Source organism: Chionomys nivalis, chromosome 7 (assembly GCF_950005125.1).
Source record: "Chionomys nivalis chromosome 7, mChiNiv1.1, whole genome shotgun sequence".
Taxonomy (NCBI): domain Eukaryota; kingdom Metazoa; phylum Chordata; class Mammalia; order Rodentia; family Cricetidae; genus Chionomys; species Chionomys nivalis.
In genome coordinates, this window is record NC_080092.1 from 39,225,883 (window position 1) to 39,297,971 (window position 72,089).

A 72,089-nucleotide genomic window follows, 5' to 3' on the forward strand; every position below is an offset into this window, starting at 1 on the left:
CAAATCATTACCCCTCTCTAAGCCTGTCTTCCTTCCTTCACAGGATTAGATGACCATACCTAGACATCCTAAAAGTATGGCTTATTTAGCTGGTTAAAGGTTGGTTGGTTGTGTTTTGTTGAGATGGCATCAATCACTTTGATAAAACACACACACACACACACACAGCATTCAGTTTTAAACATATGGCAGGACCTACCTGAAGTTTCCTATTGTACTATGGACCCATGGACCCAGGTAAGAAGCTGTAGTCTAAAGCTCTCTTTTAACTGCCTACCTCTATGAGCCACAGGACTCTGTGTCCTGTCTAGTAGGATTAACCCAGTGAGTATCCAAAGACTCACCATGGTACCAAACTCTGGCCTATCCTTCTGAGAACTGCGCCTCCTCTGGCAGCAAAGCTTTACCTCTTTGTGCCCTTGCTTCTGGTTATTGAAAGGACTAAAGGAGATTGTGGATGAAAAGGACAGAGAATACCACATATAGTAAATCCCCAGCTCATAGTAGTATTACTACTTAAAGTTTTCAGAGAGATACGATGCAATTTCCTCATGTAATAGACGCTAAATCTGAGGTACAAAGAAATATTCATTAAAGTGCAGGCACTAGGACCTGTGTTCAACCCTCACAACGATTAAAACAACAAACAATAATGATAGGTATGGTGGAGTGAGCTTGTGACCCCAGTTATAGAGAAACTATGCTAGATGGATCCCTAGGACTTGCTGGCTATTTGATGGGCTACAAACCAATGAGAGATCCTGTTCCATAAAAACAATGTAGACAGCACCTGGGGAACAACACCCAAGGTTGTCCACCAGCCTTAGCACATGCACGCACACACGTGTGCACTCACACATTGATAAATAAAAATTAGAAATAAGCTATATAAAGGATTCATTCATACATGTTAAATTTTAAAGAGAAAGAGACAGTAAGAGAGACAGCTGACACAGCAGCAAGCTGTAGAGTGAAGGGCTAGCAGACTGCATTTCTTGTCACTGCTAACCACATTGCTCAGAGATCAGAGGAAGATCACTCTGGAACAGCCATGCCTGTGAGCATAGGTATGCTGAGCAGTGTTGTCTATGGGACTAGGCTGGCTGCCTGGCTTCACTAACAGATATCTCCCTAACTAGTGTCCTCTCCTGTCATCCCACTTTAACTCTTTGTTCAAAAACAACTGCATTTTCCATACTAAAGTGCAGCAGATTACAGAGCTCTGAATGCTGTTACAATGTTTCTATTGTATATTAATTGTAAGGGGGCTGGAGAGATGGTTCAGTGGTTAAGACCACAGACTGCTGTCCCAAAACACCCATGTTCAATTCCCATCACCCACATAGAAGCTCATGTACTAATTATTCGTAGTGATAGGTATAATGATAACATTATGGCATTTCTGTATACGTATATAATATATTTTGATCATCGTTACCCACCACATCTCTTGTTCCCCCTTCATGCCTGCTTTCCTGTCCCTCTTCCCAATTAGTCTCCTTTCCAATTTCATGTCTTTTTTTTAACCTAGTGAGTTTGAAGTTCCCTCAGTAACAGGCAAGAATGAGCAGACACTGAGTGTCTTTAAGCCCTAAAAGATAGGACCTGCCGCAGCTCAGATCCACTGTTGTTGCATTTCACCCTAAGGACCTGTTATGGTCCACGGGCTAGGTAATTTGGTAAATGGAGTTCAAGCAGGGACCTCCAGTCTCAGCCTGAGGAGTTGGAAATGGCAACTTAAGAGAAAGTTGGAGAAGACTGAAGAGAAATAAAACTGCCCAGCTCTCTCAAGAAAAGTAGCTCAGAGTTCATATTCCCCTAAGCTGTATGAAGGGCCTTGATAAACACTGCAGACTTTTTTTTAGATTTTTACTTTTAATTATATATGTGTGTGCATGCATGCAATGTACTCAGTGCCCAAAACAGTGAACAGAAAAGGGCACCAATCCCCTGGAACTGAAGTTACAGGCAATTGTGAGCAATCCAGCATGGGAGCTAGGAACCAAACAAGTCTTCTGGAAGGGTAACAAAGAGCTCTTAACTGTTGCACTAACTCTCCAGCCCCACATCCTAGAAGTTTGAATGGAACACCCTAGGAGAGCTATATCTTAGAAGAAAAGGCCACCCATCAGACCTAGATGGTACCACGCTACTGCAGAATGCATCACATTGTTGGGTTATGGCACACAGATAAATTACATTGGATCTAAGATGAAAGCCTCCACCCTGCTGGATAGTGTTCATAATGACAGACAGAAGGGGCAATGCAGGCTGCTGGGGGAAAAGGGTATCAACAGTCTTTCTCAGCTGGGTGTTCTGACCTCCAGGCAAGACCTTCTCATGGGTGCAATGAGAAAAATATACTTACTACTGTAAACCTAGGCCAAAAAAACCAAAAAAACAAAAACAAAAACAAAAAAACAACAACAACAAAAAAAAACCTATGATTGAAGATATCACAGGCTCCCAGGGAGAATTAATCCTGATGGTAAGCTAAGTGGAGAGATAGCCAAACTGCTTATAAATGTATTTATGCTCTTAAACTAGATTAACTATTCGTCTTTGCCAGAGAAGTTTCTTTTTAAGATTTAGGGTTTTTTAATCACAGTATGCATATATGTGGCCTTGTGTCCAAAGAGCCCAGAAAAGGGGGTCAGATGTCCTGGAACTGGACTTACAGGCAGTTGTGAACCATTCCATATGGGTGCTGGGAACTGAACTTACATCCTCTGCAAGAGTAGTATGTGCTCTTAACTACTGAGCCATCTCTCTATAGTTAATATAGAAGCTCATAGTTTGTCAAAATACAAAGAATAAATGATTATTAAGTGTTCATCCCTAAACATGATATATCACCCACTCCACACCCCAGGGAACACCACGAAGCGGGGATGGAAAGATTGTAAGAGGTGGCAAAGGGGAAGGAGTCCTACGACACACTGTCTTCCTGATATGGTGAGACTGATGTAATCACAAGTACATGGCAGCTACAGCTACCTCCACACAACCTGTACAAAAATAAGATGTGGCAGTATGAAGGGACTCTTTGGGAAGAATGATGGGGTATGAAAGAGGCGGTGGGCGAAGAGAGTAACAAAGTGAATATGTTTGCAATATATTATGAACATGTAGGAAATAGTCAAAAAATAAGTTAAAATGAAGAAAAGACTACATCCTAAAGCAAAGATGGCTTCCATAAGTTTAAAAACTAATCTAATATAGAATCATCCCCTCCTAGTGAAGCCTTGAAAATGTCAGAGTGCTCCCAATAACTCAACTCTCTGTATATAACAGAGCAAACATCTTCAGAGGAAAATAACATAACCTTTAAGTCTAACTCACAGGAAGCTGAGGCAGGAGGACCATGAGTTACAGGATAACTTAACTACACAGTGAGATCATGTCTCAAAAGTAGATGGAAGATTCCCTGATGAATGTAAGCTCAGAGAAACCATAGCCAACACTTGAGCTTTCCTTCACATTGCAGGTAAATGACGATGGATAACAGAATTTACCTGAAAGAACCGGCAAATCATGGATCTTGCAAATAAGCATTTTGACATCATTTTGGGGAATTTGTTGTGTTTTTATGCTTGATTTTGGATTTTAGAGCAGAGTCTCACACCATTTTCCACACTGATCTTGAACCCATGATGCCCCAGCCTCAACCTGACAAGTGCTGGAATTATAAACACGTACCACAATACTTGGCTTAAAAGATTATTTTTAATTTCTTTTTTTAAACGTTTTAAAAGTTTTTCACTATTTGAATCAGAAATAATAATACAGTGTGATTTTATAATGCACATGACTAAAATATATGGTAAAATGCATAAATAATAAAAACATATAACGCAAAAGGATAAGTGGGATGATACACACCTGTCACTCAACCTTGAGAGGTAAAAAAAAAAAGCATTTAGAATTTAAGAAAAGTCTAGCCTATATATAAGACTCTGTCTCAAAATGCCTTTAGAAAAAAGATGGATATGACTAAAAATGGATGTGTATTCTTGGGAAGTTCCTATAGAGAAGCTGAAGCTATTTAATTCCAATTTAAATTACACAGCAGTGAGCTTTTTATTATAATTCTTTTAGTGAGCACTAAAAATACAACATGATGAAATACTCAACATGGAGAGGAATGGGAAAACAGAAACAGTGGACATAGAAGGGAAAAGAAGAAAAATACTAACCTGGTCAATGAAAATCTGCCCACATCACTAAATGCTCCAAATGAAACCGGGTGAAGCACTCCAATCAAATGGCAGAAACTGTCATACTTGATGAAGCAGGAGTCATGTTTAAACATAAGACACAGGAAGGGTGGAAATAGGAAGGGAGAATGTATTAAAGATTTGTGTAAGAAAGTCGGTCAGGGTTATGTTAAACAGATCCCATGGCATGAATTAACAGAGATTAGTAGGTACTGTTCAGAAAGATCAAAGGACCAATTTACCAAGATGCTTTAAATTGTGGGTGTGCATTAACCTAATATCATACATTCAATATCTGGGAAACCAAAAGTGAAAGCAAGAAAAGGATTGGACAACTTCACAATCATAGTGGAAGACACTAATTCCCACACTTAATAACTGATGTCACAAGTAGACCAGAACACCAGCACAGACAGTATGTGTGAGGAACACAGCCAACCATTTTAAACTAATTCTATTTAAAGCATCATAGCCAAGAACTGTGGAACACACAGACGGGAGTGCATACAAATCATTTGTCAGAATAGAACACGTTCCACGCCATGCAGCAGAGATGATGTCATAGGCACCACATTCTGAATGCAACAAAATTAATTCAAAAATCATCAACTGTGTGATACTTGGACAATTCCTAGTTATTTAGAAATTAAAGCACCATGAGTCAAGAGGGGAGCAGAAATTATTTCAGAATATTCTGAAAGAAGAACATACTGAAGTTGCTGGGATATATTTAACAGTAAATTTTGTGGGCTTTGAGGGTTATGCTGGAGAAAAAGAAATGTCTAAAACAGTAGACAAAGAGCCCATTGTACTGAGCTGCAGAGAGAGCTGGCTCTCTTGAGAAGCCACACCCATGAGTGTGTCTTACTTTTTCTCAGAAAGCTATCTTTAATTTAACCCTTGTACTTAAAATCTTGGAGATGGGGAAATGCTTTTTAATAAATCCAAATCTTAAAAAAAAAGTACAAAGGAAAAAATAGAAAAATGACTCCTTAGAAAGTCTGGATAACAGTTCAGGAGACAAAGTGATGTTAGTTTAATCCCTAGAACCTAGTATCAGGAAGCAGGGTATTGTGTGACAGGCCTGATCATTCTATTCATAGTAGAACATGAATTTTGGAACTTTGGATTAGGAAAGCAATTGAATGTTCTATGTGAGGTTGGGGCAAATGGGTCATACTAGGAGACACATGAAAGACAGTGGTACTGAGTGCAATATAGATTATGACAGCCTGACTTAAAAGTTTTCAGAGGAGAAAAATATTAGTAAATGTCCTAGAGACTGTTTTGTGATGTTTTGGTGAAGGACCTGGCTGCTTTCTGCCTTTATCAAAAAAAAAAAAATCTGCCTGAGGCTAAATTGAAGAGTTCTGGATTAATGAATGGCCTTGGCAGAGTAGATTTCAAGGCAGCCTAGTATTGACGCATTGGCTGTATGATGTGGTTATTAGTGGTCATTCTTAGCAGATCTATTAATAGGTCACTCTTAGACAGATCTATAATGAAAAGGAACAAGCTCAGCAAGAAAAAGTACAAAATGTAGTTTGAAAAGAAAATAAGCACCAGGAAATGTAATGTTGGAGTCTAGGGCAGGGTACAAGGAGCTATAAAGCTTCAAGAAGATCCTGACGCTAAATGGAATAAAGGGAGAAGTGACGTCAGGGTTAGACCCCACCCAATTATGCTTCCAACTTGTGAAAAGAAATTAAAGAAAAGCTTGATCAGTGAAGGAAAACATGAACAATAGAAAGCTAGTGCAAATGCAATGAGTATTTATTGATCAAGTTCTAACACCATCAATCAGCAGAACTTGACAGCTTCAACCATGTGATTATGGCTTTAGAGTCAAGGATACAAAAAAGGGGTTATGGACTCTCCCTCTGCAGCTAAGGAAAGCTGTTGAGGCCAGACATGTGTCAGAGGTGTCCTGGCATGGAGACCCAGAAATGCCATTGAGTGAAGCTGCGAATGTGAAGCCTGCATTGTGTTGGAGAGCCCAGGATGTTGGAGATGCCAGCATGATGGGATACCTGCCAAAGAAAGCTGCTAACAGGGAGTGGAACCAACCCAAGAGAGAGAAGTGTGTAGCAGTCAACAAAGTCGAAAATAGTTGGATCTCTGAAGAGCACTTTGACACCAGACATGGAGATGCAGAATTTGGAATGTTGGTTTTTGTTCTCACTTTGGTCCAGTATTTCTTCACTGTGCTTCTTCTCCTCCTTTTGGAATAATAATGTATATCCTGTGCCATTATATTTTGGAAGTATGTTATCTGATTTTTTTAATTTATTTTGATTTTACAGGGATTTATAGTTGAGAGATTTCTATGAGTCTTAGGAGAGACTGTGAAAGACTATGGGAACTTTGGGAGTTGCACTGAATACATTTTTGCCTTATTATCTGACTACAAGCCAGGAAGTATAATATGGTGGTTTGAATAAGAATGAACCCCATAGACTTAAATATTTGAATTAATTCTTAGTCCTCAGATATTGGCACTACTTGAAAAGGATTAGAAAATGTGACCTTGTTGGAAGAAGTGTGTCACTGGTGTTGAACTTTGAAGTTTAAAAACCCCATGCCAGGTCTAGTGTCTCTCTCCTCTCTCCCTGCCTATGGGTGAGGATGTAAAACCCTCAGCTACTTCTCCAGCATCATATCTGCCTGGGGGCCACCATACTGGTCAGATGGATGGGCTCTGGCCAGGTCCATACTCAGATTCCCCACAAATGGCCCTGAGTCACATTTTGCAGGGGCTTAAGAAGATCAAACCTACAATTCACATTTCTAATCATTTCCAATCAGGTCCAATCAGGGACAAGCATACATCCTAACATATACCCTGCCTAAGTACCTCCTGCCTACAACCATTCAGGGGCAAGCACACATCCTGGCAAATTTCCAGCCCATGAACCTCCCGCCCATTTGCTATCAATCGCATCTAGTGCAGTTGGGTCAACCATACTTGTTTAGGGGAGCGAAAACATGTGTCTTGTTATTTCCCATTAACAGTAGCCTCCAGCATTTCAGGAACTATCTGCCCTTGGGCAAGGGGCTTGAAGATCAGAGGCATCTTTGTTTTGTGGATCTCTTAGGCACAGTAATTAAAACTTAAAATGTACCTTGGGCTCTCACACTTGATGTCCAAACCTGATAATGTTGTTACGAGAGAAACCTACAGATAATAGCCCTCATGAATACAGGTACCAAATCCTCAACCAAGTTTTAACAAATTGAATCCAGTAAAGCATACTCATGTAAATAGCCAAAACAAAAGAGAGCATACAACACATTATGTGTGTGTGTTTGTGTGTGTGTGTGTGTGTGTTAATAATGACCAAGCCAGATCCTGGGAATTCAAAATTTATTCGGCAATCAAAATTACTGTAACTTTCCATGTTAAAAATAGAAATATCATTTATGATATCCATACATGAAAAGGGGCATTTGACAAAAATTTAAGACTCATTAAGAATAAAGACTCTCTACAATCCAGAAACAGAAGAATGTCTCCTCAGTCTGGTTAAGGAAGTCTAAAGAACCTTACTTAATATCATGGTTAAACACAGAAACACCCATCTCCCTGGGGCTCCTCAGCACCACTCAACAGCCCTTTGCTGGGGAGAGTCTGCAGTCTGTGTCTGTGGCTTCTCCATCCTTTGATTCAACCAAGAATGAACTGCGTATTTTCAGAAAAAGTACTGTCAGTAGTAAATGCATACAGTTTTTCTTGTTGTTATTGCCTATATGATTGGCACAATTATACACACAAAATTTATATTCTATCTGGTAGTATAAGCAATCCAGAGATGGTTTTAACTGTACAAGACAATGGACATAGGTAACATACAAATAGTGTATCATTTAACATACAGGACCTGATAATCCACAGACATGGGTATTTGTAACTTGGGGAGATGATTTCCTATAACCAATCCCACACAAACACTCAAAAATGGCCATGCCTCTTGATCCTAAGATTAAAGGAAAAAACAGAAGGCTAGAGAGATAGCTTAAAGGTTAGGATTGTGTACTGCTCTTATAGAGAACCCAAATTAATTTCCAATAGTACAAATAGTAATTAATTTGATAGGGAGAATGAATAACTTTATAACTAAAGCTATGAAACATGATTGAAATAAGGAAGACTGTGTTAACATCATGTACGTAGGATGGAAGGCAATGCTGACAAAAGGGCCATTTCCCCACATTTACCTGAATGAAGCAAGAAATGTCAATCAAACTCCCAAAGGCTCCCTTTTTAAAAAGTGGAGGCAGGAAAGATGACCCAGTGGTGGAGAGTGCTTGCGGCTCTCTAGGAGAAGCCAGTTTCAGTCCCCGGCACCCACATCAGATAGCTCACAACTGCCTGTAGCTCCAGCTCCCGGGGATCTAATGCCCCTTCCTAACCTCTACAGGTACCTGCACATACGCATAAAGAAATGATGATCTAAATTCATCAACATTAAAGATGTCTCAAAAGACACCATTAAGAAACTAAAACTTCAGTATCAGAACAAGAAGATTCACTTTCAGAGAGACTAGCACCAAATACATAGATGGAAATTTTATACATCAATAATATAAAGAAAAATTACCCTCAAATGTGGCAACAAAATTTAATTACTTCATTAAAATGGATTCAAAAAAAGGAACATAGCCAGTAAGAAAATTAAAACATAAGAAGGAAGGAAGGAAGGAAGGAAGGAAGGAAGGAAGGAAGGAAGGAAGGAAGGAAGAAGAAAGAAAAGAAAATTTAAAATTGCTTGGCAATATCTGCTGTCAGAAAAATGTAAATTGTAAATTATATCCACATTGAGACACACTGCACACTCAATAGCTAAAACAATAAGAAATGTCTGGAAATACAAAATGTTAAGAGAATGGAGAACCTGAATCCCCTGTTGTGGCTGATGGAAACATCAAAGGCTGTGGATACTCTAGAAAGCAGTTTAGCAATTTTGTTCGTAGCAACTTTCTATGCACCTACTCTTTGACCCATAAATTCAATTCTGCAGTGGATAGACTTTAGTGTGACCCCAGACTATTCCTATTTCCTGCTATTGTGGCTTTCTATGATCCCCTCCCACTGAGTAACTTCCTTTTCACAACGAAATTCTGAGACACTGGGTGGGTGTGGCATCTATGGTTAGATTACAAAGGATTGCCACTTACATCTTGCTAACCTACTGTCCCGATTTCCTTCTCAGAGTGCAAGGTTTAATAAATCAGGCTGACATCTTGGAGACGCAGACACAGCAAGGCATCCAGCCAACAGCCAGGAGCTGAGACATTTAGCTCAACAGCTCACAAGAACTGAATCTGCCCAGTAATTGAATTTAGAAGCATCCCTTCCCTGCAAGGGACCTTCAGATGATGTCAGGGTCCTATGCAACACTCTGAAGCATTCTAAGACTCAGAAGAAAAAGACCCAAGCAGAACTGTGACATCGTGACTATGGGTTGTTTTAGCCACTGGCCCAGAACTCATCCAATAGTCTAGACTCATTGACCAACAAACTTCAGGGATGCACCTGTCTCTAGCTGATCTCAGGTCCTAATTCCTACAAGTTATGTAACAACTTAATTATCTCCCCAACCCCCAATCCCTCTTTACATTAAAGGATTCCTGCAGCCACCAGACAGGCGCCCTTCCCTAATGGGACAAGTGACTAAGGATGTATGCAGCCTCTATATGTCCTCGCCAAGCCCCGGCTCACTGTCTTTTTTGCAGGACTCCAGCAGGAAGGTACCAAGCCTCACTGCATCCCCAAGCCTCTTGCAGAAGAGAATAGAAGTAGATTCAGAAGGGAAAATGTCTTAAAGCTGCCTTAACAACACATCCTGTCCAAGGAAGAACCATAGATGGAAAACACAGACAAAACAAGAAAATCTTCAAAGCCAAATCCTGCCCCAGATTTACGGGCCTTGCATTAAAGGCTTGGCACTGCTGTGCAGTTTCCCATAATTGCCCAAGGAATCCCACAGCTAGGGTTTCTGCTCAGCCCAAGGGCGTGGGAATGGCCTGTAATCCTTAAGGAGAGCTTTCCTATCACTCCCTGGGGTAGCTTGGATGTTTGCTGCCATACAGAGCCATTTACCACCCTGGTTTGTTCTCTCCACTTTCCTCAGGAGAAAAGATGCAACCAGAAAATATTCCTGTCTGGGGTCCTTCTCAGGTTCCTGTATTTGAACGTTTGGTCCTTAGTTGATGGAGCTGTTTAGGGAAAGTTATAGGACCTTTAAGAATTGAAGCCTTGTTAGAGGGACTATGTCACTGGGGGTGGGGTTGAGGATTTATAGTGTCCCCTGATTCCTGCTTTCCCTTGATGTTTCCTATATGTGAATAAAATGTGACCAGCCAGCTTCTGACTCTTGCTGTCATGCATTCCACAGTTGTTGCTGTTTCTTGTTCCCTTGACAGATTTTATGCCCTCTGGAACTATAAGTCAAAATACACACTTTCTCCCATAAGTTGGTTTTAGTCCGGACACTTAACCACAGCAACAGAATAGGAACTGATCCACTGTTTCCCAAACATCTGAATCCTCCAGCTAAGATCCTCTAAAGACATCTTAGTAAGTCCTTCCCTCACTACCCTCCTTCTGAATCCCACTGCAGTAGTCAAGAACGTTCATCATTGTGTACCTGAGTTGTCAAAATTTTCATTGACCACCCCTTGTTGACTGAGGTTTTCTGTCCTGTCCAGTTCCTGCAGCCATTTATTCCCAAAGAAAATCACACAGAGTCTGCATTAGTTATAAACTGATTGGCCCATTAGCTCAGGCTTCTTATTAACTCTTATAACTTATATTAGCCCATTATTCTAGTATATGTTAGCCACATGGCTTGGTACCTTTTTTAGCGGGGCAAGTCACATCTTCCTTCCTCCATGTCTGGGCAGGACTGGGGAGGAATGGACTTCCTCCTTCCCAGAATTCTCCTCTTCTCATTGCCCCACGTCTTACTTCCTGTCTGGTTGTCCCGCCTATACTTCCTACCTGGCTACTGGCCAATCAGCGTTTATTAAAAACATAATTGACAGAATACAGAATTGTCTTACACCACCCCCCACACCCCATCCCAACCTTCACCCCCACCCCCAACCACACCATGCCTAGCTCCAGTCACAAATAGTTCACAGTTTACACAACAGCACATCATGCCATGCTCTGCAAAGGACGCCCCTGTTGGCAGCTACCGCTGCTCTGTGAGTGGCACCTAACAGCTCTCAGGCCTAGCAAATAGCTTCACTGCCTTTGGAAAGCACCTACGCCAATCAAAAGCAATACACAGTGCACTTTCCTTACCTGTCAGTGCAAACACAAAGTCACTGCCACAGCTCACTCCTGTGTGCCTTCTCACATGAGAGAGGGGAAATGGGTAGATTTTTAACAAAGAGAGAACTTCATCTGACTCACGGGTTCCTCGGGCTTTCTGTGCTTTGTGGGTTACTGAACTGTATAGTCACAGCAGAAATGTTCAGAGGGGTGATTTTACAGAGGCAGCAGAGTCACAATTTTTACTTTCATTGAAGCTCATAGTTGAAGAGATGTGTGTGTGTGTATGTGTTTGCCTCATCTTGTAGTAAGGAAGCTTTTCCCAATTAAGTACTAAGTTCAGGATACTGCTATGGTTTAGATATGAAGTATTGTTCAGAGGCTTGTGTGTTTGTACACTAGTGGTCCTGTTCTCAGAGGTTGTAAAATCTTCCAGAAAGACTGCCTTAGTTATTCTGCTATTGTTGCATAAGATGCCATGACCAAGGCAACTTGTAGAAGAAAGAGTTCACTTGAGGCTTACAGTTTCAGTAGGTTAAAAGTTCATGTCCATCATGACAAGGAGTGAAGCAGCAGGTAGGCAGATATGGTGTTGGAGAAATAGCTGAAAACTTACATCTGCAAGCATAAGGCAGAATGGTATGGGCTTTTGAAACCTCACAGGTCACTCTTAGTGACACACCTTCTCCAAGGCCACACCTTCTAATCCTCCTCAAACAGTTCCACTAACTGGGGAGCAGGTATTCAAATATATAAGCCTATAGGAGCCATTCTCATTCAAACCACAACAGAGGTGTATGGCCACATTAGCCAAAATGGGTGGTTCAGTTTAGGCCTCAATATCATATCTGTTTCTGGCTGAAACCTGAGCTTTCTACTTCCTGCTCCATGGCTGCATAGGAAGTCTCAGCCACATGCTTCTGCTGCCACAGGGGCAAAACCTTTCCCTGTATTAACAGCTTGAAATCCCCTAAAACTGAGCCTAAAAGAATCCTTTCTGCCTTTAACAGTTTCTGGTGGGTATTCTATCAAACAGTGGGAAGTAAGTAACACAGATGGGGGAATAGGCATGTGGGGGTGAACCAACTCAGATACAAGTTCCTTTGCCAAAGACCAGCTCACTGGACAATCAGAAAGCCATGTCTCCACTGCAAGTTGCCAGCGGTGAAGGAATCCCTCTGTGGCACAGAACATGAGGCCAGCAGCCTCCAGGATTTCATGCAGGTGCTCACAGGGAAGAACTGATGTGTGGGCAGCTGTGTGAAGGAGGTCCAGCACAGGTCAGTGAGGAAGTCAGGGAAAGTCCCACAAGGAATCCATCTGATATGTGTGTGGTGCATCTGGTTTAAATGAGAGAACAGGGAGGGGGCTTAAACTCTCCCTTCATTGCACATGGAATATAATGTTCTTGAGACATTTAAGTTGAAGATGTAGCTCAGTGGTAGAGCATTGGAAAAAAAAGAAAGCAGCTTCCGTGGAGGCCAGCAGTTCCCATTCTTCCATGGGCCCCAAGAGGAGTTTGGGATGAGCAAGATCTAAACTTTGAGCTGCTTCCCAGAGATCGCACTTTGGCAGGTCTCAAAGACCAAGAATCTTCAGCTCCCCATACCTGGTGAGCACAACAGATGTACAGATGGCCCCAGACCATCTCAGAGTTACTGCAAAGGCATTGTGGGTGGTGGTTGACAGCCCCAGATAATCAGTAGGCTGAGATAGTAAGATTGTTTGATACATGACTTCAAGACCAGCAGGGACAATGTACCTATGAAACAGAAAAAAAAAAAAAAAAAGAAACCTAATTAGTTAGAGTAAAAAGGGTTTCCATGGTGAATTGACCATGGCAATGCTGTCCTGTGGTTAAGTATCTATTGAAATTTTCTAACCTACCCTAAAGTGTATCCTGGGTTGGACTGTCTCCTACAGTGTGTAGAAAGTACACCATGAATCTGACTGCTGCACTGGGCATTAGCATGGGGCTGGGGTACCACTCTGCATAGAGAGCTCCAGAACGCTGAGCATCGCAACCCATACAAGCTTCAGCCTGCCGCTGCGGTGTGGGCATGGCTCCCCGTCTACTGCAGACACAGCAGCAACTCTGCCAGTCATGGAGGAAAGAGACAGACTCTCCTGCTGAGAAGGCTGAGGGCAGTTTAACAACAACAACACTCTGAGGGCCAGAGGAGAATGCCCAGTTGATTTCCCTGAAGACGGAAACCAGGCACAGAGAAAGCATCACGTCTTCCAGAAGGAGCAATTTCGATTAAACATACCATACCAAGCATGTCCCTGACTTGAAGGCTAACTGGGCTGGAATGGGATCTAGAGGCAGCTCCATTTCTGGACAGTCAGAAACATCTGAGAAGATGGGCAAGGGAGACTGGAAACAAAGACATTCTGAGGCAAGGGAGCTGGAAGATGGGTCCTAGCTAGAGGCAGCAGACAAGGTACTTTCTAGTTTTAGTGAGCCAGCAAATTCCCCTTTGGAAAGAAAGCATAATTTTGCTGCTGAAATGTCAGGAAAGGGCATCCAAAAAATCCACAGCTCCACCAGCCAAAGCTACAGTCAGAATATGGCTTCATGATATCTGCTCTAGGGCCGTGTGAATGTGTGTCAGTGTGCATGGTCCATGATATCTGCTCAAGGGCCATGTGCATGTTCCTCAGTGTGCATGTTCCCCAGGCCCACTCCACAGCAAGAATTGGTTCTGTCAAATCTGCAGTCTTACTGGCAGGTGCACAGGTCTCAGGGTGTCAGAGCCAACCTGGAAGTTTCATCTGTGATCTCTGGCTCGGGAACAGGTTTTTCAGTGGGAACCCCAGTGGTGCTAGAACCCAGCCCTGAGGCAAAGCCCTGAGATGACTTTCTTGCTTTGCCACCCAAGATTGATGGTAAGGGGAGGCGATGAAGACAATCTACCTGCCATAGTACAGCTAGGGAGGTTCAGCGCTCAGGCATTAGCCCGGCAGTGGGGATCATAAAGCTTTGTTCAAACTGGGTTTAACATGATGCTGGAATGAGTAACTGGGTTTCAAGTTTAAAGCCTGGACTGAATTTACTTTCCAAGGAGGAGGCACCTGGTTGCATGCTGGGCTTCTGTGAAGTGGAGGTCAGGTGATAGGAAGGGCCTCATTGCATCTTTTTTTTTTTTTAGTTACATTGAAGATGGGCACTGTGGTCTTTTATGATGATTTCTAGAATGGCTTCCTTAGCTCTATGCCAGCAGTTCAACTTAGTGTTTCTGTGGGGAGAATTGTCCAGAGTATATTGGCCACCAACTCGTTCTATATCCTCGTAAGTGCTTCTGTGGTCCAGGACATTTGTTTTGCTTTTGAGACAGGGTTTTACTATATAACCTAGGGTAGTCTCAAGCTGGCAATTATAAATGGAGACTGTTCATTCATTTCCCAACCACCCAGATACAAATAATCACACAGAAATTATATTAATTACAACACTGTTTGACCAATGACTCAGGCCTATTCCTAGCTAGCTCTTACATCTTAAATTAATTGATTTCTATTAATTTGTGTATTATCATGAGATGGTGGCCTAATGGTAAAGTACTGTGCCTTTCTCATTTGGTGACTACATGGCGTCTCCTTGACTCAGCCTACTCTCTCTTTCTCTGTTCTGATTTCCTTCTGTATATATGTTGCTTTTATTGGTTGATAAATAAAGCTGTTTCAGCCAATGGCTTAGCAGAGCAAAGCCAGGAAGGAAATCAGAATAGAGAGAGTAGGTGCTGCAGCTGGAGAGGGGTTGGGTCCGGTCCCGCACCTGCTGCAGGTGATGAGGACTGAAGAGAGACATCTTTCCTTCACCACATGGCAGGTGTGACCTGCTCTCCCCTTTTCCCACCCTCTGGGTCAGCTCACCTTTGCTCTTGTGAACAAGGTCAGATCCCTTGTGCTACCCAGGTGAGGTGCTGGTCTCTCTCCTGAGTGCTTCAGTCATTGAGGGGAAGGACCAGTTCTCCCTAGAGCTATAGCCCGTGAGGGGTTAGGGCCAATTTTGCACAGCCCTTCTTTCCCAGCCTTGGGTGGTATCAGGAGCCCTGACATCAAAACAGACCACAGTTGCAGCAGGACCATCAACCCAGACATGAGCTCCAGTGGCAGCCCAGACATCACCATGACCCTGGGTGGCATGCGTCAGTCCACTCCTCACTGCTTTCATGTCCTCAGATCTGCCTCTGTCCACAGGACATGAACCATTCTGGCTCTCTTGCGCGCTTTCCCATACATTTGCTCACTATAATAATGCCTATCTGCCTGGCACCACATGTGGGCCTCGTCTGCCCCGTCCATCCTGGCACTGGGCAGGACACCGCTTCCAAGAATCATAATGGCGCCCTACTGCCCAGCACCTCAGGCTCATGGATGAACGTCTTCCTGCCCCAAGTCTGGTCCTCATTTTCCCTTTAAGCTTTGTGACTTCTTGTACAACTTCAGGTGTCACAGTGACTCCCAGGAACATGTGTCACAGGACACACGCTCTCTAAAACAACCTTGATTTATTCTTGGAGTCCAGACTAATCCAAGACTTTCTCAGAGACCCTGGTGGAAGAACAAAGGGAATATCAGTCCTATGCCCTCATCCAGGAGCATACTTGACAAGGTCCAGTCTGGGGCTAGAGCCATGGCCTTGAAGGAATCAAGGTTGCCGTTTCTGGGGCTCCAGCTTTTCCCCAATCCTAATGCACCTGTGCCTGAGGTGTCCTGTGTGCTCTTCGACAACATTGTCTGATTTAGCTCGCTGGTGACCTTAGCCATTCTCCCCCTGCAGATGGTACGTAGCATGCTGTGCTTCTTCATAAGCTTGCTCACTGTTCGTCATCAGCTTGTGCAAGGCCTCCAGGTCCCAGCTATTGCTTTCATCCCCCTTATTCCTCCATCTCCAGTCTTCCCACTCGGTGCCTCCCCATTTAGGACCCTACCTCCTGTGGGTTCAGATCAATTTGTGGCTGCACCTTCCTTTCTCCGCAGATAGCGTCAGGGCATACAGTTGCCTAGCAGACTTGGGTTTGATCCACAGCTCTGCAAAACTCTTCCATGTCAGCTCAGAAAATTCTCCAAGCATGCTCTACCAGTGAGTTAGAAACCCAGGAGTCACTCTTGTGTGCCGTGATGAGCGGTGGAGCAACTGTTGTCTGTATGCTAGCTCTGTGACCGACAGGTGCTATCATTCCCCTTGATTTGTCATGAAATGGACAAGCACATCACAATTCCACTTGCATTGTTCATGCCTCCACCCTCCACTCTGGCAGGCCTCATCAGCAGCTGCAGAGACTATGGCAAACTCACAACAGACACCAAATGCTCTCTGCTTTAGCATTATGTTGGGGGCTGGAAAGGTGGCTCAGAGGTTAAGAGCATGAGGTTTTTTTCAGGGCGACTCCTAACCAAGTATAACTTCAGGTTCAGGAGATCTGGGAATGCCTTCTCATGACATCCAAGAGGACCAAACGTGCACATGATACAATACATACATGCAGGCAAAATACACACATAAAATAAAATTTTAAATGTCTCCATTTTGTTCCTTCCTCTTTGTGGAATGAGCTTGCTGAGTGTGCATGTGTGTTTATGTGTATGTTATATTTATGTACACTCGTGTGTGAGAGCCTGCCTGAGTGTGACCATGTTCTCAGAGGTGTCTTCCTCGGCCACTCTCTTTATTCCCTTGCTTCAGAGTCTCTCGCTGAACCAGAATCTCCTCACTGCAGCTAACGCGGCTGGCCAGCAAGCTCCTGCCTGCAGGTGTGGGGTTACAGACACGCATTTGCTGTAATGCCCAGCTTTTATGTGCACGCTGGAGATGTGGCACCAGGTCCTCTTGCTTGCATGGCAAGCACTCTTACCCACTGAGCCATCTCCTCTACCTGCTTATGCAGAACCAGCTCCTGCTGAGTCCTGAAGAAGCAGCTCACAGAGACGCCTTTCTGGACTGTTCTGGGCCTTCCTGAGGCATTGCCGGCAGATTTTATCATCACAGAAAGTTTTCCCTTCGAGGTTTTTGAGATATTCCATGTGCTTGTCCAGATCTTATCCACATGGCTAATTCTGTCATTAGCGCTGTGGGCCATGCAAGCAGCGCTCCTGAGTCCTTTACTTCCAGCCAGTGCTGGGATTTGGACTGAACCCTGCACCAGCCATAGGCACTCCTTCATCTTGGTCTCACAATATCACCGTCACCTCATGATCACCATTCTCTTGCACTCTTTTATTGGTATAATGCAGTTTAATACAGTTCTATGTAAAAAATTTAAAAAAAGTTATTTGTGAGTCAGGTGGTGGTAGCTACACTACACAGTAAAACCCTGTCTCTCAAAAAAAAAGTTATTGTGTTTTATTTTGATTTTGAGCATCATAAAGAGTCCCATGCTGTATAAATAAGCTTTGCCCCCTGTTTGAGAGTGGGAATACTTCCCATTTTCAACTTCTTCACTTTAAAATATTCACATGGATGTCACTGGTCAAGCATCTCTAATCTGGAAATCCAATGTGTGAGATGCTCTGACATCTGAGCCTCTGAGCAAAAAAGTCCATGCCAGGTGTGACGATGCGCACCTTTAATCACAATATTTGAGAGGCAGCAGTGAGCAAATCCCTACGAACTCAAGGTCAGCCAGGTCTACATGGGTAATTCCAGGCCAGCTAGGGCTCTACAGTGAAACCCTGTCTTGAAATAAAAATAAATTAATGAAATTAAATTTAAAAGTTTAGGATCTGGAACATTTTAGATTTTGGATTTCTGAAGTAGGGTCACTTAGCCTGTAGTTAGAGGATTTACACTTTGTGTTGTATCTTGAGTTTTTCCACTGTTTATATTCCTTACCTATGTGAATATGATGCTCATGTGTGTGTGTGTGTATGTGTATGTATGTGTGTGTGCGCCTCTGTGTTTGTATGTGTGTGCCTCTCTGTGTGTATGTGTTGTGCCTCTGTGTGTGTGCGCCTCTATGTGTGTATCTCTGTGTGTGTATGTGTGTGTGCCTCTGTGTGTGTGTGCCTCTCTGTGTGTGTATGTGTGTATGCCTCTGTGTGTATGCATGCGCACATGTCATCTGAGGGAGCAGGCAGGTACCAGCATGAGCCTATGCCACAGTACACATGTGAAGGATACATCAGAGGACAACATCAGCTTCCAGTCCTCACCTTCACCTTGTCTAAGACAGGGTCTCATGTTCACTACTGTGTGCCAGGAAGGCTGGCCCTTGAACTTCCAGGGATTTAGTGTTGGAGTTACAGACTTGTGTTGTGGGAACTTCTTCAGCCAATGGCCTTTAAGATAGTGGCCACTTTAAGAATGGTCTCATGTATAAGTGCAGATGAAAAGTTATTCGTGGCCCTTTTTACTGCTGGATTTGCATGCAATTCCCAGTGCACACAGAGGATTGTAGATTGCTACCCTTACTGTAAGTTTATCCCCAAATCAATAAACCTTTGTTATACTCCATTCTGGGCTATTGTGGAACTTTTTGATACAATTACAGACATAAGCTACAGCATCCAGCTTTACATGGGTTCTAGCGGTTCAGGCTCAGGTCCTCACAGTTTCAAGATAAGTGTTTCACCATTGAGCCATCTCTCAGATGTGTTAATATCACTTCACTCCATTTAGTTCATTTGTGGCTTAATATAGGAATTTCTCTAGAGAAAAACCATGTGTTGATAAAAGCATGCTCATTCCATGACTGCAGGATGGAATGTCTTATGTATGTTGAGCACATTTGACTCATGGTATGGTTGGCTAGGTTTGTTTGTTTGTTTGCTATTTCTCTGTTGATGAAAGAGGGTGTTGAAGTCCCTGACTGTTTCTGTTTGGGGACCAGTACCTCTCTTCAGGTTTAATAGTGTGGGTTTATAAAATGAGGTGTCAAGAAATTAGCTGTGAGCAGCCAGGCAGACCTGTCATCCTATTGACTGGGTACTCTGAACACCACAGTGACATCATCTCATCTTGCTACTCTATCTCCATGTTTATCTTGTCAACTATAGCTGCACTCACTCCTACTCTGGGTTCTCAAAATAAAAGTCCCCTTCCCACATAATAATCAAAACACTAAACATACAGAATAAAGAAAGAATATTAAGAGCTGCAAAATAAAAAGGCCAAGTGAAATATAAAGGCAGAACTATCAGAATTATGCCTGATGTTTCAATGGAAACGATGAACACCAGAAGGTCTTGGTCAAGCATTATGCAGACATTAAGAGACAATGGATGGCAGCCCAGAGTACTGTACCCAGCAAAACTTTCATCGGCCAAACAGTGTTGTAATTAATATAGTTTTGTGTGATTATTCAGGTCTGGGCTACCAGAAAATGAGATTCAGTCTCTGCCTACAATTATGTCTCTATATTCTCTTGGATCTCATTGAACTTCATGCCATCACTGTTTTAAATTCTTTATCTGACGCAATGTGGTAAGGAAATCCTGGGGAGGGGCTGTGCTATAACAAAATATTACAGACTGGGCAATTAATAAACAACAGAAATTAATTTCCCATGGTTGTGGAGGCTGGAAAGCTTGGCATATAACACGTGCCTGTAATTCCATCTATTCAGTAGGCTGAGGCAGGAGGTTTACCACCCGAGTAAGAAATCAAGCAGCTGTCACAACTTCATTTTAGTTAAATGAAAGTAAACATGTGATAAAAGAATATGTATGTGTGTGGTATGTGTCTGTGTTTTAATATATAAAAAAGGACTGGCAAAATAGCTCAGTAAGTAAAGATGCATGCTGCTAAGCCTAACAACCTGAGTTCAATCCCCAGAATCCATTGTTAGAAAGAGAGAACCAATTCACACAAGTTGTCCTCTGATCCCTATACTTGTACTATGACTTGTGCATGAGCATACATATGTGCATACACACACACATACACACACACACACACTAAAACACACGAATTAATGTAAGACACTCAACTATATAACAACAATGTCTCAAAAAAACGAGAAAAGTAAACTGAATTAACCAGCTACATGATCTTTGACTCCCTCTGGAAGAGATAAAAGTTCTGTTTTGAAGAGTCTAATAAATCCAGGTATTAATGTAATTTCTAAGGAAGCTACTAAAGGAATAATAATGTGGTGTCTAATTAAAGACTGACATGAGAGAGAAATATAGTAATAAAAATCATTGATTTATCAAAGAATAAACAAACAAAGAAAAGAGTAAATCAAATAGAAAACAAATAGCAAGATGATATCATTAAATCCCACTATCTCAGTAATTAAATGTAAATTGTCCAAATACTCCAATTATAAGACATTGATTAGAAGCTAAAATCTAATTATATCCTGTTTGCGGGACTCACTCTTTGTGTATAAGAACAAAAAAAAAAAGTGCATTGTAAAGGGAAGGCTAAATACATCCTCAGAAGAGAGAATGTGAGAAGCTATAAAAGTGGGACAACAGTCTGCATCACGGTGAGAGTTTCCACTGACTTCTGCTAAGACCTGAGGACTTGGGGAAGAAAGGAAAATAATCAACAAAAGTCAGCAAGGTGCTGAGAAGATGGCTTAGTAGGTGTGCCTGTCACCTGACTATGGATTCCTAGAGCCCATGGAAAGCCTGGTGTGGCAGTGTGCATCTGTTATCCACAAGGCAATGGGAGATGGAGACAGGAGGATCCCTGGATACTCGTGAATCGCTTAGCCTGGCGTGTGCAGGAGGGAACAAAACCCAGGCTTCAAATAAGGTGGAAGGTGAGGACCAACAGCTAAAGTTGTCCTCTGACCTCCACATGTGTGCTGTGGCGAGCACATGCCTGTGCTCACACACATGAGCATGTACTCACATGCACACACACACACACACACCATTTTAAGTGGTAAATATATAGAGGCAAGCCATCCCACTGCTCTAACTAATACAGAACACTCTTTGCACCAGTCCAAGAACTATGACTACATTTTATTTTCACTGTGGAAATGGCTAATGTGAGTGTCAGATTTTTCTGGGTGACCATACCCATGCATAGGGTTCCTTGGATGTTCCCAGATGTTCTCTCTCCTCCTCTCTCTCTTTCTCTCTCTCTCCTTTACTCCCTCACCCCCTTCTTTATTTCCCATGTAGTTTGCAGTAACAGATTTGACAGGTCTCTAGCTGGCATCTCTAGATCTTTGTCCTTCTCTTCAGGCTACTCTCCACGTACAGAATCACAGCACATCCATACTTGAAGAAGATGAACAAAGCATTCACTTGATCTTAAAGCTTTCCTCCCACAGAGTGTGTGTTAGCTTCAAAGAAAACATACCATATGTACAATGGCAAACCCAGGCAACAGTTTGACCAAGTGATCAAAATTAAAATTGCCAAAGGCAGGCTGGGGAAGATGACTCAGTCACTGAAGTGATTAAAGGAACTGACTGCCTTGCAAGGACCAGGACCTGAATCCAAACCCAGAATCCACATAAATAAACCCAGTGTGTTGAGGCATGATTGTAACCCAAACACTGGAGAGGAAGAAACAGAAGGATCCTCAGAGCTAGCTGGCCACCTGGGCTAGTGAAATCAGAGAGCTCTAGGTGCCAGAAAAAGAACATATCTCAAAAACAAGGTAGACAGTGACTGGGGAAAAACAGCTAAGGCTGTCCTATGACCTCCACATGCACACACACATACACACACGTGAAAAAAAATTCTCCAGAATATGACAAATGAATAAGGCAGTATCTCTCATGTGGTACCTGGAGTGGCACATGGATGCCGTGTGTCTCTGGGTGTGATACTTGTGTTATAGACTATTCCAGCCAGGAATGACATACAACCAACCATGATGAACATGTGATTACAGGGGATCAACAAAACTGCTCTCCAATACCAAAGCTGAGGAACTATTCCATGTTAAAGACCAAGGGGGTAGCACAATGGACTGAATACATGACTAACAGCCAGAACCTATCCTAGAGGGCGTGAGTGATATGTGGGACATTGTTATTATTTTTGGGGTTTTTTTAAGATTTATTTATTTATTATGTACACAGTGTTCAGCCTCCATGTATGCCAGAAGAGGGCACCAGATCTCATTACAGATGTTTGTGAGCTACCATGTGGTTGCTGGGAATTGAACTCAGGACCTCTGGAAGAGCAGTCAGTGCTCTTAACCTCTAAGCCATCTCTGCAGCCCCCGACATCGTTATTATCTTGATTTACAGTCCCTTATCAGTTAACAAAATTAGAATATGAACTAGGTAGATAGAGAGTCCATCAATGGAAATTTTTCTAAAGTTAACAACTACACTTCAATTATGTAAGAGAATATTCATATTCTTGGAAAATATACAATGAGCTATAGAAATAAGGGTATATATTGTCTCTAACAGTCTCAAAGAGCTCGGGAGTATGGATATGTGTATGTAGATACACAGACACAAACACACAGGCACAAAGATACACACACATGGAGTAGAGAGAAAAAAGCAGAGCAAATAAAAAACCATAATAATAATCCCAGCAGAGCAGAACATCTTTGTGCTACGTTCCTATCTTTTCTACGACCTTAAAATTATTCTCACAAATGAAATACTTTACAAAAACGAGAGGAGAAAAGAACCTTGGTTGTACTACACAATAAGTTCAGTTTTTCCTTCAAACAATGGTTTTCTTTTAAGCCAGAGAGACAGCTAAAGACAAAACCATGGTAAAGAAGATCCTTGGACCAGCCTCCCATCCCAGCCTGGGGGTCTGATTCCATGAGTCCATCTGTTTAACCAATTGTCTATACTCTCAGGAGAGGGCACCAGTCAATGCAGACACACACAATTGATCAAAGTTTTAAGAGCAAGAGACTGCATGTTCGGCTCTAGACGGGACATGTTTATCAACCCACCCAACCCCTGTCAAGGTTCAAGGAACATCACAGCAGAGGGGGCAGAAAGGACCTAAGAGCTGAGGATAGAGAGGAGTGCTAGGAAACGCTATCTTCTGCATGTGGTGTGACAGTCGTCGTGGTCACAACCTCACAACAGCTCTGGTTACCTGCACAAGATCAAGTCAGTCGACATTCCATCATAGTCAGGGTTAGGTGTTCTCCAAACCCCACCCCTTATGAAGGCTCCCTTGGCTGTTGACAGCTCCTAGGGGAGGGAGACTCATTCTTCCTTGAGGGTCTCTGGCACTTCCTTGAGGGATTGGCCACTGGCAGGCCTCCCACATTCCAGTGGACGGCCCCCACCCCAACCCTGTACATATGAGCTGCACTAATCACTCACAATGTCCAGTTACCCTCCTCCATCTCCCCCTATATCTTCCCTAGCACAAACCTCTCTCCCAACTTCATGGGATATGGGGGTTGACTATGACCACACTTCATTGTATACATATACGACATTCTCAAAGAATTAAAGCAAAGTTCTCTAGGCCAACCCAAGGCTTCAGCAGCCTAGCCACAGCCTGAGGTACTGGAGACTTAAGGTAAAAGACATTCCCAAATAGCAGGAGAATATGATTTCTTTACAATCCCTCTTTTAACCTCGCTGCAGATATCTGGCATCGGGATGCTTCTATATGACCTTGGTCTGTCTTCACACAAACCATCTCTTCACACATGTTCATTCATCTACCCTATAACTGACACTGCAGGCTCCATGGGCAAAGACAATGGCTAGTAATAAGAACTTAATAGAGTTGTTACTATTAATACAGTTCTTTTCCATTTACAGTCAGTGACTAAGGGTGTTTTCAATTAACCCTACTGATAAAAAAAAATTTTTTTCTTGGAAAGTGAATTAACTGATTTAATGGAATTGACTAACATGATTATATATTAATGGGAGTGGAATGCAAATTTGACAAAAATTATAATGTTACAAGTGACTGGAGTTTAGAAAACATGACCGAAAGGGGACCTTCAGACTCGAGTCGTTCCTCACTCCCACCATTACACCTGATCCCAGATCCCCAGGCACACCCTGGCCTACCACGTGTGCCATGCAGCCCACTGCTCTGTCTGCTGCTTGAGTCCTCTTGTTCTCCTCCCCACCCAACCCTGACCCTACTGTCACCACTGTGAAACCTACATCAGTGGAGACAGGATTAAAGGGTCTGGACATTTAAGAAAAGTGGAAGGGGGAACAGAAGGTTTATTCCCTCAGACAAACAGATTCATTAGACAGAGAGATTGGGATAGTAGGAATCCGCCTCTCCAAGTGTGTTCTTGGGTGACCAGGGAAGCGCAAACACAGTGTGCATTGGTGTTCTTTGCTGTGTACATTCGTAAGAACAAAGTACTGAAACCATCAGTGCCCTATAGCGTGGAATAGGTTAAACAGTCGCCCCTCATTCAAAGTATCAAGGCTTCTTTGACCAATAAAAGCCATACTTTTGAACAACCTTTTGGGTGTGGAGATAGGCTCAGTGGATAAAGTGTCTATTGCACAAACATAAGGAACCGAGTTCAGATTTTCTATATTCATGTACAAAGCCAGACATGGCTGAGCAGATCTGTAATCCTAGCAGAGGAAGGGTGGGGCTGAGACAAGAGGACACCTTGGACTTACTGACCACTCCATCCTTCTGAACCACCAAGTTCCAGGCTCACAAAGAAAATGTGTCTCACAAACTAAGGCAAAAGCCAGGTGTAGTGGTAGACACCTTTGATCTCAGCGCTCAGGAGGTAGAGCCAGGTGGATCTCTGTAAGAGATCTGACCTATGTAGTGAGACAGCCAAAGCTATATAGGGAGACCCTGTCTCTAAAAAACAAAACAACAACAACAACAAAATCTAAGGTAGAGAGAGAACAATATCTATACATACATTCGTGTGTGTAACAATTAAGAAACAAGGCTATGAATTTGAAAGAGAACAAGCGGGTACATGGAGACATTTGGAGGAAGCAAAGGGGAAAAGGAAATAAAACAATTATATTATAATTTTAAAAAATAAAAAATTAATTTAAAAATACCCAGAGTTTTCTCCCCTACCCCCCTCACACACACACACACACACACACAAACAGAGAGAGAGAGAGAGAGAGAGAGAGAGAGAGAGAGAGAGAGAGAGAGAGAGAGAGAGAGAACTTCTGTGGGGGAAATATTAAAAGTGCTCATTAGGCTTTTTCGTCAGTTGACACAAGCTCAGGTCATCTTCGAAGAGGGAGCCTCAGCTGAGGAATTGCCTACATCAAGCTGGCCTGTGGCCAAGCCTATGGGGCACTTCCTTGACAAATGATTAATATGGGAAGTCCCAGACCACACCAGGTGGGACCACCCCCAAGTAGGTGGTCCTGGGTGTATAATAAAGCAGGGTGAGAAAGCCGTGGGGAGCAAGCAAATGAGCAATATTTCTCTGTGGTCTCTGCTTCAGGTGCTGTGTCTACTTCCCTTCATCATAGACCATAAGATGAAATGAACATTTCCCCCCAAATGCTTTTGGTTGTGGTGTTGATCACAGCAATAGGAAGTAATCCAGAGAGTAGATACGTTGGTTTTTCTCGCCAGCACACGACTCAGCTTCTTGTTCTCTGTGGTGGTGTGATGTGTGCCCTTAATGTCTACCAGAAAGCTGAGCGCTCAAGACTTGGTCCCCAGCTCACGTACTATCAGGGGTGGTGGGAACTTTCAGAGATGGGGCCTCATTAGAGGACCTCAGGTCACAGGAGGCACACCCTTGAAGGGCTACTGGGGCCCTGCCTCTACCCTTCTCTCATCACCCAGCTGCCATGTTGCAAACAGCTCTGTTTCACCTGTCCTGAGTTCACCCTCACTAGAAACAGTGATGGGACCAAGCGGCCATGTGGTAACACCTCTGAAAATAGACAAATCTCTGCTCAGCAAGTTCTTACCTCAGTCAGATCTGATGGGAAACTGACTTCGGGGACCTTGAATTCATCTCTACAGAAGGCTATGTATGCGTAGTAAACTTCTGGATATCAGAATGGGCTCTGGACCATCAACGTGAGCACCACCTGGAAGATTGTAAACACCATGTCCTGGGCACCTTCTCAATCTCCTGAACCAAAACTGCTGAAGACAGAGCCTGGAGATCTGTGGCTTAACAAGCCCTCGGGGGATTAAGAACCACTGTAGGTATTAAATATTTAATATGTGCAATCTGTCAAGAACTGTTTGCACTTGTTGGGAACAAGATGAAGCCCCTGACCTCAGACCCAAGCATAGATGTCTCAAGTGTCTTCTGAGACCCTTCCCGGGGAAAGGCTGGACCCCTGCCTCATGATTAAGAGCTGCAAGATGCTAAGAGTAATGTTTTCTGAAGAAAAAAAATGTACCTTTGAGAATAGCCAGATGGTGAACTAATCCCAACAGAAATTAGTTACTATTTCTTGTCCTATGGTATAAAAAGGCCTGCGGTGGTAGTGAGAAGGTGAAAGTTCACCCATGAAGAGAACACTCCGTCTGGAAATTCGTCGTCAGGAACTCCAGCATGGCAGCTGCAGCAGGGTTTCCCCTGTCGTTTCTCCCACATGTTGTGAGCACCTGGCTTATGCCATTTATTATCTATCTGCTGCTTTTATCTACCTTCTCCTTAGTGTTTATTCTTTTACTTTTTCTTGTTATATATCCAACAAAATCCTCCGTCCTAAGCCAAAGCACAGTTATCGTGGTTCATTTCCCATACAGAACATACTGGAAAATCAGCCATGACAGAAAAAAAAAACAATTTCCAGAAGATGGAGAGATGGCTCGATGGTTAAAAGCACTGGCTGCTTTTACAAAGGACCTTGGTTCAGTTCCCAGCACCCACGTGGTCGCTCATATCTGTATCTCTAGTTCCATGAGATCTGATGCCCTCTTCTAGCTTTTATGAGGACTGCATGCATGTGATTCTTATACAGGCAAACACTCACATGTACGAACCAAAATAATAAAAGTTTTTTTTAAAAAAAAGTTTCCATATGTAGCCTCAGTTTTTTCTCCTGTATCTGTGTTAACATACCCTGACAAAAGGCACTTGAAGGGAAAGGGGTCTGTGTTGGTTCATAACTGCAGATTATACTGCATCATGGTAGGGAAGCCCCCATGACAGCTGCTCGAGGCAACTGGTCACATTACATCCGTATCAGAAACAAAGGGCAATGAATGTATGTAGACTAGCGTTTGGCTCGGTTTTTGTTTTTGTTTTTGTTTTCACTTACACAGTGCAGGATGCCCTGTCCAGGGAATGGCCCCACCCACAGCAAAGATGGATCTTCCCACATGAATCAATGTAATCAAGGTAATCCTCCAGACGTGCATGCTGGCTGTTGTCCAGATAATTCTAGATGCTGTCAAGTTAGAACTAACGCTGACCGCCATCCTGATCACAGAATGAATATTACTTGGTGGATGCCAATGAGGTGTAAAGCAAAGCTGAAGTCTACTAGCAAAGGTATTCCATGGTTCACAGTTTATGTGGGAAGAGGTACTCCATCTGTGTAGTGTGTGAGTGTGTATGTGCACTTGTGAATGTGTGCACATGTGTGCATGTGTGTACGTGCACATGTGTGTGCACATGTGTGTGTTGGTGTATGCATGCACATGTGTGTGCTTGTGTCTACATGTGTGTACATGTGTGAGTGTGCATGTGTGTGCATGTGTGTGCATGTGAATATAGCACCTGCTGTCCCTTGAGTCACGTTTCCTTATTAATTGAACTAGAAGATGATAGAGTCAAGAGACAAAACATGGACAGAGGTGACCCTAAAATTCTGTATTTGGTGATATGTTTAATCTATCTCTTCATTTTATCTCTGAGCTTGAGCTGGTTACTTTATTACTTACTGCTAACTCTCTATTCCAATACAATATGATCCTGAGTACAAGAGACAAATTTAGCTCAGAGAAAAATACTGGAAGAAAATATATTTAACAAGCAAAGACTTGTTTCATTTTGATGGAAGGCTTATAGAGGTTCATTTCCCCAGAAGTTTTCCAAATTGTTATAACACAACCTTTGTAATCAGAAATATATATTTAAAAATAATAGAGAGAGTTATTTTTAATATCTCATTTTTAAAAAGAATGGAGAACCAGTAGACCCACAGATAATAGCACAGTGGTATGGGACCCTGGACAGATGGTAAACCAAGGAAGCAGGAACACAGAGTGCTCAGAATCAGTAGCAATGAGGTGTTAAGCAGACAATTAACACTTACATTCTAAATAGCAGCCGAATATAAATGAGAGCAGATGGGGCTCAATAGCTATGAAAAGACCTAGGGCAGGACAGCCATGAGAGAAAGATAAACAAGCAAACATTTAGAGAACTGAGACTTGCCCTTGGGAGCACTGGCTCAGTTTACAGCTTCTATTCCGTGTGACCCTTGTCCCAACTCATTTATTCCAGGGCTCAAAGGTGTTCCATCCATTCCCTGAGTGTGACACCCCGTTAATACCCTCCGCATACTACATGCTCCGGGTGCATCAAGCACTGAATAGCTATTTACACATATGACTAGTTTAAAATTTATTTCATTTTCAATTTATGTGTATTTACAGGTGTGCCCATGTGTGCAGTGCCCACAGGGGGCAGAAGAGGGTGGTAGGCAGCCTGACATGAACTCAGGTCCTCCGAAAGAGCAGAAAACTCTCTTATCCACTGAGCCATCTCTCCAGCTCCTGAATATATTTTTAATACGTATATGTATGTTTATGTTGATGTGTGTACAGGTGCACACATGCAGTGCAAATGTATGTGCATCTGTGTGTGTATGCATGTGGAGATCAGCTCACTCAATCTTGAGGTCGTTCTTCATGAATCATGCACATTTTGCAGGGGTTGCTTGCTTGCCTATTGGTTTTTGTCTCTCACTGGAACCTGAGACTTACCCTTTAGTCTAGGCTCGCTGCCCAGCAAGCCCCATGTCTCCATCTCTGAGCTCTGGGAATATCGCCGGGTTATAAGCATGCACCATCTCCTTAGTTTTTTCTTTTTTCTTTTTCTTTTTCTCTTTTCTTTTTTCAATGCCTGAGTTCTGGGGATTGAACTCGGGCCTTCATTTTGGCAAGGCAGACATTTCAGCAACTGAGCTACCTCCCTAGCCCCTCAAATGCGGAAGTGGTGCTGCTTCCATTATTAGCCTGATCACTCGGACTAGATGGCAAGAATTTAAAACTTATACCTGACTCCAACTTATGTAAGCAGGAGCTGGTGGAGCTGGAAGTTGAATGCTTCTCACCGCAGAACCTGCCAACCTTCCTCTAGACACCCCAGCAGCGGACAGTGTTTGTAGAATTTATAAAATGTCATCTTGCACACTGCCCAAGTTTCTGTGTTGCTGTCAAAATAAAGACTTCAGAGCCTTCCCATTCTTTGTTGTCCATGAAGTCTGAGCACTCTCGATCAGAGATAAATGCAATTATTGAACGAGTCTCCCTGACAGAAGGCGATTCAGAGCCTCTCAGAAGAAGAAGGAGAATAAGAAATCCTGGGACTCAAAGCTCTGGGTGGATAATCAGTTTGATAAATATGTTCCCAGGGCTCAGAGTCAGTGAGCACTAAGAGGGACTGCCCATCACTTAGTGAGCATGATGAAAATTGGCCAGACAGGATCTGAAGACATCCAGCCTACACCTCCAGTCCTAATTACCGATGGTAATGACTTAAGGACAAAATTGTACAATACCAAACAGTGCTGGGGAAAACCAGCTTTGGCTGACCAGGAGAGCAGAGTCACAAGAAATAGAAAGGATCGGTAAGACAGACACATATCACAGACTTATTCTTCTTCAAGTTGGGCATAGTGGGGTACTCCTGGGATCTGGCACTCAAAAGGCTGAGGCAGGAGGATCACTACATGGCAAGACCCTGCTAAAAATTAAATTAAATTAAATTAAATTAAAGAATGTATCCTCTCATTTGCTCCCACCCAATGTCCTTTCCCAAGGGGAGAAAATTTAACTGTTAGGAAGAGGCACAAACCATCTAGAGAGAGCCACAGTGGAGCATCATTGTGACCACCTATGCTAACTAGTTTTATGTGAACTTAACACAGCTAGAGTCATTTTGAAAGAGGGAATTTCAGTTGGGGAAAAAAATGTATCCACAAGATTGGCCCATGATAAATTTTCTTGGTTGATGATTGACGTGGGAGGGCCCAACTCACTGTGGGTGATGTTACTTGTGAGCTGGTGGTCCTGGGTTCTATAAGAAAGCGGGCTAAATATGTTTGTGGGAAGAGAGTCAGTGAGCAGCACTCATCTGTGGCCTCTGCATCAATCAGCTCCTGCCTCCAGGTTCCTGCCTCAACTTCCTGTCCTGACTTCCCTGGGAGATTGACTTACAAGCTGTATCCTGAAACACTTCCCTCCCCAAATTGCTTGTGGTAGTGGTGTTCTAGCACAGCGAGAGAAACCCTCACTAAGACATCACCCCAAGCTAGGAAGGAACCCATGCATCCTCCACCATTTGCTTCTAATGAGATGGGGCTGCTCCTTTCAAACAGATGCCAACCTGGGAAACAGTACCAGGACAGCAAGACTGGCCAAAGAAATCCTCAGACACAATCACGAGGCCCACCACTACAGGTCCCTGCTCCAGACAGGCGGGTATTTGAAACCACATCTGCTGTCATTGCCACTGAAAACTTCTTACAGACAGAGCCTGCTGTCGGCTGAGCTTTGCAGATCAGGAGCTGTGTGGAGAGGAGCTGCACTGGGAAATGGAGAAGAGGATAAGGAGTGGGAGCCAGCTGGCTTTTACACAATTGAGCTCACTCGGGTAAACACCGTTCTAACTTAGTGTCCCTCCTGCCGGCATAGTCCTAGCTGGGGCTCTGACTTTCCATTTGCACTGTATCTGGCTTTTAGAAGCCTTAACATCTGGTGATATTTTGCACCATGTCGGAGGTCTGATAACCAAGAAATCTCTAGAGGAGCTAGGTAAGGTGACTCAATGGGTAAAGTATCTGATTTGTAAGCACAAGGGCCTGAGTTCAAGCCCTAGGACCTCTGAAAGAATCCAGGAGGGTGGTATGTGTTTATAATCTTAGCGTGGTGAGCTCACTGGCTAGCCACCTCGCCTAGCTGGCAAGTCTCAGGTCCTAGCAAAGAGACTCTGTCTTAAAAACAGTATTAATAAAAACGGTTAATGGATCCTGAGGGAAAATATACAAGATTGTCCTCTGGCCTCTACATGTATATGCAAACATGCATGCATACCTGCAAATACTTATACACACACATGCACACATACACACACACAAAGGCACTTCTAGGATTACAAGAGAAGAAATGGATAATATCTTCTACCCTATTTGATTATAAACTCAAATGTATAGATGCTGGGTGTCTTCATCAGGGACCTGACAGGGTGCCCCTCTGTGATGAATGAACAAACCCATATTTTCTAGGAATGAATTAAAATCTCAGGTAAAACAGAACCTGAGGAAACAGCTTCCCAATGCATCCCACATCAACCAGACATCAGAATAAAAGAGACAGTACACTCTATCTCTGGCATCTGCCTCGCTTCAACTCCTGATCCAGAAGTTCCTGCTCTGTTGATGACATTTGGCATGGTTCCAACTTCCCTGGCTATCCAATTCCCAACATTCTTCAATCCAACATGTAACCTAAGGAATAATGATCTCCAAATGTTATCAACCATGTAGAAGGAAGCAAGGATAACCCATCCCAGGACTGGATAGTCCCCTGACATGATTACAGCCCAGAACCAATCGTGCATTTAATCTGTCACGGGGACCTCTTGGCCAGCATCTGTGAGTTTAGCCACTCAACTCCAAAACATCAGATATGGTGGAGTGGGCACTAACTGGGTGACTTGCTGCAAGACAGACGCCATGCAAGGTAGGTACTGCAGAGATGTGAGTAGACAAGGGGAAGCCACTGGAGGGGTTTAATACAAGCTAAGGAAATTTTGGTACTTGGGAGGCTGAGACAGGGGAATGAGCATGAGTTTAAAGCCAGGCAGAGATACAGAGTGAGATCCTGTTTCAACATGCCTTCCCCAGAACAAAAGAAAGAGTAAGAAGAGATGTGGCTTGTGAACTGGGTGTGGGGGCACATGCCTGCAACCCAGCATGGGGGACAGTGAAAAAAGATTAACAGATCCTGAGGGAAAACATGCATGATCTGCAGATGCTCTCCTCATCTGCAAACTGTAGGGAGGTTCGGAATTCTCAGGAGGTGGGGCCTAGTGAAGGAAGCAGGGTCATTAAGAGACCACCCCTAGAGGGCTACTAGACCTTGGAAATGCTTCTTATTGCTAACTTGGCAGGACTAGAATCACCATGGAGACAACCTCTATGCCTATGAGGAAGTTTCTAGACTAGGTAGGAAGAAACGCCCTAACGTGAGTAGCACCATCCCATAGACTGGGGTCCTGGCCTTCATAAAAGGAGCGGGGGCTGAGCTCCAGCATTCCTCTCTCTCTGCTTCTGGGCAGCAGATCCAATGTGACTTCCCCAAGCTCCTGCCATCATGCCTTCCCTCCACTATGAACTGCGAACACTCAAACTGTGAGCCAAGAAGCCCTTCCTGCATCAAATGACTTTTGTCATGTATCCTGTTATAGCCATGGAAAAATCAACTGGTCCAAAGCTTTAGCCCTTCCTCTTCCATTTCTTAGCCACATGACATGAACAGGACTTCTCCGGCATGGGTTCCCCTGTTCCTCCTATCTACTTGAGAGGAAGAGTCTAAAAAAAAAAGCCTACTGAAATGTAGTATATGTCTAACTGGGTCAAGAGAGGCACAGCAGAACAGCGGTAGACCATTGGAGTGGGGGATGATGGGAGACCCGTCATTCCAGGTGCCAGTTCAGAAAGGCTGGACTTTCCAGGCTTTAGAGAATGCACTGGTCGGAACAATAATCCTCTCCACCTTGATAATGATTTGTTGAGGGAAAGAAATGATTGTCACAAAAGTGGCATGCTTTTGAGGCTTGACTTCGATGTGTAGTCTTGTTTCTGAAAGGCGTTCATGGGCTGTGAACTGAGGGTGGGAATTTTCGACTTCTACCAAAGAGGAGGGACACACATGAGACTTCAAAACAATGTCAACAATAAGAGCATCCGGCTATCAAAAACAGGGTACGGTGGTTCATGCATATGCTCCAGGTGGTAGGGGCAGGAGGATTACTGCAAGTTCCAGGTGAAAGTAGTCTGTGTCGTGAGTCCTAACCTGGCCAGGGCTACGTTGATAAACTTATCGCAAAAAGGCAGACAAAAAAATAATAAAAATAAATAAATAAATAACAAGCAGAAAGCAATGGCTGCTCTGTGCCTCTGTGCAGACTTCTCTACACCTCCACTCTCAATCATTCAATGAACAGTGTCATGAAAATCCCATTACACAGATTAGGAAAATGAGACCCTGTAGGTCAGTGATTTGCCCTGGTGAGGGAATGTAGACCAGTGCCCATCTGCCTCTGAATGGAGGCTCTCACTGACTTGTGCCCACAGATTTCTCATATCATCTGACAACACATTTAAATACCCAGGCCTGGGTGGATCTGAGCATCCTCTGGGTGGGGCTGAGCATCCTCTGGGTGGGGCTGAACATCCTCTGGGTGGGGCTGAGCATCCTCTGGGTGGGGCTGAGCATCTTTTGGGTGGGGCTGAGCATCCTCTAAGATGCTCTGAGATGGTAGCTGAGATGGTCCTGGAGTGTGCAAGGATGAAGGAAGGATGATGACATGTGGCTCTTGGAGAAAAGAGGGGATCCTCTGCCATGGAGACCTGAGATCTTATAAGCAATAACCTCCTGCTTACCTTAGCCTCTCTCAGGAGAGGCTCTGTGGCCTTGTTCACCAATCCTGACACATTTCTTCTCTCGAAATGGACCAGAAGTTGGCAATACATAAGAAAAATAAAAACACATTAAGTCCCAAAGAAAAAGCTCCACCGAGTTCTATTATAATTGGAATCCTGCAGATACCCCAGCACCAGAGGAGAGAGACAGGAGGTCACCTGGTTCCAGCCCCCGTGGGAATCCACCTTGGATCCGGGCCCTCAGAATCAAGAATTGCAATGCAGTTAGTGACAACTTCTAAATCAACGGCAAACACACTATTTATATACACATGTACTCAACTCAAGTACTGATTTCAAGACTCACTAATGGGCTCTGACCTGCACTACTGTAGAGTATCTGGGTCAAATAACCCACCAGGCTCTTGTCCTAACCGGTTGAAGAGATGAACATTAGACACGGATACGTGGCATTCTAGACAGAGGTGGATGAGGAAGAGGAAGAGCAACGTTATGATGAGCAGTCATGATGAGGCAATCCCTGGGATGAACCAAAGCCCCTCTTGAAAGGAATTTTGATATGGGATCAAAGGTTCTATAAAGGAAAGCTACACAAAGAACAGCTGCAACCCTGGTGGTGGGAGAGGCATCGTGGGAACAGAGCCCCTGCCCAAATCACAATCAAGTTTCCCCACCTGAAAGACTCCAGAGCAAATGTTCCACTGTGCTGCTGGAGCTGATGGGACTGGTGTGAAGACCTCGTTTGGATCCCAGCTCTGTTTCTTATGAGCTGTGTTATGTGGGGCAGGTTGGTTCGATTTGTCTCTTCAGGAGAGAAGGGATTGTTTGGGGTGCCTGCTTCATCTAGTCGTGCTAGCATTAAATGAGGGTGAAGAGACCTGGAGCAAGTAAGCATAAATTTAAATTAAATAGCCAAAGGAAAGGACATGGCTCAGTATCTTCAACATGTCCCACGCAAGCACTTCCCCTCCAAGGCTGTCTGAGCAGAAGCCACCTGTGCGCCTGACAAAGCTGACTTCTGAAAGTGCTTGCTATGCCTGTCCATCCTAGTACTCCAACTGTAACAGGACCAAGAGCTTGAGTCCCCCAGTCTACAAACAAAGGAGGCCAAGAGGAAGACAGACAAGTGACCCCTCCCTGGCCCTAGCTGCCATCTCAGCACACATTGGCCTCCATCCTGAAAAATTTTCCAGTTCTACTCCAAGGATACAGTACGCTTCCTCAGTCAATGCTAACTATGGGATTGTGTAGATGCAGAAGCCCTTGGGTAGGCACTGTGAGCAGCCTAATGAGATTAAAAAACCTTCCAGATTTTAAGTCGGGAGATGGTAGCGCACGCCTTTAATCCCAGCACTGGTGAGGCAGAGACAGGTGGATCTCAGTGAGTTCAAGGCCAGCCTGGTCTACAAAGTGAGTTCCATGGCAACCAGAACTATTACACAGAGAAACCCTGTCTTGAACCACGCCCCCAAAAGAAGTCTTCCAGATTTCAAGGGGTGTCAACAGATCGAAAACCAGGCTCAAGACACATTGAGAGTTAATAGTAAAATATTATGTTGACCTGAGAGACATCTCCAATATGACATTTTTACAAGGTGGGTCTCTAAAGATGAACTTGATTGACTTTAGAAGGTGTCAATCATAAACCCACGGAATCAGGGACAGAAAATCTATTATACGCTAAGCCTAATTCCCCGGTAGAGTGGAGACAGGGGATCTTGGATGGGCATTCAAAAACATGTGCCACTAAGAAGAAAGGTTAAAGGTGAACAGGCCTGCTAGCAGAGGGTTATCACCACATCTAACTTCTCAGATGGTCCTCTCAGCAGCTCCACAAGGTAAGCAAGATTGCCAGCCCCACTGTATGGATTAGGAAACGGAGACTGAGAGGATTATAGTGATGAGAATCAAGAAACTGTACCCAGAGGGGATGAATACCACGAATCGGCGAAAGAGCAGGAGAGCTGCAGGAAGTGGGGGAAGGGATAACAGCATGCCTGCCATGGCAGCGGAAATACAAAAATGTAAGAATCAGAGGGTGAGAAGGTGCGCTGTGAAATGGTTTATCCTGGACATAACACGGTGTTTCACATGAACCCACAGTATCTGTGGCAATCTATATAAGAGATAGATGATAGATAGATAGATAGATAGATAGATAGATAGATAGATAGATTATAGATATTTACTATGATATATTTATCCAGTCAAAAATTCTAACGTGGGTAGGAGATGGATTACTAAGGCCCCACTCCTAACTGAGGCACTGTTGGCAGCTGGTGGCTTCAAGAGGAGAGAGCTTCTCTTTTCATTGAAGGTGGGGTAACTAGTAGGTTGCCCATGCTCCAGTGGACAGCCCCATACCCATGTACGTACGGGGAACACTGATCGGACACAGAAAAGGGCATGAAGTTGGAAGGGGAGAATGTTGGGGAAATGTCTGGAGAGTGGGGATGTAGCAATATGATCAAGATACATTAGACCCGGTATAAAAGTTTCAAAGGATAAATGGAAATATTTTTAATAAGATGTGTTGGTAACAATGCTTAACAAGCCCGTAGAAAAGGAGCTGTTGTTGGAAATACACTTGCCCCTGTCTACCCCTAGAGGATGCTTAGGATGCTGTTAACACTGTTGCCCCTGAAAATGTATTGGCCAGCAGTTTACTGTGGGCCGGGGACTTGTCCACACACTTTACAGAAATAGAAACCTTAATATTTAATCTTCGCATCCACCTTACAGGATGGGTGCTGCCATCACAGCGGAGAAACCCATGTCCAGAGAGTTAGGATGGTGCAGCAGGTCACACAACCAGCAAGTCTGGGTCTGCTTGCCATGTCAACTTCCTCACACTGCAGCATGCCAACTCCACAGATAACCCGTGGGAAGGGGTAAGCGTCCATTGGCTCAAACCATGGATGGTGTCTTAGCATCGTTTCTGCTGCCATGAACTCAAGATAGTCGCATCACATCCACAGCATGAGCCGAGACAGATGAATGCACGCATGCTCCCTTGCTCACAATATGATCAGCTCCATTTCTCTACTCTGATGCAGTTCAGGAGCCCCTGACTTGGGAATGGTGCTGCCCATGATGGGCTCAGTCTTTTCACATCAATTAAGAAAATTCCCACATGAATGCAAACTTGTGCAACCACTTTGGAAAGCAGTGTGGCGGTTTCTCAGGAAATTCGGGATCAACCTACTCCTGGACCCAGCAATACCTCTCTTGGGAATATACCCAAGAGATGCCCTATCATACAATAAAAGTATATGCTCAACTATGTTCATAGCAGCATTGTTTGTAATAGCCAGAACCTGGAAACAACCTAGAAGCCCTTCAATGGAAGAATGGATGAAGAAAGTATGGAATATATACATATTAGAGTACTACTCAGCAGTAAAAAACAATGACTTCTTGAATTTTGCATGCAAATGGATGGAAATAGAAAACACTGTCTTGAGTGAGGTAAGCCAGATCCAAAAAGAGGAACATGGGATGTACTCACTCATAATTGGTTTCTAGCCATAAATAAAGGACATTGAGCCTATAATTCGTGATCCTAGAGAAGCTAAATAAGAAGGTGAACCCGAAGAAAAACATATAGTCATCCTCCTGGATATTAACCTTCATCAGGCGATGAAAGGAGACAGAGACAGTGACCCACATTGGAGCAACGGACTGAAATCCCAAGGTCCAAATCAGGAGCAGAAGGAGAGAGAGCACGAGCAAGGAACTCAGGACCGCAAGGGGTGCACCCACATACTGAGACAATGGGGATGATCTATCGGGAACTCACCAAGGCCAGCTGGTCTGGGTCTGAAAAAGCATGGGATAAAACCGGACTTGCTGAACATAACGGTCAATGAGAACGGCTGAGAAGTCAAGAACAATGGCACTGGGTTTTGATCCTACTGCACGTACTGGCTTTGTGGGAGCCTAGGCAGCTTGGATGCTCACCTTACTAGACCTGGAAGGAGGTGGGAGGTCCTTGGACTTCCCACAGGGCAGGGAACCCTGACTGCTCTCTGGGCTGATGAGGGAGGGGGACTTGATTGGGGGAGGGGGAGGGAAATGGGAGGCGGTGGCGGGGAGGAGGCAGAAATCTTTAATAATTAAATAAATAAATAAAAAGAAAGAAAATTCCCACAAACATGCCCACGGGCCAACAATGTAGACAATCCCTCATTGTGATGTATGGTGCTGAGCTGACAATTACTATTGCACGTAAGAACTTAAGAGAATTCTTACTAACCAGGGATTAAGCCATGCCCAGCAGGCTGCCTTACCTAGCCCATGAGCCTAAGGCTCCTCTATCCACTTGAGTCTTCACTGAGCACCAGCCTTCTGTCACTCACCACACTGGCCCTGGGGCCACAGTAAGACTCCTCCTGCTTCTGAAAGTTTCAATCAGTGCACATGAAAAATGAAACAGAAAAAGGAATGTAAATGTAATCGCGGCTGGCAGTCGGTGCCAGGAGAAAAAAAAAAACAAAAACAACAAGCAGGGAAGGGACATGTGGTTTAGAGGATGGTCAGGGACAAGCTCGCTGAGAAAGGTGACCTGGGAGTGCCATCCTGAGGCAGATGCTGCTTCAAGCCACAGAGATACATAGGGAGTGAGTCCTCAGGTAAGAGCACCTGCCTGGGCCCTGTGGTAGGAACAGTCGAGGGGAGCATGGATGGAGAAGGTAGGAGATTGTGTCAGAGGCCACAGAGCCTGGTGACAAGGGCCTGTCGGTCATTGTCAGTAAATGTGGGCTTCGAGTGTGAAAGATGCCACTGAGAGTTGAGCAAAGTGACAACCCCTGGTGTAAATCAGTTATAGGACATCTCTGCAGTTTAGACAACAGGCTCACGGGCAGGGGTGCCGCAGGAGGCCGGCTGGGTGGTGAGACACTGTTATGCTCTAAGGTTCTTGACTCCTTCCCTGTGCCTTCCCTCACATGGTCTCAATTCATCTCCACTTAAAGAAATCGAGAGTGGGTAAAGTCCTTGCTGCATAAAATGTGAGGACTTGAGTTCGGATCCCCAGCACCCACATTAGAAAGCAGGCGTGGTCTCGCACAACTCTAGCCCCAGGACTGGTGGGAGAGCACAGACATATCCCTAGATCTCACTGGGCTCAGTGAGCCTGTCTCATAAAGAAAAAGTGGAGAGTGATTTAGAAAGACATTGACAAGAGCCTCTGACCTGAGTGCACACACATATACACACCCATACATACACACACACACACACACACACATGAATCTCAGGATATATGACTGCAGGGCTTGCCATGTGGTTTGCTTCAAATCCCCCAATGAGTCAGGTACTAAATTTCATCTTGAGTCTAATGTGTTTTTATTCCGCACCCAGCAATAGAATAAACCCTCCTGGCCTCCACGTCTGCCCGGTTGCCTTCCTCTGAGGGCTGCAAGCTCGATGACAGCCCCTGGGCCACCTCGGTGGCAGGCTTGGATATAAATACCCTTGTGTGTCGGTTCCCAGCAGGCAGATGGCACATCCCACACACCATGGGGAAGCATATCAGAAAGAAAAAGTCCTGGAGCTCGGTCCTCACAGGACTCTACACCTATGGAACAGTGCATCATGGGAAGGGAGGGCAGAGGGTCTCGAACAGAATGGATTATTTATCCAGCTCTTCTTGATGCCCAGCACAATAATAGGTGCCATTTGGGAGAAGGAAGAAATAAAAGTTTCTGTTGTCAAGGAGATCAGAATCCGGGGGGGATGGCACACACCTGTGGCAAGAAAAGACAACATGCAATCTGGAGATGAGGTGGCTCCACACAGGCAATGTCAGAGGCTCAGAGCTCAGGGAACTCAGAGGGGGGTGGGGCGATGAAAGAAGTCTTCAGGGAGAGAAGAGGGGAGCTCAAGGAAGAAACCTGGATGCTTTGTAAGAGTGGCCACCGAATTCCCCAGCTGTCTGTGCGTTTATACCTGTGACAGTTTGAATGACAAGGGGTTCAGACACACACATTTAAACACTTGGTTCCCAGCTGGTGGCATCATTTGAGGAGATTATGGAACCTTTAGGATGCATAGCCTTGCTGGAGGAAGTGTGTCACTGGGAGGAGGGTGGGGGGGCTTTGAGAATTTATAGCCTGAACCCACTTCCTGTTCCCCCTCTCTGCTTCCTGTATGTGGATGCAAATGTGACCAGCCAGCTTCCCGTTTCTGTCGCTGCTATGCCTTCCCCACCACGATGGACTCTATCACTCTGGAACCATGAGCCAAAGTAAAAGTTTCCTTCATAAGGTCATGGTGTGTTATTATAGCAACATAAAACTATCCAGTGCAGCGCCCTTCTCAGCGAACCCAGCACCATTGGTAACCTTTGCATGCACCTGCTACTTTCCCATGATAGCCTGTCTCTTTCTCCCCATATTTCCTACTAGAGGGGTGTTAGAGGGGTGTTTTTGTCCTCGGGACTAAAAAATACAAATAAGGCTCCTGTTCAGTTCTTCCTGATGTGATTAAACACTTTTACCAAAGGCACCATATGGGAGGGAAGGGTTTAATACAGCTTATGCTTCCTGTCCATCATGGAGGGAAGTCCGGACAGGAACTCAAAGCAGGAACCTGAAGGCAGGCCTGCTTACTCTCCCATGTGGCATTACCTCTAACCAGGGTACTCGATCCCAGCCAAGAAGTACAGCCAGAACCATGGAAGGACACGTCTTAGTGGCTCATTTTTGGGCACATGCTCAGCTAGCTGGCTTATAGCCCAGGACCACCTACCCAGGGAATGGTGCTGTCCGCAGTGGTCTATACCTCTTACATCATCTCTAGTCTTTTGGTTGGCGGGAGCTAGAGATCTGTTAGTGGCCACAAAGATGTTAGCTCACATACAGAGGTCAACAAAAAGTGGCTATTTGAGGGGAGGGGCTAGAGGAGCCCCCAGGATAATTTGGCTGTGAACTTGCAACATTACAACCTCTACCCATCACTGACGTTCTAATCAGCTACTCATCCTGCTGGATCTGCACCAGTACAGCTGCCCACACACAGCCAGTCAGAGCCTGGCCTGCGTCACCGTTCCTCCTGCAACCCGCAGCCTCGCTATTTCCCAGCGCTGGACTATTCTAAGCTGCCTCTGAGGCCCCACAGGACTGAACCCAGCGTTATCTCCTACACACAGTGACTGCCTTGTTAAAAGGCAATCAGAGAAGCTGATGTTAATAAATGTTAACACCCTCAATGTGGAGTCAGGCCATTAAAATCCCTCCTCAGGACCTCTGAGACCGGCCTATGGAAAACCCACCCGCTGCCTTAATAAGCTCGGGTCATCACAGGACATGCAGAAAACAGGGAGAAGGGGCAGACATTAAAACTATGAACCAAGAGGGAGGAAACCAGCAAAATCCTGTCCCCCCAACAGCCATCCCTCCTCCAAGGATCCCACCCAACTGAGAAGCAAGGTTGTTAGGCAAGACTACGGGGGCATGAGAAGTCCTCCAGGGCTGTGGTGCTCAGTGCAGGGTCAAGGACGCCCTCTGGGAGGGCTGACTGTGGGCTCCATCCCTAGTGCTGTCTACTTAGTGGTGTGGAGTGGGCCCGAGAGCATGGGTGGTGGGCCAGTATGTAGGTGTTGCTGTCAGCCTTCCTTTTTCAAATTTACTGATTCGGTACGTGTGCACACATGCCCTGATATACATGTGGACGCCAGAAGGAAGTTTCTAATGGTAGTTCTTTCCTTCCATACCCCCGTGTGGGCTCTGGGTATTGAACTTGGCCATCAACTAACTGAACCCCCTGAGCTATCTTCATGACCCCTTTCTTCCTTCTTTTTTTTCTTTTTTTGTAAAATACTATTAACCCAGACTAGCCTCAACCTGGTTATCCTCCTGCCTCAGTTTCCATCACCCCAAAGGCCAGATTAGAGGCAGAATCCATAACTCTCACCTACTGTAATCCTTGCAGAGACTCAATGAAGGGTACAAGGTCTGCCCAGGGTCAAACAGCAAGCCGAGTGGCAGAGAACTGACTTGCTGAAGCTCGAGAGTCAGTGAGTACAGGGTCTCCCCACAAAGGCCCTGTCTCCTGGCCCTGAGTGAGGCCAGCTTCTGGGGACCCAGCATTCAGACCACCCTCCGTGGCATGTCCTCACTACACACGTGACGTAAATAGATAAACACATGTAAAAGAATGGATCAATCTTTCTGGTCATGACAGAAGCTGGGGTCCAGCCTCCAGGGCCACCTCTTCAGAGCTGTGGTATCTTCAAACTGCAAAGGAGGCTTGGCTACTGACCGTGCACACCTTCCAGGACCCTGGAGGTCACATTGTAAGGCTTGTTGCAGCGATGTTAAAAGAGCTCTCTGACAATGCCTTAGAGTGAGCCCTGTGACTACGTGGCATGAAAGCTCCTGTGACACAGACAATCACAAAAGCCGAGGGGACATCCTTGTCACCTTCCCTGTCAGTTCTAGGAAAAACAAAGAGGTCGCTTCACCACAGAATAACTTAGCTGGAAGCATTGGGTTCACCAGGGAGCCCTGCTAATGAGATAGCCCCACCAATACCCCTCTCTTCTGAGGCAGGGCCTCAGGAGCAAGATCTGCCTCTACATTCGTCACTGATGGTGAGTTTGATGTGTAATTAATAAGGACACCAATGAGAATTAGACAATCCTCTGGTTCCAAGGCAAAGAAACTGACAGTTGAAGAGAGGAAAGCATTCAATTTAAGATTGCACAAGGAGAATTACCTGGCGTGTTAGATTCTACGGCTATGTAACAAATTGCCACCAGCCAGCTAGCTGGCTCACCACACAGACATTAATTCTGACCTAATTCTGTAGGGCAGAAGTCTGGGTGTATGTGGGCTCTCCAATCAGGGTCTCACGGGCAAAAACCTGTGTTATCTAGCCCTCTTATAAGCTCACGTGTTTAGCAGAATCTGGTTCCTTCTGCCTACAGGACCCTATTTTTCTGGTTGCTGTGACAAAATACCAGACAAAGGGAAGGGAGAAAGGTTTGCTTGGGCTTATGGGTAAAAGGTAATGTCTCTCATGGGGAGTAAGGGTAGCGAGGAACATACGGCAGCAAGAGCATGAGGCAGCAAGTGTCCACAGTCAGGAAGCAGAGAGAGGAAAGCTGGTGCCCACCTCCCCTTCTCCTTTTCATCCAGTCCAGGACTCTAGTCCATAGGATGCTGCCATCCACCTTTAAGATGTTTCCCCTGTTCAGTTAAACCTTTCTGGAAATACCCTTGCAGACGTGGTCAGAGGTATGTCTCCAAGGTGGTTCTAAACCCAGCCAATTTGACACGAAGATGAAACACCACAGGATCAACTAATACTGAGACCACTTTGAAAAACAAAACATGGAAACTTCACAGCTACAGAAGTTTCCTAAAGTACATACACATATGAGGATATTTCAAATGGAGTTATCTGTAGATGGAAGTTTCTGTCCCACCCAGTCTTGCAGCTTTTCCCAGTAAGGCATTCTCATCTTGCTTCCTCTGCATCTGGCTGGTAACTGTGTCTCTGTCTTTCCTCTTGCTGGAATTCTCCTAGTCTGGTTGCCCCACTTATACTTTCTGCCTGGCTGTAGACGTAAGTCACAAAACAATCCCGCACCAGTTTGGAATTATGATTAATAAAAGGGTTATTTATTTAAGGTGGAAACTTACAGATCACTGTCCTAGACAACAGTCCTCTGCATGACCAGGAACAGAGTTTAGTAGCCAGAAGTGGAGCCAGAAGCAAGAGAAAGAGAGAGAAAGAGGGGGGGGGGACTACCGACTACCGCTGCTTTTTAAAACAAAAGAGACCACACCCAAGTGGACTGGTATCTTAAAGGTTATTGGCTGGAGGAGTGGAAGGAGCTCCTGCAGCACCTAGATACTGGTCAATCTGTGTTTTATTAAACCAATACAAGTTACAAATCTTTTCAGTAAACAAGAGCATTCTCCTCCAGCAGTTATCCTATATCTGGAGGATATACTCCAACTGGACACTAAATAGCAAATTAAAACTCCAGGTCCAGGAATGGGTTCCCTCTTTTTGAGTTGTTTGCTAGTAAGGTCCCCGAGACACACCCCCCAGACACAATAACCCTCCATAAGCAACAATAAGATGCTATTGTTGAAGACACCACATACTTGACTCAAAAAACATAGAGAAATCAAGTAGGTGCAGACAAGGAAACTTCATTGCTACTGGATAGCTTTCATAGAGCTAGAAGGTGCTGGCTATGCAACCAGAGGACAAAAGTAATCCTCAGTTTCACCCAGCTGTGGGCCCTACAAGCTTCAATAATGACTGGCCAGACAAGATATGCCCACTGGTACTGTAATGACATGAATGTTATGGGAGTCGCCAACTACTTTTTTATTGGATGGAAGGCCTGCTCCATGTGATGGCGTCCATAGCTGATACTGCTCAAGGAGCCAAGAGCCTGTGGCTAGATAGATCACAGGCCCTAGGAGAAAGCCTGCCATCACTATTCCACTAAACAGACACAGCATTAAAACAACTCCTAATGGCCAGGTGGTGGTGACACACGCCTTTAATCCCAGCACTCGGGAGGCAGAGGCAGGTGGATCTCTGTGCGTTCGAGGCCAGCTTGGTCTACAAGAGTTAGTTCCAGGACAGTCTCCAAAGCTACAGAGAAACCCTGTCTCAAAAAAAAAAAACAAACAAACAAACAAACAAAACAAAATACAGAAAAAAATACAACTCCTAATGATTTATTGCTATGCCCATAGATCAGCACATCTCTCATCCTTCACCAGAGAAGCTGCTTCCTGCAGTAGATGGTGGCTGGTACAGAGACCCACAACTGGTCAAGGTCAGAGAACAAGATGGCAGCATGCTCTGCCCTACATGGGAAATCTCTATCACACTCCTCCCCTTGAGACTCAGGAGTATTCTTAGAACAGGAAACAGAAAGATTAAGAACCAAAATCCTCAGATCACACAGCAGTGTATTCTACCTCCCAATTCTACTCTGTACTCAAAGCCAACTAAAATAAGAAAATCCTTTGTGTGAGATGCAACTTAGATGGTCGGGTCTAAATGCATCAGCTGTAAACTCCTTGATCAGATAAGAAGACAAGTTTCTCTATGTGAAAAACTGACCATCTAGTTCACAGAAAGCCCTGGCGTTTGACCAGAGAATATACTGTATTCATTATTTTTCTTCTTGCTGTGAAAAGAGCAAAAGCCACTTAAGGAGACTTTTGTTTTGGCTCATAGTTTGAAGGGATACAGTCCATCACAATAGGGATGGTACCACAGTGGGAGTGTGCAGCAGCCAATCACCCTGCACACACACTCAGAAAGCAGAGAGAGGCTCATGCTGGTGTCAACTTTCTTTTTCCTTATTTCCTTTTCATCCAGTCCACAAGACCCATCCCATACTGGAGCGGCAGTCTTCCCTTCTTAGTTAACTCTCTCTGGAAATGCCTTCATAGACACACCCAGAAACGTATCTTCTGGGTGCTTCTACATCCAGTCTATAATGAAGAGTAAACATTACACAAGCGTGCAACAGATCTTAAACTGACCATTTGATAACCCAACAGGGTTAGGCAGGAGGAGAAGCCTCACTCAGGACCACCAAGCTCTACCCCAGGTTGTCTGTGTACATTATTCCACTTACAAAACACAACCACCATGTGCAATAGGAAGCATTATAGAATCTCACTTTATAGAAAAGGAATTTGGATTCTGTAATTTTCTTTTCTTTTCTTTTTTTATGGTCAGCAGCACAGGACAGTTCTAGGAGTCAAACACAGGTCAGTCTAATTCCAAACCAGATGCTTTGTCCATAGACCTAAGGCCAATCAATGCTGGCTATTTTCTCTGTGGCTTCAGCTACACAATGAATCTTAGAATAATACATAGCACGGGGCCAATGAGATGACTCAGTGGGTAAAGGCTCTTGGTCCCATGCCTGATAACCTGAGTTCAGTTCTCAGAACCTATAAGATGAAAGGAGAGAACTTCTTCAGGTCGTCCTAACCTCCACACACTCCTGAGAGTGTTACAAGGGAAGCAGAGAGAAGGGGAAAGAGAAAGACAGGAAGCAGAAGGAAAGAAAAAAACTAAGCAAGAATCATTCCCCTGTGCACTCTTTAAAAATAACAAGTACTGCATTTTGTTCTTGCCCTGTGCAGAATGAAATCTCTCCAGCAGCGTCAGATGGATGGCTAATTACACAATTGCATCATGCGGCCGCGCTGCTGATAAAATTCTTGGAGTGCTTTCAGCAAACCCAAATTTGGAGAAAATCACGGCTTGCTTTAAAATTATTTACTAAATTAGGCGATTCTTTACTCAACATTGTTTGTAATAATTCAAGTACAGGATGTTTTATTATGAACATTTCTAAAAACAAGTTTTTCTTTTTAAAAAAAAAAAAAACCTCCCATTCTTGCTGGTATGTACATAGTGCTCCTGGAAGGTTTTGTAAAGAATAAAAACACTTAATATTCCTCCATGCTGGAGAGTGGAGGGGCTCTCAAGCACCATGAGTCTTCCAGCTGATGTACCTCCCCCTCCTCTCAAGGCTGGGGAGGGAAGGCCTCCATTCCATTTACTTCCTGTAAATCACCACTGATGATTTCAAACTCCCGGGAGGAAGGAAATAAAAGATGCCACATGGGAATTGCCACCCCTCTCCACAGACAGCTGAAAAATATTTCACCCACATGCTCCTCAGCCACGTGATGCCGTCCCTACTCCTGAAGCATCAAGAGCTGGAACCTACTTCATGTCCTGTGAGTCACAGTCTGTAGAATGTCACAGAGGAGAAGCTCTGTCTGGTCCATGCTTAGCCCTCCACTGGCCCAGAAGCTTCTGCTTCCTTATTATTGGTTGGGTTGGTCTCCTTGAGATGTTTCACCCGAAAACCTGTAAAGCAAATATAGTAACAATACGAATTGAGCAACCATTGGCAAGCATGCTGGCCAGCCATCCTCCACTGCAAGGTTCAGACGGCTGCCATCTTGGATGCTCACCCATCAATATGTCTGCAGCCTGGTCATTGTCTAACCTCAGGAGGGGTCCCCAGTGAGAATCACCTAGCTGAGTTGTCTCACCCAGAGAACCGTGAGAAGTGATAAGTTATTGCTACTGAGTCACTGAGTTTTGGAGATTTTTGTTAAACACCAGTAGCTCACTTCTGATTAGTCATCTATGAGAACTGAAGCCACCAAATGATTCTGTGAGTCTATGAAGGAGCCAACCAGAATATCCTGAACGTTGGGGTTCTCCATACCATATCCGTGAGACAGCCATCAAGCTGTATAAGGGTCTCAAAATAAAGACCAGACCAGCATGGAAAGGCAGGAATTTACTGTTCAGAGATAGCATATACTGTGTGTGTGTGTGTGTGTGTATAAGTTATATATATATATATATATATATTAGACAGGGCACATGAAACCTAGGCTAACCTCAAACTTACTGTGTAGCTGAGGGCTTGAACTCCTGATTCTTCAGCTTCCACCCCACCCCCATCACTAACATTATAGGCATGCACTATGCCTAACTCAGTATTTCTAAAGCCCTGATGAAAGTTTTGAAGTTATAGGTGATGAAACCACCCTTCTCTCTTTCTAAAAGCAAACTGCCCTTGTTTAGGAATGGAATTCCATCATCTTAGAATATCAACCTGTTCCCTTCTGCCATTCAAGCTGTTTGATTGACAGGCACATATGGCCTTGACAGCTCAAAACAAAATAAAGAACTGGATGTTGCTTAATTCATGAGGCTTGTTGAGCACAGGAAAAAAATTAACTGTGAGCTCAACTGAAAACTAGAGTCCTCAGAATAGACATGGAAACATGTCCTGTAATGATGTAATGATGGCCTACGCTGACCACTTTCTGTGGACCAGGATAGTCACTGCACTGAGTGTGTTCAGAGTTCAAACTTATCTGATGTTTCAAATGATCCAGGAAGGGAACATCCCAAATATTCTCCACTTGACAGAGAAAAAGATGAGGGACAGAGAGGCAGACAGCCCTCTTGATTCACTCAACCAGTGCACGAAGAAACAAGACTCAAATCACAATGTTTATATGATATCTGCACCAAATCTATAACTGTACAAAAGTCAAAAGTCCCCAGACATTTCCATCCACCTCTCCTTCTCTTAGACAGTGTGTGCTGGGAAGACTAGGGGTGTCTAATCAGAAGCTTGGGACCCATGTGACATGAAAAAGCGGGCCTAAATAACCCACAGGCTGGGCCAGAGTTACACAAGAATGAGCCACTAATGGGAACAAGCGCATGCAAACCCTCAGAAGACAGAGCCCGGGGTTTGGTAGAGAGGAAGATGTGGCAATGCCATTCCTGGGCCTCTGTCTGTGTCCGGGGGGGGGGGGGGGGACCTCAGCTCCAGCTGTGACAAGAATGCACTTAAAACATGGGACTTAATCACAGTGTGTTATTTAGGGTTAAAAACTCAAGCAGAGTAAAAGAAAAGCAAGCTAAGGGAAGAGAACTGGCGGAGAGGGATGGTGTGTTAGGAATCAGCATTGGCTGGCCTGTTTTTGTGAAATTACAATCTGAACTGTATTTGTTTACATTCTAGGCGAGTGTCAGCCTAGCAGGTATCATTTGAAGGCGCTTCAACTAGAATTGAAGCTCAGCACGGGTAAATGACAGAAACAAAAGGAAAGGTAGAAAGAAGGTAGGAGCTGGGGAGACGACTCAGTGGCTGAAGGGGGCTTGCTGCTCTTGCAGAGAACCCAAGTTTACTTTCTAGCACTCACATCGGGTAGCTCACAACTGCCTGTAACTCCAGCTTCAAGAGATTCAGCACTCTCTTCTGCTGTTACTTATAGTCTTGTACGCTCGTGCATGCCAGCGTGCAAATAAAAACTCAAGCAAATGTTTAAGCAAAGGAAGAAGGCCAATTGAAAATAACGATTGCATTTCTATAAATTATACTATATAGACAACTCTCTATATGGCGTGTGCTTATACGTGTATTAGGAGACATAAAGGCACTATGGGAATGTTAAGAGTTAAATCATGATCACCACTAGCTCAGAAAATGGGGGTGGGGGAATGAGGCTAGGCCACAGAAGGGGCTTATTTCAAAAATCTATTGCTTCTTTGTGTGTGTCAGGTGTGTGTGTGTCTGTGTGTGTGTGTGTCAACATGCTGCCTTGCCCACGGAGAGGTCAGAGGATAGCCCATGTGAGCAGTTCTCTCCTTCTACTATGTGGATCCCAGGAACTCAAGACATCAGGCCTGGGGGCAAGCACCTCTTTCTGCTGAGCCTCCTCCCCAGCCCCAGCGCTTGTATTTTATCTACACTACTTTATTTCCCAAACTCGATGACCGATCCACGAGCATTCATTATATTATCCATCCTTTGTTGTGGCTTGTTTGCAGGTTTGGGCTTTGGGGTTTGGGCTTCGTTCTGTTGTGTTTGTTTGTTCGTTTAGTTTTTGGAGTTAGAGCCTTGTCCTGTAGCCCAGGCTGGCCAGGAACTCACCATGTAACCCAGACTGACTGAATACTTACAGTGGTCCTCCTGCCTCGACCTCCCAAATGCTGGAATTAGAGACCTGAGCTACCATGCCTGGTTTCTGTCAACTTATTTCCATAATCTTATTTCCACCAACTTATGATGCAACAAAGAGTTCCCCCCTTTCTATTTTCTCAAGGGCCCAACTCCCATGTCATTTCCACATTTCCAGCCTTGAAAATCCTCCGCGGTCCGTTCCTATTCCCAACTTCCTCTCTTACAGCCTCCCTCTCCTCAAACTTGTCATTCTTCCCCCCAGAAACAGCTGCCATTTCCTCAGAGCAGAGAATGCAGAGCCCTGGGATCATTAGCATTTGAAAGGAGGATTCTGGTAAAAAGAATTCAAGACATAAGAAGTGATGTTCTCTGCTGTGTAGTACTCCATTGTGTAAATGTACCACATTTTCCTTATCCAGTCTTCTGTCAAGGGGCATTTAGGTTGTTTCCAGGTTCTGGCTATGACAAACAATGCTGCTATGAATGAAACTGAGCACACATCATTGTGGTACGATTGAACATCCTTTGGATATATACCCAAAAGTGGTATTGTGGGGTCTTAAGGAAGGTTGTTTCCTAATTTTCTGAGAAATCACCATAGAGATATCCAAAGGGACTGCACCAGCTTGCACTCCCAAAAGCACTTCAAGAATGTTACCTACACAGCAGAGAAAAATAATGGCATCTTGAAATTTGCAGGCAAATGAATAGAGCTAGAAAACATCATATTGAATGAGGTAACCCAGACCCAGAAAGACAATTATCATATGTACTCACTCATAGGTGGTTTTTAAACAAAGAGCAAAGAAAACCAGCCTACAAATCATAATCCCAGAGAACCTAGACAACAATGAGACCCTAAGAGAAACATACATGGATCTAATCTACATGGGAAGTAGTAAAAGACAAGATCTCCTGAGTAAATTGGGAGCATGGGGACCATAGGAGAGGGTTGTAGGGGAGGGGAAAGACAGGGAAGGGAGCAGAGAAAAATGTGTAACTCAATAAAATCAATTAAAAATAAAAGAAATGATGTTCTCCTGGTGGAAGGATTCTCACATGGCCGTGCCAGCACCCAGGCTACGAGTCCTTCCTTGCTGGGCAGTTGCTGTCATGGTTGGACTTGTCTACTAGACCAGGTTTAGAATCCCCTATGAGACAAACCACTGGATGTGTCTGCAAGGGTGGGCATTTTCAGGAAGATTTCACCGGGGAAGGCAGACTCACCCTAAATGTGGACAAACCATCCAATGGGCAGGGGTCCTGCACTACGTTTCAAAAAGAGAAACTAAGCTAATGAGCCCAACCCTAGCATTCTTATCTTTCTGCTCCCGGCTGGGGGTGGATGGTGAGCAGCTGCCTTTTTCTGCAGCCATGCCTTTCCCGCCATGATGGATGGCGTGACAAGCGGCTAATACACCTACACCGACTAAGTGTTAGGGCTGTAGCGTGCCGGCTCCATTGTGTTTTGCAGCCCCGCATCCCTAGGTTCTGGTCACATAGGTAATCACTCCCAGTGGAACAGGGGACATTGATACAAATGATGTGTCTCTGAGGTCCAATGGGAAAAGGTAATGTTAGAACTCTGTCTTAGCTCAAACCACAGTATCTGCAGCAGTAGCGTGATTGAGCTGAGCTAAAGCAAGCGAGCATGTGTCCATTCGTTCTCTCTGTTTTTGACTGTGGATGTCATGTGACCAGCAGTTTGAAGTTGACTTCCTCTGGCAGTGATGGGCTGTAATCCGAAACTCAAATAAACCGTTTCCTTCCCTAAGAAATGAAACTAGAACAGCCTCTGAGGAAGGACAACCAAGGCTGACCTCTGACCTCTGAGCTCCACAGACATCTGCGCATGTGACTCACACACACAGGACCATGCACGCACGCACGCACACACACACACACACACACACACACACTCGTCCTGAGTGTCTCTCTCATCTCAGAGAACAAGCTCCTGCAACAGGCAATAGAGCCAAGAAATGAGCAAAACCACGCAGTTCCCACAGCATCTTGCCAGCTCTAGCCTCAGCCCAGCCCTGGATTCCAAGTGTGTGTCATTGTTAGTCTGACTTTTCTGAGTCCTGAATGAGCCCCCAACCTGCGTGAAAAGTCATCAAACACCTTCGGCAACAGGGACGGCTCTGCCTCTCGCTATTTCTCCCAAGCTTCTTTTGTCCTTGCCTCTCTGAGGCAACTGCCAGGGAGGGAGGCATCAAGGGACCTTTGCAAGAAGAGAGGAGAAATGACAGATGCGCAGCGTGAGGCCGTCCACAGCTGCGGGGCGAGCTGAGGTTTATGGGAAGTGTTAAATCACTGGAGTCTTCCGGGTTCTTTAATAGCAGATATTGATTTGCGCGTGCCTCCCTGAGGGGAGAAGGATTTGACTAACAGTCAGTGCTCCCCTGAGAACAAGCGCCAGAGGGTCTGGCTAAACACAGAAGAGTGAGAAGCTGAGAGAAAAAAAAAAGAAGAAGAAGGGAAGAATGATGGTCTGTGAAATTGGAAAATAATATGTACTTCACAGGGACTGACATGGCCCAGAACAAGCAGTCGAAAGAAGGAGAATTAATCTAGATTCTCTCTGCCCTTCTAAAAGTAGCTGTAGCCCCTCCCCTGCTTTGCAGCTTCTTTACCTCAGGGGGCGCCATCCTGGTACCAGTAGTCAGAGCCCTTCCAAGAGCTGCTCACATGTTCAGCCCTTAGGCTATAGTCACGTTCTTGCTCAGCTGTCTAAGAAGGGTGGGTTAGCTGTGTATCCTCTGCCAGGATAAACTTTGTTCTGGTGCTATTTTGTTGTGTAGGACAGAATTTAAAATTATGATTAAATTTGTAATTATAATTTAAACTGCTAATCCTTAGGGTTCCTGTGAGTATCGTGCCTTTGATCCTCACAGACTCCACATGTGGTGCTGTCATGAGAGACTGTTCTTTGGGTCACTGGGGAGAACCGAAATGTCCACAGGGTCTGTCCCAGTGCGTAGTCCAGGGGCCCGCAAGGAGCAGATACCCCAGTCTGAATATGCAAACCAACCCTGTGCACATGCTTGTCACAGCATGAGCAAAGGGCTGGACCAGAAGGAAGCTGTCTGGGGATTGAAACTCTTGGTCCTCAGTACACTTCCCCTGCCCCTACTACACTCTGCATGCTGCACAGGCCCGGTGGCACCACTGGAGTCTCCAGCAACAGAATCATGACCCATCCAGGCCAGTCCCGGCTCCCAGTCCCTCTGTCCTCCCATCTAGGCTGGAAGCAGCATGGCCTTCGGGAGACAAGCATCACCATTTCTGCCAAAGCTACCTGCGGCGAGCACCACATCAGTGAGGTAGCAAGGCTGTGATGAGGATTTGCTACTGGACCCCTAGGTTCTTACAACCTCCAGATCTGATTTTCTAGATAGCATTGTCACTGGAGCCCTAAGAGTCAAGGTCAGTCTCCTGTCCTCACTAGACTAACTAAACACGCAATAGCAAAGCAAAAAGCAAGAAAAGGAGATTTGTCAAATGTGGCCATACAGGGAAGAAGAACAAAGAGGCCAAGTGATACCTCCAAGTCCATCTCTGATGTCTTGACATGAACTTTAGGATGAACTAGAAAGCAAGGAGTGCTCTAGCCAAGCAGTCCTGGTCAAGGTGTGGTCCCTGCCCGTCATCATCTTCTCAGCTCCTGTCACCTGGCCAAGGTGGTCTGACAAGTTGTCAAAACTGTGGGAAGATTTCTTCCTGAAAAGCAAGCTCCCCCATGACAAACACCAATCCTGGGCCTTTTCCTTCTCCCAGCATGAGTCTCCTGGGGCCATCCTAATTCCTTCACCAGTATCTCAACAGTTGATACTTGCATAGCAAGTCCAAAGCCAGCCTGGGCTACACAAGACCCAGTCTCACGAAAACAAAATAGCTGGGACCATAGCTTAATAGTAGAGTGTTGCCCACCATGTACATGACTCTGAACTCAATCTCCTGTACAGAAGGAGGAGAGAGGGGTGAAGGGGAACAAGAAGAAGAGGAGGAGGAAACTGGTTATAAGATGGGTGTGATGATTCATACCTATAGTAATTGCCCTGAGGAGGGAGAGGCAGAAGAATCAGGAATCCAAAGTCAATCTCAGCTACCTAGTGAGTTCAAGGCCAGCCTGGGTTACAATAGATTCTGCCCTTTCTAAAATAAACAAACAAATAAAATATAATAGCTTTCTTATTGAGAGGCCACAGTATCAGGAATTTAACTAGGTGTCCATATGTTTATCTATGAACCTAGAAAGAGAGAAAGAGAGAGAGAGAGAGAGAGAGAGAGAGAGAGAGAGAGAGAGAGAGAGAGAGAGAAAGAAAGCTGGAAACCAGAGCTCAGGTTATCCACAGTGTGCAGAGGAAGAAATTGAAGCAAAGTAATTACGTGACCTTTTTAATGTCACAATGTCAATGTTTAAAACCTTCATGACCCAGCCTTTTTCCAAACACCTTCTCTCAGAGATGTTGCTCATGTCTAACCAACAGCAGAAATTGTCACTAGAAAGTCCCAGTTCACTGACTCTGTTTACAAAGTCTTCAACCAGATGACACCTTTGTTAGAACCCTGAACTCCGTTCAGCTTGGTCCTAGCAAGAGGGAAAAGGAGTGTGTCCTCACACTGGTAAGGGGAAGGCGCTGTCTTTAATACTACCTTCTGTGTGACGTCATTGCCCTGTCAGTGGGTGACTCCCTCTCTCAGGACCATCCCTCATAGACTTCTTTGTCCCCATGCTGGGCAGGAACAAAGACAGGCATGAGACAGATTGCTGTGGCAGAGCCATGGTGTGGTGGCCGCTGTGCAGACACTCAGCTCTGGAAACTCGTGGAAAATGTTTGCTTCAAGCTGTAGGAGCAATCTTGGGGCTGCAGAGGCTGACTGAACAGGAGAAGGGGGAGCCCACAGCAAGAGAGCTGTGTGAGCCAGTTCTCACACAATAATCCTGCTTCAAAGATAGGTTCCCCAGTCCCTTCTGACTTTGAAACCTTCCTCTCTCTCTCTCTCTCTCTCTCTCTCTCTCTCTCTCTCTCTCTCTCTCTCTCTCTCTCTCTCTCTCTCTCTCCCCCCCCATAGCTTCTCTCAAGCCCAGGTAGCTCCAGTCCCAGCTATAAAACCCCTCCCAGTCTGGGCATGGTGGCACATGGCTGTTATCTCGGCTCTTGAGATATGGAGGCATAAGGACCAGGAGCTTTTCCTTCTCCCAGCATGAGTCTCCTGGGGCCATCCTAATTCCTTCACCAGTATCTCAACAGTTGATACTTGCATAGCAAGTCCAAAGCCAGCCTGGGCTACACAAGACCCAGTCTCACGAAAACAAAATAGCTGGGACCATAGCTTAATAGTAGAGTGTTGCCCACCATGTACATGACTCTGAACTCAATCTCCTCCTCCTAGAGGTTAGCCTTAGGAACATAGTAAATTTGTGGATAGCCTGGACTACACAAGATCTTGTTTTTAATAAGGCCTTCCAGAATAGTCCATTTTCCACAGGTTGACTCTTAATTCATTCTGGTTCTCCTGTGGGACAGTATCCCACAGAATGCTCATCTCTGGCCCGCCCATCCATTGCAGAGCTCCTGGTTGAACTGCTGTTCTGCATCCATGGCACGGGCGGACTGAGCACATCAGCTTTACCTCATAAAGCTTTTCCGTTTGTTGGGTAGTGACTGTTGGGAAGGCGTGATGCTGGAAAGGATTAGGGAGCCAACCCTAAAACTAGAATGAAGAACTGTTGAGACTGACTGGTGACATCTGCCTTGGGCATCCGAGAGAGGAGAAAAACAGGAGAGTCTGCTCTCTGTCCCCATGGCACACTCAGTCAAAGTGCACCCAAACTTCTCCAACAGAGCAACGATGCAGTGAAGGGGCGTTAACTCTCGTGCCCCGGGAGTCAGAGGGAATGGGAGCGGGGAGGAAAGCAGAGCAGGAGGGCAAGAGGCTCTGGAATTCCCAGGTCAGGAAACCAGCAGGCATCCTTTCCTTCTTCCATCCCCACCCTGTGACAGTCAACAGGACTCCTTACCACTAAGATGGAGCTGCCTGCTCATGCCCACAACCAAATTTGTTCTGTCCCGAGAACTTTTGACTGGCCCACTCACCATTGAGTGAGTTCCAGATGTTTGATAAAGGACTGAACTTCGTTTCATTTGGTCCCCACAATGACCCTATGAAGGAAGCATTCTTGTCCCCACTCCACACAGAGGGAAACTGAGTTTCCACGAGGCTATATCCCGAACTCAAGCTCAGTGGTGCCAGAACCAGATAGATGGCCACTACAAACCCTTAACTCAGTATTTTCAGCATAGCTTCCAAATTACATCCCAATTCATTTTGATCTTTTGAATAACTATTTACTTACTTGTTTTGTGTATAAGAGTGGGGGTGGACAGCTGCCATGAGTGTGGAGGTCATAGGACAGCTCAGTTCTATCCTTCCACCATGTTGTGGTAGGGGCTCTCTTGTTCTGCGGCTGCGCAACTTGCCTGGAGCTACCTGGCCCCTGAGCTTCGCAGCTGATTGTCTGTGTCTGCCTCCCATATCACCCCCAGAGTGCTGTGATTTCAGATGCATGATATCACAGCTGGCTTTTTACACGTCTTCTGGGGTTCGAACTTGACTCTCCAGACTTGCCAGGTTAATGCCATTACCAGCTGAGCTATCTTCCTGGCTCTTGTTGTTAATCTTTGATAGAGATGGTACATCTGAGACAAGTTATCACCACAGGGTGTGTGTGGTGTCCTGTGACCTCAGATCCCTCCCAAGCATAGCCCCAAAGCCTCAAAGGAAATACTTTGCCCGTTTGAGAAGCAGAAAGTGCACCAGTCCGTGAAACGTCATAAGAGGTTATTCTGCCATCTTCTGGGAAACACTTTGTAGTGTACGCTCCAAGCTTGACAGCTCCCTAAGTCTGTGGCCTTAGACAGCTGCTTGGTGTCAGCGGCCTGTGCCTGGCTGTCCCCACTGTGGAAGCCACCTTCTAGCAGACATCCTCTGTTCACACTCTCTTCCTCCGAAACACTTTCATCACGTGAAAATTTGGCAATCAAAGGTGTCCTGTGAGCTCTGGGGTGGTTTAGTACTGTTTGGACTTAATCTCTTCCCCAATTTTTAAATCAGAGCTGATTTAAAAGCACTAGGTTGGCCAGTGGAGCAAAAATCCTATTCCTGAGAGTGAAGAGGCAGCGCACTATCAACAGGGGGCTTTGAATTAACCTGGGTTCTTTCCAGCACAGGCCCTACCTCCGAGCACACTCACCGATTTTTGGACTCATGAGCCTGGCTGTGGAAGAGATTTACACTTGAAAATTCTAAGCCCCAGTCTGGCATTTCAAATGATTTGAACAAGAGGAGGAAGAGGAGGAGAAGGAGGAAGAAGCCCATAAGTCTTTAACTGGCCTGAAGCTTACCAATTAGACTAGACAGGGCAGTCACCACACCCCAGGGACCCACTGGTGTCCAATCTCTGCCTCCCTAGGGCCAGGATTACAAAAATACCACCTGGTTCAGTGTGGCAGCACACACATTCAGTCTCAGCACTCAGGAAGTGGGCAGAGGCAGAAGGATCACTGAGTTCTAGACCAGCCTTGTCTACATAGTGAGTTCTACCAGGAGTACACAGTGAGACTCTGTCTCAGAAAGAAAGGAAAGAAAAAAAGGAGGCAAGGAAAAAGGGGTGGCAGGAAGAAGGGAAGGAGGAGGGAAGGAGGAAGGGAGAAAGGGAGGAAGGGAGGGAGAAAGGGAAAAAGGGAGAGGAGTGGGAAGGAGGGGGAGCATGACCCTGTGCCTGGCCTATTTTACATAGGTCCCTCCTTGGGACCTATTTTACTTGGACTCTCCTCTCACAAGACAGGCACTTTACTGACTGAGACATCTTCCTGGTCCCCTAAACAGGAACTTTAATAGTTATTTTTAAATTCACCCTTCAAGGTGAAAGTGCACTTTTAAAATTATCTTAATTAGTAGATTTTCAAAAGATAAAAAAATTCTACAGAGAGAGCATTTTGAAAATAACCATTAGAAGCATTTTCTCCTTGCCTATTGCCTAAGCTAAGTCCTGAATAAAAACTCCATCCCTGTCATGCATAAGAAAATCTCCCCATTGAAGCATTCCAGTGGGTTTAACCTAGTTTTAAATTAAAAAAGAAAAAAAATTCACAAGTTAGCAACCAGTGAGAAAGAAAGTCACTTGCTAAAACTTAACCCAAATCTTTACAGAAAGTGTCAGGGGTATTTAAAGTGAGCATCATAATTTACAAAGACCCCCTCCACCACACCCCAACTATACTTTCTTTTTTGGGAGGATGGGTGTACCCTGGTGCATGTATCTTTCTGATGTTTGCAATCATCTAAAAGCAAGTATCAAAATAAGCTGAGCCTGGACAAAAATTTATAAATCTCAAAGTCTTAAAGATTTCAAAACAAACAATGGGATCTGGAGAGATTGATCAGGGGTTAACTGCTGGCTCCAGCAGCCCTTGCAAAGGACCTGTTAACAGGCAGCTCCCCAGAGCCAGTAACTCCAGTTCCTGAGGACCCAACACCCTCTGCTGGCATCTGTGGGAACTGCATACATATGCACAAACCCACACAGGGATACACATAAGCAAGTAACTAAAATGTGAAACCCTTTTGAAAAATGAAAAGCAGCAATCACAGTTTAACCCTATTGGGCACCCCTAAATATTAATAACATGCTTTTGACGACATTTTAAATGCTTTTATCTTAAAATATCTAATTCTGGCCCTTTGCTTTTATATTTTCTAGCTGTCCTGTGTTTGTAGTGTACCAAATTTCTAGTCCAGCAGAACGCAAACATAATTTTAAAGTGTGAACATAAATCTGAGAAACATGTTCAGTTGCACTGACTGAGAGGGGGTCTGGTAAAGGAAGCTTAGCGGGCTGTCGGCTGAAGGCTCACAGCTGAGGGACTAGAAACCACTCTCGCCTGCCAGGCTCAGGACAGCTCAGCCTCAGATGCCAAGCTCCAGTCATGGCAGCAGACAGATAAGAACCACTAAGCTGTGTAGCTTCCCCGAGGGTCACCCTGAAACTGTATGTCCAGCCAAGCAGGCCAGCACTTCATTGAAAGCTTCACAGAGTTTGGGACTGTGTGCCAAGCTGGAACCAACCATGTTAACCGTCTCCTTCAAAATCCTCAAAACATTCCCTTTGGTCAATGATTACCACCATGTTTCTCTTACCAAGTGAAGAATTTACCTTATCCTTACATCAAAGACTTGAGTACACCATGCCAATGGTAGCAAAGGCTGCCATTACAATAAGACACATCTATGTTCATCAACATGATTTAGAATGTTTATGTTCTCTCTATGATGAAGGTTCTCAGGCTGGCCTTGAACCCCCAACCCTCCTGCCTCAGCCCCCCAAGTATCTGAGATTGCCAGCAGGTACCACCATACCCAGCATAAAATAGTTTTTTAACTGAACTAATCCAAAAATGTGTTTCCACTGAAGAAACAGGGACTTACAATGAGAGCGACCACCTCTGCTGGAAAACGATGGATTGTTGAAAAACAAAATAAACTTTTGGTCCATCCAGGAAGCACAGAAATTTTCCCAAAATATCACACCCAAAACTACCTCTCCACCTCGCTGAACCTCCCGAGTCTGATCTGCCCACACTGCAGCATAGTGCCTGGAGTCATCTCTGTCATCTGAACTACTCTCCCCCTCACCCCCTACCCCATCCCCCCCCCCGCCCTGCTGCTTGCACCACTCAGATCTGTGCTGCTCAGTTCCCAGCTTCCTCTCGTATTCTTGCTGCCTTGCCTCACAGCAGACCACTCCCTCCGTCCCTCTACATTGCCCTTTTCAACCTCCTGCTGATTCCTGAGCACCCAGGTCAAATGCCTCTGTGTTAAGAAAGCATAATTCTTCAGGCATCACACTCCCTCAGCCCTCACGGATCATCTTTCATTTTTCTTTTGTAACCCGCTCCCTCAGGGGACAGCAAATCCTTTCCATCGTGAATTAACATCAGGAGGAACTCTAGTCCTCTGGCGGTGCCCAACAGCGATTGTCTGCCTTAAGGAAAAGAAAGGGGGCTTTCTACAAAACAGAGGTGAGGGCTGCGGAGACGATCCATGAATAAAGCGCTAGCCACACGAGTTTGAGAACCAAATGCAGATCCTCCATACCCTTGTAAAAGCTAGTTTGGTGCGTACTTGCATCCCAACAATAGAGACAGAGACAGTTGGCTCCCTGGGCTCCAGACTCAATAAGTGATATTGCCTCCAAAAATAAAACGTAGAGAAATTAAGGAAGACACTAGTTGGTGTCCTTTTGCTTCCATATGAGTGTGCACACTCACATGCACACTCAGGCGCACACACAGATCTCAATAGGACTTCAAGACGTTGGATGCTTTCAGAAAGTTTGGACATGAGCCTCGCTGGGAGCTCTCCGTGGTCCTGAAGTCGTTGACCACAACTCCATTTCTGTTCATTCCTTGAGTACAAGCTACAGGTGAGTTTATGTGACGGGCAGTTCCAGGCTCCAGACTGGAGTATAGATCTGCTGTTTGTTTACAAAATACACTCTATTTATGAGCAAGGACATGAAGCAAAGGAAAAATATATGCACACATACACAGTAGGTACTTTGAATTGGGTGGCAAAGGCAGACCTCTTTGAGACAGTAATGCTGGAATGTGAGGTCTGGAAACAAGAATCCATCAACCAATCCAAAGAACATTTTAGACAGATCATGAACCCTGAGTAGATAGTGAGTTCAGTCCACGTAAAGGACAGAACCAGGGCAACAACAACATGGTGTGTTTTGTGAGGGGTCGAGGGTAAGGAGTCGCAAAGGCTGTGTATTAGGTTACTAGTGGAGGGAATATCAGTGTTACTAATAACAGCGTCCCAGGCAGGACCTGCAAGTGGATAAGGGTTCTTAGCTTCTACTGGTCTGACCTTGAATTTCAGTACTTGGGAGGAGCCAAAATCTTCAGCTCGAAGACCAAACTACGTAAAACCAGTGACAGACAGGAATTAGAAACTCGGTATAAAGCTGCGGAATAAATGAGCAAACAAATGAAGAAGAGATGTGGAATCCATGCAGCTGAACCTCTAAGCACAGAGTGCTGTGTGACAGGATCTGCTGATCAAATTCACCAGTTTCTGCTGCGTGTTTTGCTCAGATGCCCAAGTGAGGCAGGAACACTGCAGCAGCCCCGCTTCTGGAGACAAGTTCTCCCTAGCCCTACAGAGCTTTCTTGAGCACCCCAGTAGTCCACGATTTTCCCACCAAGCCCTTCTCCCCTCTCCCATTCACCAGGAGCCCGATTTACAGTCCAATATCTCTCCCACTCCAATCTTTGCTTTTTCTCTCTCTAATACAAAGCCTTACTTTTGCTGCTTGGAGCACCCAGACTGACACAGAAGATGCTGAGCCAGAAAAGCCTCTTACCACTACTGCACTGCGTGCTTCTTCCCAATGCAAGCATCAGGTCACATGGAAGCCAAAGGACACCTGTAGCTGCTACTACAGCAAAGGGTATGTAAATGAGAAATTGAAGGAAGATCCTGAAAATGCCTTTCCTAGTTCCTCCTATTTCTTACTGTATAGGATTGTCTCATAGCTCTAGTTTAAAGTCCCTGTAAATCTATTTTGGTGCCTCTAGAAGTTGGGTTTTTCATAGCTATCATTTCCATAATTTAGTCTTTGGTCATGCAGCAATTCCTCATATCCTTTGAGCTGTGTAGAAGAGGAAGTAGTGGTGTGGATTGAAAATACTTCTGCTGTGTGTGCGGCCTAATGTGCATGTGCACACACACACATACACACATGCACACATGCGTATAAATATATAAATTTATAAATATATAAATATATAATGTATAACTGAGAATGGCCTTGGACTTCTGCTCCTCCTGCTCCACCCCCTAAGTGCTGAGATCATGGACACGCCCACTTTATGTAGTTCTGGGAATTGGAACCAGGGTCTTCTTCTATTAGCGGGCACTCTGTTGGTTGCTCTGCATCCTCAGTTCTCACAATTCCTTAATAAGAACTTATTCTACCATGTCTGTATAAATTAAATGGCATGTGCTTTCCACATGAGGGAACAGGCATTGAAGAACTTAAGCAACTTCTTAGAAACTTTATAGATGAGCTGGGCCATGGTGGAGCACACCTTTAATACCAGTACTTAGAAGGCAGAGACAGGCAGATCTATGTGAGTTTGAGGCCAGCCTGGACAGTCTCCAAAGGTCCCTGTCTCGAAAAAAAAAAAAAGTCAAAGACAAAGAAAAGAAAGTTCCAGACTACTGGACCAGGTCTCCAGACATGGAGGGCAAGCCTCTCCAGTCACATGTGACATCTGCTATAGTCAGGGCTGTGAAAGAAATTTTTTCTGCCATATTTTCTGCCTTTCCTGAATTCATCTCGCCCTTTTTGGATGCAACATCGCTTTCAGATTGGGTGGTGGTTATGGGGATAACTCTATGGTATCTGCACAGTGATGGAAGGTGGGCCAGTCACAGCCTAAAGTCTCTGAGAGACAGGCACATAACCCAACAGGGAACCAAGCACTACCTGAGATCACTGATAAACCTCTCAGGGGAAGGATATTTACTCTGTGGTTGTGTCTTGGGTACTTCTCCTGTCCCTGTGATAAAACACCCTGGGGAAAAAAAAGGCACCTTAGGGAAAAGCATTTATTTTGGTTTGCAGTTCAAGGGCACAATCCATCCTGATCTAGAAGGCACAGTGGGAGACACCTGAGGCAGTTGATGGATCACATCAGTCAGGAAGCAGAGAGTGATGAACACGGCTATCTTAGGGTTATCATAGCTGTGGTGAAACCACATAACCAAAAGCAATTCAGGGAGGAAAAGGCTTAGCTTACACCTCCCTTCACATCACTGTTCATCATAGGATGAAGTCAGAGCTCCAAGGAACTCAAGCAGGGCAGGAACCTGAAGGCAAGAGGTAATTTTAGAGGACACGGAGTAGTGCTATCTACTGTCTTGCTCCTCATGGCTTGCTCCAACTATTTTCTTATACCACCCAAGACCACCAGCCCCAAGATGGCACCACCCACAATGGACTGAGCCTGCCCACATCAATCACTGACTAAGGAAATCCCTTGCAAGCTTCCTGAAGCCCATTCTTATAGAGAAATTTTCTCAATTTGGGTTCCCTTCTCACAGATGACTCTAGCTTGTGCAAAGTTAGTATAAAACTAACCAGTACACTGGGATCAGTTTTCTCCTTTTTATACAATCCAGGATCCCAATACAGGGTTTGGCGCCACCCATAGTTAACCTAACCAAGATAGCCCCCACCCCACCCCAGGCAACAGCCATGCCCAGAGGGCCATCTACAAATTGGTTATGGAGCTCCTTGGAATTAATCATTACAAGGTGGTAAACTGGCGAACTGGCAAACACAGTGTTAGCTGAACCCTGCCTTGGGATGAATGCTTGCAGGGAGAAGCCACGGAGGCACCCTAGAAACACCATTGGAGCACCTGGCCCCAGCTATGCCTGTTGCTGCTTCCCAGACTTGATGACATGAGAATTGATAGCTCCCTTAAAAAAAACTTAGACAGCTTGGGCTTCAGTCAGCTGTAAAAAGTTAAAAAAAAATGATATTATACAAATAGTGGTAGAATCAAAAGAAAAGGAAGAAACTGGAGTAATTATTATTATTTAGGTCAAGAATTTCATGAGGGACCAGGCATGTTGACATGCACCTGTAATCCTAGCACTTGGGAGGCAGAGGCAGGAGGTCACCCTCAACTGTGTATTCAGTCTGAGGCCAGCCTGGGCTACATGAGATCCTACCTTAGATAAACAAAAAGGACTTCATATGGCTTTGTGAAAACCAAGAGCCACCCAGGATTAGTCAAAACAATCCTGTACAATAAAGGAACTTCTGGAGGCATCACAATCCCTGACTTCAAACTCTACTACAGAGCTACAGTACTGAAAACAACCTGGTATTGGCATAAAAACAGACAGGAGGACCAATGGAACAGAATCAAAGATACAGATATTAATCCACACACCTACAAACACCTGACTTTTGACAAAGAAGCAAAAAATATCAAATGGAAAAAAAGCATATTTAACAAATGTTGCTGATATAACTGGATATCAACATGTAGAAAAATGAAAATAGATCCATATCTATCACCATGCACAAAACTCAAGTCCAAATAAATTAAAAAACCCTCAACATAAAGCCAGCCACACTGAACCTCATAGAAGAGAAAGTGGGAAGTACACTTGAACGTATTGGCACAGGAGACCACTTCCTAAATATAACCCCAGCAGCACAGACACTGAGAGAAACAATTAATAAATGGGACCCCCTTAGACTGAAAAACTTCTGTAAAGCAAAGGACATGGTCAACAAGACAAAACGACAGCCTACAGAATGGGAAAAGATCTTCACCAACCCCACATCAGACAGAGGGTTGATCTCCAAAATATACAAAGAGCTCAAGAAATTGGTCATCAAAAGAACAAATAATCCAATAAAAAATGGAGTGCAGACCTAAACAGAGAACTCTCTCAACAGAGGAATCTAAAATGGCTGAAAGACACTTAAGGAAATGTTCAACATTCTTAGTCATCAGAGAAATGCAAATCAAAACAACTCTGAGATTCCATTTTACACCTGTAAGAATGGCCAAGATCAAAAACACTGATGACAACTTATGCTGGAGAGGTTGTGGGGTAAAGGGAAACACTCCTGCATTGCTGGTGGGAGTGCAAGCTGGTACAACCCCTTTGGATGTCAGTGTGGCGATTTCTCAGAAAATTAGGAAACAGTCTTCCTCAAGATCCAGCAATACCACTTTGGGGTATATATCCAAAGGACGCTCAATCATGCCACAAGGACATGTGCTCAACTATGTTCATAGCGGTATTATTTGTCATAGCCAGAACATGGAAACAACCTAAATGCCCCTCGATCAAAGAATGGGTAAGAAAAATGTGGTACATTTACACAATGGAGTAATATACAGCAGAAAAAAATTAATGACATCTTGAACTTTGCAGGAAAATGAATGGAGCTAGAAAACATTATTTTGAGTGAGGCAACCCAGACCCAGAAAGACAATCATTACATGTACTTACTTGTAAGTGGTTTTTAAACATAAAGCAAAGAAAACCAGCCTACAATTCATAACCCCAGAGAACCTAGACAACAATGAGGACCCTAAGAGAGACATACATAGATCTAATCTACATGGGAAGTAGAAAAAGACAAGATCTCCTGAGTAAATTGGGAGCATGGGGATCTTGGGAGAGGGTTGAAGGGAGGGGAGAGGGAGGGAGGGGAGCAGAGAAAAATGTAGAGCACAATAAAAAAATTGATAAATTTAAAAAAAGAAAACCAAGGGCCTTGCCATTTTTTTGTACTCCCATCCCCCACCCCTGCCTTCTACCAAGAAGCAGAGAACAGAACTGAAAAAAAGAAAAAAAAAAACTCAAAGGCATTTTTCCTTTAGCTTCAAAAAGTCAGTTGAATGATTTGACTCTGGACACACTAAGAGTTACCTCAGAAAGAATAAAATAGGGGGTCTCTGATTCAGTAGGCTTTAGTCTATTAAAGGGGCGTTAATACTAAAGTAGAAAGAATAAAACACGGGACCTCTGATTCTGTGAGCTTTAGTCTATTAACCTCCCCCGGGGCGGGGGAATAAACCTAAAGTGGAGACAAAAGGTAGGAATAGAGGCATCTCCAGAGAAAGGAAAGACTTTAGATCAATACTGGAAACTTCAGAGTGGACAAATACATTTCATTCCTGTTCTCCATCCCCCTCCATTTTACTCCAGACCACTTATCATTGAGCACATAAGATATTTACCTGTTTAATACATACTTCCTTCCCCCTAAGAAGATGGAGTACATGTGGGTAATGATCCTATCTGTTTTTTAATTACTGTAGTCCCAACTTCTAGAATCAGCTGATATACAATAAATACTAATAAAGAATAACTCCACATTTCAGAGGTAAGTATTTGTGTTGTTACATTCAAAAATATATATCATCATATTATACAAAACCAGAAAATTTAATATTACAAAAATATCTGTGGATTGCAATGTTCCACTATTTAGTTTGGGTTCTGTAATTACACAAACCACAGAAATATGAGCTACAAGCCATTTCTTCATTTACCATGCTAACTGGAAGTGGATGACTGAATCACAAAACATGAAGGCCTCCTCTTTTTAGATAAAATTCCTCAGTAGAAACAAATAGATACAGAGATATGTGCTTCCTACACTAACCATTAGCCACATGTGACCACTGAGCGCTGAGATGTAGGAAGTCTGATATTAAGATGTTTTAACACAGATAGATACACACAGATCCAGAGGGGGGAGGAAGGAGGAAAGGAGACACACAAACAGATCAAGGTAGAGAGAATGGGTCATATACAAACAGAGAAAAACACATAAGACCTTCATGTGTAACTTTATGTGTATTGTGTGTGTATCGGAAGACCAGAGGTTGACATAGATGTCTTCGACTGTTGTTCTCTATCTCGTCTTTTTAGATAGACTCTGTCACTGAACTCAAAGCTCACAGATGGGCCCAGTAATATGCTCTGGACACCTTCCTGTCTCCATCCCCTTAGCATTAGGGTTACAGATGTGTGCAGATCTGGACACCTTCCTGTCTCCATCCCTTCAGTATTAGGGTTACAGATGTGTGCAGATCTGGACGCCTTCTTGTCTCCATCCCCTTAGCATTAGGGTTACAGATGTGTGCAGATCTGGACACCTTCCTGTCTCCATCCCCTTAGCATTAGGGTTACAGATGTGTGCAGATCTGGACACCTTCTTGTCTCCATCCCAATAGCATTAGGGTTACAGATGTGTGCAGATCTGGACACCTTCCTGTCTCCAACCCTTTAGCATTAGAATTACAGATGTGTGCAGATCTGAACACCTTCCTGTGTCCATCCCCTTAGCATTAGGGTTACAGATGTGTGCAGATCTGGACACCTTCCTGTCTCCATCCCCTTAGCATTAGGGTTACAGATGTGTGCAGATCTGGACACCTTCCTGCCTCCATACCCTTAGCATTAGGGTTACAGATGTGTGCAGATCTGAACTCAGGTCTTCATGCTTGCATGACAGGCGCTTTACCCACAGAGCTATCTCCCCAGTCCAATTTCAGAGTCCTAGTACAAAAAGAATATGATTGCATTAATAGTTTTGCTTTGATTACATATTTTTAAATGTCTGATATATTAGGTTAAATAAAATTAGTTTTAATTAATTTCTTCTGTTCACTTTTCTATTCTTGAATATAAGTAATTTTTAAACTTTAGCCTGTGTTTTTAGTTCGTTAATTCACCAACTACTTCTATTGGTCTGATCATCATAGAATGCTGGATTTGCAAACTCGAGCATGAAAGAATGCTAGATACCTGTCGATCATTCTGGCTCCAGCTTGATCACCCAAGAAGCAACAAGAATCAATATTATAACCAAATCCACATTGTTCTTCTCTTGAGCCAACTGTTTGGGTCCTTCGCAAAATGATGCCTTTTAAATATACTTATAATAAGCTGTATTTATTCTTTGAGAATTTCATATATTATTCCAATCACATATACCCCTCCAACTCACAGCTTCAACTCCTTCTGGATCTTCCCCCTTTGTTTCTTCCTCACACCTTCATGTCCTCCATTTTTTTTAACCCACTGTGTCCAATTTGTGCTGCCCATATACACAAGGATGTGGAGCTATCCACTGGGGCATGAGCAACCTACTGGGGCCACACCCTGCCCTGTCAATAGATCCAAATCTTGTACAGATCTTGTGACTGTTTTTTGCCCAGAATTTCCAGCCCTGTAACAAAGCAAGCCCCACAAAGGACTCTGGCCCACAAATTTTCTGACTCGTTCATTTTCATGCCAGAGACAGGTGGACCTGTCTTTGCTTATAAAGCTCTAATATTAAATCAGCACCATTGGAAAGAATGAGTTTCCTGGATCCCAGCTCCCCACTGCCTGGGGCTCATAGTACACTCCCTCCCGGGGATGTTTCTCTGGGTCTTTCATCACTTTCAAGTGGTTTCCCATCTGATCATATTAACAGAGCCTCTTGAATTAGATCTTAATGACTTTTGGTGTCTGTTTATTTCACTTTACATCACCCGTAGCAAGATCAAATCAGGTTTGCATTACCCTTCTCCCTGCCGCAACAACAGGCCCTCTAATTCTTTGTTTCTGCCTGAGCTCTCAGAAGACAGTAGTCAGAATGATGGGTGTGTCCACTGAGCCCCAGGAATATGACTACATCATTCAGCCAGTTTCCCAAAATGAACCACTCGGACTTCTCACAAGTGTTTTCCTGCTGTGGGAACTCCTTCAGCCAATAATCTTTAAGATACTGGCCCACTCTGGGCAAGGTCTCATGTACTATAAATGCAGACAAAAAAGCATTATAAATGTGGGCCTCTTGGCTGCTGGATTTGGTTCCAGTTAACAGCGCACACAGAAGACTGTGGATAGCCACTATTTCTGTGAGTTTATACCCTAGCAAATAAGCCTTTGTTGTACTCCATTCCAGCCTGTTTTGGAACTCCTTTGTATGCCAACAAATTGATGCCCAATGTGGAGCCAATTCTGAACGTCAAATAAGAACTTCAGAAAAACCTACCGACAACTCAGAGACTATCTACAATTATACCAGGCAGTAATCTTGAAACTTAACCATCATTTTAGTTTTTACAGGATCCCATAGAAAGAACATCACCCCCATGACAACTGGAAGTAATTCTAGAAAATGACATCTTGTCTCCCAACAAAGTTTGTCCTCATGGTTAGAGACATCTATTAGGGATTGGTTATAAGTGGTATAGGGCTGGGGGTGGGAATGAAGTCAGCTCAGGGATCTCTTTTGATTAAAAAAAAAAGAATAGGATGGGATAATAGGTAGATTAGGTTATTACTTGTGAGCTATTATTTATAGACAATCTACATTGATATAGATTCTTATATATTGATACAAATTCAAATTATATTTGTTATATTGAATATGCTTCTATTTCTGTTTACAGCATTTGTGCACCTATGCAAAGTTATTTTGTCATATTGTATGCATGAATGTTTCTAGCACTGCTTAAGACATTTTGTATATTGATGCAATTTTAAAATATATTTATCATATTACACTATACATTTCCACCTTTGATCAAGATATTTACATACTGTTTACATTTTGAGGTGTTGCCCTCATTTGTTACACATTTGTTTAAGATTGTTTATTTTTTATTATGAAGCCTTAGTCTTTAAGCTATATAGGTATTAAGAAATACAGGTCAATAGTCATCCATATTTGTCACACTTATAGTTAGACTATTCAGTTTTTTGGCTACATAGATTGTATTCCACATAGATAGGTAATTTTCAAACACTTCAAAGAACTGTAGAATATGGCATTTGAATAACTTAGGGTTCCATTGACGTGAGACACAGCAGCACCAGTCTATTCCCAAGAGAATGTTGGACACTGAAGACACTCCACTTGATGCTTGTTTTCTTCTTGGCAAAACAGGCCTTTGGTCAAAGAACTACCCCTGCCTCAACCACTGTCAAAATGCATGATATCCAGACTGGACAAGTAGGATACAAGCAAAAAGACTGCCGAACCTTGCCAACACAGGGTAAGATGATTTTTCAAATTTTCCTACCTCTGAAAATGGTCTGTCAGTTACTCTAGACCTCAGACAAAGTTGGTTGCTTCAACATTGCAAAGGAGACTTTGGATGATTGCCCAAGTAGCCGGTTGTCTCTGTCATTTCTTGCACCTTTTAGAAGTTGCTTACATTGTACTTTCTATTTACTCAAGTAATATTATTTCCCTTCTCAGGTCTTTTTATTCTATTTTTTTCCTTTTTTTATTTATTTTTCCATTCAAAAAATTTATACTTCCTCCCCTCCTCCCATTCCATTCCCGCTCCCCCCTCACCCTTCTCCCTCCCCCTCCCTCCTTAAGAGAGGGCAGGGAACCCTGCCCTGTGGGAAGTGCAACCCACACACACATCCAGTCCTAGGAAGCTTTGCATCCAAATAGACAAATAGACTAGGGTCCCGCTGAGATAGGGTGCCTGTTCTAATGGGAGCTCACCAAACACAGCTGGACAGGGACTGAATGAGCATGCAATCAAACCGGACTCTTTGAATGTGGCTGTAAATGGGGGCTGACTGAGAAGCCATTGATAAAGGCACTGGGACTTGTTTCTACTGCATGTACTGGCTTTTTGGGACCTTCTCAGGTCTTTAATGGGATTGGAGACTAGATAGTAACTTTCCTCTCATGACTTAGCCAAGCCATTTTTAATATAAGACTTAGACTCCTTGGAATAGGATAACTACTGAAACATTTAGCATATGTTTCTTGTTTTTATGTTGTTCATGCTGATTGTAATCCTAATTTTTATGTACGTTTTTGCCTCTTCTTTTTTCTAGACAATACTTGATATTTGTTCTTATTGTATATAGCTATGTATATAGTATATATACATACTATATATACATACTATATATATTATATAGTATATAGTATGTATAGTTAGGCTTAGAACTCTCTTATTTAGACAAAAGGGGGAGGTGTTGTGGTAATCCCTTCAGCTGATAGCCTTTAAGATACCAGCACACTTTGGACATAGTCTCATGTACTATATATGCAGACGAAAAACATGGCCAGGCCCCTTGGCTACTGGATTCCATTTCAGTTCCCAGTGCACACAGAGGACTACAGATCATTACTATTTCTGTGAGTTTATTCCCTAATAAATAAACCTTTGTTATACTCCATTATGGGCTATTTTGGAACTCTTACATATGCCAACATTTTCCTGCCTTCTCACGCCAAGTCAAATACAACTGGCTGGACTTGTTTATAGAAAGACCATCAGATAACGTCCTCAGACCAGGCCCTCAGGAATCACTTGGGGCTATTGACAATGCCCATCTAGCCCTATCTTACAGCCATGGTTAGGAATTCCTTTGGGTGGAGTCCTATATCTCATCAAGCTTGGTGTTTACACAGGTTCTGGAGTTTGAGATCCAGAGAGAATGAAACCAAATGTGTGGACGGGAGTACATCTGGAGATGATGAAGGGAGAGGCTGCTGGAAAGGCAAGCCCTTGGCCTCCCAGAAAATGCTCTCATTCTAGTGTTTGAGCACGACTCCCATCTCCTCTTTCCTGTGTGAATTTCCCAGCTCTAACGTTTTTCTTTAGGACACCTGATATGGCATGCAGGTGGTATTGTGGCCCCATGTGTCTTCACCAGCAGCACTGAAACACTGTGCTAGTATTTATGGACAATGGTTGAGGCAGGAGCTGTGGGTTCTTTGTTCAAGGAAAAGACCAGACTGGGGAGATGGCCCAGTCAGTGAAGTCCTTGCCTCAAAAGCATGAAGTTCTGACTTCCATCCACAGAACCCAAGCAAAACCCAGACAGAGTGGTGTGTACATTCCAGCAGGGACAAGATGAGAGTCAGAGACGGGCAGACTCAAGAAGCTAGGCCCAGCTAGCCTGGCCTATTTGGTACTGTTCTAGGCCACAAGAGATGCTGTCTCAAACAGAAAGTGGAAGGTGGACCTGATGACCACATCCGAGGTAAAGACTCTACAGACTGACTCGACCTTCCAAAATTATCTTGGATGGTCCCTGTTCCCTCCATAGGCATTTCTCACTTGCCTCTTTATCCAACCTGACACCCTTTCACTGCCAGGTGAAGTCTTTGGAGGCCTTCATTAACTACACTCTTAACAGCCCCCCTATTCTCCATCAACTCAGAAGTTAATGATGTCATCAGAAAAATACCTAGACCTACAGTGGAGATGCCTGGTTTTGCTTTTCCTTGTCTATCTGATGTCCCCGCCAATGTGTTTAAGACTGTATTCCATTCTGTAAGCATCAAAGCTCATGAAACCTTTCCCACAGTGGAATGTGTCATTTGGGGCAACCTGAAGCTGTGGTTCCAGGCCATGGTCACTCATATTTGGCTCAGAGTAAACGCTCCCATGTTTCCTCTGCAGACAGGAGGAAATGCTGGCTGTGGGTAAGAGTTTGGAGACGTGGAGGGTTTAATTCTGAGACACTGGTTGCTTGGGCATTGACTTCCTCTTAACATTGCTAAGACAACAACCACGCACCCTGTGAGGTGATCACTCTCTAAATGTGTCTCCAGGTACTGTAAAGAATGAGAATCCAAGGTTTCCAACTTGAAAGATAAAGACCCAGGAACTGATGGTGTCGTTCTTGTTCAAACCAAAGCCCAGAGAACCAGTAGAAATGACAGCCTAGTCCAAACACCAGCAGGCTCAAGACCACTGACTCATTGTCTCAGTTCCAGCCCCAGGGCAGAAGACTTCCTCCCTGCTTGGAGC